The sequence below is a fragment of the Vicia villosa genome, linkage group LG6 (genome assembly GCF_029867415.1).
Source record: "Vicia villosa cultivar HV-30 ecotype Madison, WI linkage group LG6, Vvil1.0, whole genome shotgun sequence".
Classification (NCBI taxonomy): Eukaryota; Viridiplantae; Streptophyta; class Magnoliopsida; order Fabales; family Fabaceae; genus Vicia; species Vicia villosa.
In genome coordinates this window covers 7,352,599-7,424,687 of record NC_081185.1, presented here as the reverse complement: position 1 = coordinate 7,424,687, position 72,089 = coordinate 7,352,599, and the positions used below count along the sequence as shown (strand labels likewise).

Below are 72,089 nucleotides of genomic sequence, written 5' to 3'. Positions count from 1 at the left end.
AAAAAAAAAAAAACTCTGACTCCCCCCATTTTTACGTCATCTTCAATATTTTATTCATTAAAGGTGTAGTGACGTGGATACCACGTCGCAACCACCAATTTCTAGCCACGTTATTACCACATTACAAATTCACGTGGTTGGAGAACACATTTCTTGTAGTGATCATTTTGTCTTAATTTTATTTAGTGAATAAATTATAAACTTAATTTTATATAATTAAAAATTTACTTATGAAATATAATAAGAATAATTTTCATTTATATAAGTTAGTAAAAATAAATTTAACTTTAAAATTATTTTGGAAAATTGTCTTATAAAATAAATTGGTTAAACTATAAAATTGTTTTTGAAAATTAGTTTATAAAATGATTTTTTTATGAATCATAAAAAATAATAAATAAATAGTAAATAAATATCTTTATTATTAGGTTAAAATGAGGTTGATTTAAATGAGATTTATTAAAAATAAGGTTTATTAAAACTAAGGTGTTAGTTTTAATATTTAGTAGGTTAATATTATTATTATACCTTGATTTTAAAGATATATATTTAATAATATATTTTAATTAATACAATTAATTATACTATTAATTGTATTGATTCACCTTGATTTTAATTTTTTAATAAGTATTGAGTTCTTTTGGATATGCATATTCGAAAAATCTTAAGACCAAAAATTGGAATATTTTGGATATGCATCTCCGAAGAGACCCCTTTCCCAAAAAAAAAAGTGTCTTCGGGAGTTAATCTCCGAAGTCATCTTTTTTCTATAAAAAAAGGTGTCTCCGGATATGCACATCCGAAATAACCCTATTTTACAAAAAAAAAAAATTCTTCGGAGATACACTTTCGAAATATAGGGGTATTTTGGAGTTTTTACCACGGGTTACTAAGAAGGCAGGGATGTTTATAAAGAAATTATCATTCTTTAACATACTTGGTTTGGTGTATGTAAGTTCCTTATGAAGTTTGATTGATTTGAATTCCTAGAAAGAACTTGAGTTCGCCTATCATGCTCATCTCAAATTCTGCTTGCATATTTTTAACATATTCTTTGCCCATGGTGGCTTTAGTAGATCCTAAAATAATATCATCAACGTAAATCTGACAGATCAACATATCATTTTTAAATGACTTACAAAACAAGGTTGTGTCCACCTTCCCTCTGGTAAAAACTTTTTCTAAGAGAAAGCTACTTAGTCTTTCATAACAAGCTCTGGAAGCTTACTTTAGACCGTACAGTGATTTCTTAAGTTTGTAAACAAACTCTGGATTTTTGAATCTTCAAAACCAGGGGGTTGGTGCACATAGACTTCTTCATCAATATAGCCATTTAAAATGCACTATTGACATCCATCTGATATAGAATTATGTCATTATTTATAGCAAAAGAAATTAAGAGTCTGATAGATTCTAACCTGGAGACTAGAGCAAAGGTTTTTATATAGTCTATCCCTTCTTGTTGACTATAACCTTGTGCAACCAGTCGTGCTTTATTTATGAATAATTCTCCTTGTTCATTCAGGTTATTTCTGAAGACCCATTTTGTTCCAATAATTTTGAAACCTTTTGGTTTTGGAAGTAAATCCCATACACCATTTCAGGTGAATTGATTCAGATCGTCTTGCATAGAAAGTATCTAATCATTATCTAGTAGAGCTTCGTCTATGGAGGTTGGTTCAATCAGAGATACTAGTCCCATAAGAGACTCTTTAGTATTTCTGAATGAGGATCTTGTTCTGATAGGATCATATACCATTCTAAGAATCATTTCCTCATGATGCGCTGAAATGCTTCTGGAAGGTCTTTTCTGACTGGGTTCTTCAGAGGTTGTTGGAACAATAGTGCTGTCTTTTTCTATGTTTTGATGAGTTTCTGATTTGTTATCTTCAGAGGTTCTGACCTTAGTACCTACAATTTTAACTTCTATATCTACAAGAGATTCATTTTTCTTTGACTTTTGAGGGCCAAACTTATCATCAAACCTTATATTTATTGATTCTTCCACAATTCGTGTTCCAGTGTTATATACTCTATAGCCTTTTGAGCGTTTGGAGTATCCTAACATTAAACATTTTTGTGCCTTTTCTAGAATAGGTCTTACTGAGATTCTATTATGGATGTAGCATGTTGTGTTAATTTCTTCTGCCCAGAAGTGTTTAGCCATGTTAGTCTTATTGATCATGGGTCTGGCCATTTCTTATATAATTATGTTCTTGTGTTCTACAACTCTGTTTTATTGAGGAGTTCTAGGGCAAGAGAAATCATGAGAAATTCCATTTTCATTGAAGAGTTTTTCAAATCGATGGTTTTCAAACTCTCCACCATGTTCACTTCTGACTTTTACAAATCTAAACTCTTTTTCATTATAAACTTGGTTATAGAAGTTGGAAAACACAGTGTGTGACTCATCCTTGTGTCTAAGGAACTTCACCGATGTCCATCTGCTATAGTCATCTATGATCACTAATCCATACCACTTTCCACTGATTGAAGCAGTTTTCACTAGTCCAAACAGATCTATATGAAGAAGTTCTAATGGTCTAGAGGTAGAAACAACATTTATAGACGTAAAAGAGGATTTTGCAAACTTTCCTTTCTGACATGCTTCACACAGAGCATCTGAGCTGAACTTTAGGTTAGAAAGTCCTCTGACCAGATTGAGTTTGTTAATCTGAGATATTCTTCTCATACTAACATGCCCCAATCTATTGTGCCAGACCCATTGCTCATCGTTAACTGACATAAGGCATTTTAAATTCTGACTTTTCAGTTCAGAAAGTTTTATCTTATAAATGTTGTTTTTCCTTTTACCATTAAGCAGGATATTTCCATCTTTCTGACTAACTGCTTTACATGACTTTTGATTAAAGATGATGTCATAACCGTTATCACTTCATTGACTTATGGATAGCAAGTTATGCATTAGTCCGTCTACTAATAAAACATTAGATATATAGGGAAGTGAACCGTTACCAATGGTTCCGGAGCCAATGTTCTTCCCTTTCTGATTTCCTCTGAAACCTACGTAACATGTGTCGAGAGCATCCAGAGTCCAGGTACCATGATTGGTGTTTCAATTTTGCTGTTAAGGATATATGCAACATAAATTATTTTATCCTTAGGTACCCATATCTTTCTGGGTCCTTGTTTGTTAGACTTTGCTTAATTCTGATTGAGTTTTGATTTCTCACCAGAAATTGCAAGATAAGAGTCTCTAGTATATTTAATGTCATGTGTTTGACCATATGTGAAGTGAGATTTTATAGGTGTGAGTTTTATGACCATATCATCAACATGTTTAGGTTGATATGGTTTTTCACCTTTTGATTTCACATACCCTATACCGTTTCTAGAATTTCTACTAACACCATATATCATTGAAGCCATCTTGCTTTGATCTATACTTTTAGCTAGAAATTTTTTTAAGCTGTGATCATATTGTTTTATGACACAATCAGAAATAGTTGAACCTTCTGAGTTAGAGTCTTTCTGAGTTTGCAGTAACTCGTTTTTGATAATCGAGTTCTCATTTTTAGTTTGAAAAGATTTTCTTTTAACTCAGAATTTTATGCTTTTAGTTCTCTAGATTCCTTAGAATCAGATTCCAGACCGTGTTTCAGATTCTTGTATTTGATTTGAAGTTTCTAATATTTTTCAAGAATTTCTAATAAGCTATCGTCTAATTGAGATCTAGAAAAGTTAGAGAATAATTCTTCAGAGTCTAATTCTGATTCTGATGAACTAACATCACTTGATATACTGGCCATCAGGGCAACGTTTACACGTTCATCTTTTGATTTAGATTATACTCCTGAAGATTCTGAGTCATCCCATGTAGCCATAAGACTTTTCATATTTTCTTTAAAAGTCCTTTTTGGTTTCTCTTTCTGAAGTTTGGGACAGTCGCTTTTTAGTGACCATGTTCCTTGCATTCGTAACACACGATATAGTTGCTTCTAATCTTTCTGTGTCCAGAAGGTGATTCATAGTAATCGACAGATCTTCTATGATTTTTGGGCTTCCTTTGTCTGTGCTTCCAGAGTTATTGGACTCTTCTGGATATGAGAGATTATAACGCCCCGAATTTAATTAATTATTTAATTAAATTGATCAAGGATTTATTCATTGGAATTAGTTGAAGTTGGGATTTATCGGTATTATTCTAAAGGCGTAATTTGGATCAATGTGTTGATTTGAGCAGTTAAGTTTATGGTCGGATTTATTAGTAGGATTAGTCGGAGGATTACAAATTCACGAGTCGGTATATTTTAGTTATGGATCGATGGTAGATGCGGAATATTATTGGAAATAATATTCGGTTATGTTATAAGATTGTTTATTTATGTGTTTTATTTGGATTAATTAAGTAATTAAAGAGATATTATGAATTGGGCCTAAGTTGAAGGAAAATAACACAATGGATGGATTATGGGTTAAGCCCATAAGTGAGAATGAGTAGTAAGAGTTAGGGTTTTAGAAGTTTAGTTTCATAACTTATTTTGTGGAAAAAGAAGAGAAAGAAGAGAAAGAAGGGAAGAAAGAAGAAAGCTATGACATGAAGGGTGGAGAAGAAATCCATTGGTAAAGATGAAGCTTTTGCTAAGGTAAGGGTGAGGTTCTTACTCTCTAAGCGTTGACATGATGATGGGTATGGTAGAGATTAGGTTTCATAATTGAACTCCATGATTGTATTGCAATGTTGATGAATGTGAAATTGATAAATGGTTGCTGCAAATTTGATGTATTATTAGAGGTTTAGATGAGTGGATGATGTTGTGATTTGTGTTCAACCTTTAACCTTTCAATTTCATAGTTTTGTATTGATAGGGTTTATGCTAGATTACATGAATTTATGGTTGAAAACATATTTTGAATGATCTTTGATGACATGTGATGATGGATTTCGTGTTTATACATGTTTAATTGATGTTTAGAATGGGTTTAGGGTGGGGGAAGGGTGATTATGCAAGTCTGTTACCGTTTCTGAATTTCTGCAAAATCGCGCCTCCGCTAAGCGGACCTTACTAGCATTTCGCTTCTGGACCCCTCCGCTGGGCAGACCATGTTTTACAAAAAAATTGTTCAAACTTTGAAATGTCATAACTTTTGATTCGTAACTTCGTTTTACAAAAAAAATTTGTGAATAACATTGTGATGTCATGTTATGTGGTGTAAGATTCATGATGTATGTGAATGAATATGTGTTATTTGAATGTTCTTGTGGAGAATTATTACTTGATGTCTTAATTATGATGTGGTTGTTTTAATAACATGTATGTATGTGAATGTGTGTTATAGCTTGATGAAATGTGAATAACATGTGTTGATATGATACGTTGTAAGTTATTAATATTGTATATCGTAATGAATTGATGAGGATATGCACAAATGTATTGGCAATCCTTTACTACATGTATGTTGAATTGGTGAATACAATGAGTATGATTTGTATGTGAGTGATAACACGTTACGTGAATCGTATTTATGTAGTATGTGAATTGGTGTTGATTGATAATAATATTGTTGGCATGATATGTGATATGATAATCATGATGAGTGTAAATGAATATATGCTAATTGATGTAATATGTTGAATTGTTGTTGTTGCCGTAACATGACGAATTTGTTGTTGTAGACCCTATGGTCATTATTGATAGGTTGTATTGTGTTGATAAGTATGAGTCGAATATTTGTTGTATGATGATATGACTTAGAGACGTGAATGAGACGTGATGGATTTATATGATAGCGATGATAAGATTATTTCCATAGAACCTTGGAATAGAATTGGTTTGTTTCAGACGATGCATGACGTGTTGCCTAAGTTGTTTGTGTTGCTTATGTTGTTTAAGTTAATTACGTCGTTTAAGTTGATTAAGTGGTTTAAGTTGTGTTTGTGGATGTGCATCATTGTGTCGCATCCATTGCATTGTTTGAGACGGCCCTTGTGGCAAATGTTTGAGACGGCCCTTGTGGGAAATGTTTGAGACGGCCCTTATGGAAATTGTTTGAGATGGCCCAATGGCAATCTGTTTGAGACGGGAGTTTATTCCAATGGTACCACATACATGTGCATAAGTTTGAGTCACATTCGAGTCGCATTAGAATTGCATTTGAATTGTGTTTGAATTGTTGAGATGATGAGATGTTTGTTGTGACGTGATCATATTATAATTGTGAATTTGAATACGTTGTCTTAATTGGTTAATGACATTGTTACCATTTTGAAAGTTGTATTATATTGATAAGTTGTTTTGTGATGAAAGTTTGTTATAAGATGTTGTGTGATGCGAAGTGGTGAAATTATGTATGATCTATATCTCCTATATTATTTATCATGCATTCCTTTATATTGTAAGATATCTCACCCCTTTGCTGATATTTCCCCTACCATGGGAAATGGGCAGGTACTCAAGATTAGTCGTGGATGTTCGAGGTTATTGATTGAAGTCTTTATGTTGCTTTATGGCTAGTCGAGTTGGTGTCCATTGCACCGATACGTAGCACTCGGGGGGATTAGTCGTTATTGTTTATTTGTTGTATTCTATGTTGACAATTATTTTAAGTTGAATTGAAATATGTTTATAAGTTAAGTTGGAGTTGTGAATGAAGTTACGTTTCCGAATGCTATGTATCATTATTAAATGCAATATAAGTATGTTTGTTTTGGGTTAAGTCAAATTGTGACATCCCATTGTTTGATGAAGAATTTTAAATGCACTCTAATTTTCGCTTATAATTGCGAGGTAGAATTGGGGTGTTACAATAGTGGTATCAGAGCAGGTCAGTCTTTCCGGCCAATGTTGTCTAATGTTGTTCATTCCCGTGTACGAGACGAGTGTGTGAAACACAGTTGGTACTTATTGTTCTTCTGATCGTTTGTTTGTAGGAGTTGGGTTGAAGCTAAGTGGGGGAGAAGCTATACTTCTCGTTTATGTTCCAGTTGTAGGATGTAGTATGCTGCTGAGGGCGATAGTGGAAGTGTTGTTGGAGTTTGTTGTCTTCCGAGTCGAAGGTGACTCCAGTTTAAGATTTTGGTTGCTAATTTAGTTGGAGCATCTTGAGGAAGAGAGTGGACATGAATTATTGATGTTTACTTCTTGAAGGATGAGGAGCTATGTAGCGATTGATGATATGCAGTTGTGGTTCAAGTTACGGATGTTTCTGAAGGTAACTGTTAAGTAACAAGAATAAATTCTAGAAGATGGAATTTAGAAAGTTGCGATGTTCAGCGCTGTCGATGGAATGTGAAGTTGTTGTTTGAGAAGCCTTGCGTAAGATGTTTATGTTGGATCATTGATTAAGTATTGCGGTAGACCTTGTTGTACGATTATTGGTAAGTGATTGAGACAGTAGTAGGAGCTGTTGAAGTTGTTGAAGCATTCGTAGGCACGAGTAAGAGTTGAGGATGCGGAGAGATGAGCATGATTTCAATAATAAGAAGAGTGGATAATGGTATACAGAAATTTTGTTTTGATGTATCGTCAAAGGTGTTTTAGTAGGTAGCTGTAAGACGTCGGTGTTAGCTTTTTTGGATGATTTTGAAAGATTAATGAATTATGGAATTATGGTGCTTCTGGTGATATGAGTACAAGTTGGAAAAGAACATTATTAATGTTGGTAATGATGGTTTATACTCCATTATGGTTGTGGGCTATCTATTGAAAAATTGAGGACTTGATCTCCCTTAATCTCTTGTTGATAGTAGACAAAATCGTGATTGGATGGCATAGAGGTATCTTGCTAGCTTGATAGTGAGTAAAAGGATGAATGTTATGTCGTGAAGATAGCTGCTCTCTGGTTGGTGTGAATTAACGGAAAAGTATCCATGAATAGTTGCGAAGTAATGAACAAGTCGAAGGAGCTGGTTTATAGGGGAGATAACATCGCAAAGTGAAGGATTGAGAATGTCGAGTGAACAACGATTTTGTGATGGATATTTAAGGAAGTCCGAACTAGATTAAGACTTGTGAACCATATAGTTGACGGAAATATTTAATAGGGACGGTGACTTGAGATGGATTATCAGAGTTGCGCAGCGGATGTGTAAGGTGGCACAGTTGCTATGTGTGTGTGTTTGTTAAAGGTGAAGAACTAGGTATCGGAAGCCTAGGAGAATGGTATGTCTCAATCTGCATGTTTGATTTGGTAAGTGTTGAGATAAGGACGACGTGCTAGAATGTGGTATCTTCTGTGAATACTTGCTGAGTATATAAGGAATGTATCAGAGTTGTTAGTTGATGGTGGAATTGGGTATATTCGTCGAGTAATCTTGTTAAGTTGACGTTAAAGTAATTTGGTGTCTGTTGTCATGATATTGTTGTTGGCTACTGTAAGTAAGAGTGATATGACGAGGCGGAGATATAGTTGTTGGTATTTGTTAAAGATTGCTATGCATAATTAAGGGAATGAAAGTACGTACGTGTTCTGATGTTGAGAATGTGTTAATACGGTAATGGCGTGGCTTTGAACACCTAAGTGTATGAGGGTTATGATTGTTACTACCTTACGGATCGTTAGGTCAAGGTATTGTGGAGCAGTGATGATTCTGTTGCTAAGTTGATGAGGTGAGATTGTATCTCCATGTTTACAGCATGTTATAGTTGTTTCTACCATAAGTATTGATAAGTCGGGAGATTACTGAGGTGGTTAATAAGTTGTTATCAAGTATGTCGTATAGACGTCGAAAGATTGACACTGGATTTAAGTCATGTCGAGTTGTTGTTGTAGTCGGAGTATTGTCAAAACGCGATTGAGGATAGGCGAGTTGGAAGCGAAGTTGAGGATGATTATGTCGGATAGATTTTCGAGGACGAAAATATTCTAAGTGGGGGAGAGTTGTAACGCCCCGAATTTAATTAATTATTTAATTAAAGTGATCAAGGATTTATTCATTGGAATTAGTTGAAGTCGGGATTTATCGGTATTATTCTAAAGGCGTAATTTGGATAAATGTGTTGATTTGAGCAGTTAAGTTTATACGAATTCACGAGTCGATATATTTAAGTTATGGATCGATGGTAGATGCGGAATATTATTGGAAATAATATTCGGTTATGTTATGTGATTATTTATTTATGTGTGTTATTTGGATTAATTGAGTTATTAAAGAGATTCTATGAATTGGGCCTAAGTGGAAGGAAAATAACAAAAGGGATGAATTATGGGTTAAGCCCATTAGTGAGAATGAGTGGTAAGAGTTAGGGTTCTAGGAGTTTATTTTCATAACTTATTTTGTGGAAAAAGAAGAGAAAGAAGGGAAGAAAGAAGAAATCTATGGCATGAAGGGAGGAGAAGAACTCCATTGGTAAAGATGAAGTTTTTGCTAAGGTAAGGGTGGGGTTCTTACTCTCTAAGGGTTGACATGATGTGTGTTGCAATGTTGATGAATGTGAAATTGATAAATGGTTGCTGCAAATTTGATGTATTATTAGTGGTTTAGATGAGTGGATGATGTTGTGATTGGTGTTCAACCTTTAACCTTTCAATTTCATAGTTTTGTATTGTTAGGATTTATGCTAGATTACATGAATTTATGGTTGAAAACATGTTTTGAATGATGTTTGATGACATGTGATGATGGATTTCGTGTTTATACATGTTTAATTGATGTTTAAATGGGTTTAGGGTGGGGGAGGGTGATTACGCAGGTCTGTTACCATTTCTAAGTTTCTTCAAATCGCACCTCCGCTAAGCGGACCTTACTTGCATTTCGCTTCTGGACCCCTCCGCTGGTGCTCCGCTGAGCGGACCCTGTTTTACAAAAAAATTGTTCAAACTTTGAAATGTCATAACTTTTGATTCGTAACTCCGTTTTATGCGTCGTTCAAAGCGTTGGGAAGCTAATGAAATTATCTTTATGGTAGAAACATAATGGTTAGCATATGATGAATAAATTATGATGTTGTTATCATTTAATTATGTATATGTGCGTTATAACTGGATAATTTGTGAATAACATTGTGATGTCATGTTATGTGGTGTAAGATTCATGATGTATGTGAATGAATATGTGTTATTTGAATTTTCTTGTGGAGAATTATCACTTGATGTCTTAATTATGATGTGGTTGTTTTAATAACATGTATGTATGTGAATGTGTGTTATAGCTTGATGAAATGTGAATAACATGTGTTGATATGATACGTTATAAGTTATTAATATTGTATACCGTAATGAATTGATGAGGATATGCACAAATGTATTGGCAATCCTTTACTACATGTATGTTGAATTGATGAATACAATGAGTATGATTTGTATGTGAGTGATAACACGTTACTTGAATCGTATTTATGTAGTATGTGAATTGGTGTTGATTGATAATAATATTGTTGGTATGATATGTGATATGATAATCATGATGAGTGTGAATGAATATATGCTAATTGATGTAATATGTTGAATTGTTGTTGTTTCCGTAACATGACGAATTTGTTGTTGTAGACCCTTTGGTCATTATTGATAAGTTGTATTGTGTTGATAAGTATGAGTAGAATATTTGTTGTATGATGATATGACTTAGAGACGTGAATGAGACATGATGAATTTATATAATAGCAATGATAAGATTATTGCCATAGAACCTTGGAATTGAATTGGTTTGTTTGAGACGATGCATGACGTGTTGCCTAAGTTGTTTGTGTTGCTTATGTTGTTTAAGTTGATTACGTCGTTTAAGTTGATTAAGTGGTTTAAGTTGTGTTTATGGATGTGCATCATTGAGTCGCATCCATTGCATTGTTTGAGACGGCCCTTGTGGCAAATGTTTGAGATGGCCCTTGTGGCAATTGTTTGAGATGGCCCAATGGCAAACTGTTTGATACGTGAGTTTACTCCAATGGTACCGCATGCATTTGCATAAGTTTGAGTCACATTCGAGTCGCATTAGAATTGCATTTGAATTGTGTTTGAATTGTTGAGATGATGAGATGTTTGTTGTGACGTGATCATATTATAATTTTGAATTTTAATATGTTGTCTTAATTGGTTAATGACATTGTTACCGTTTTGAAAGTTGTATTATATTGATAAGTTATTTTGTGATGAAATTTTGTTATAAGATGTTGTGTGATGCGAAGTGGTGATATTATGTATGATCTATATCTCCTATACTATTAATCATGCATTCCTTTATATTGTAAGATATCTCACCCCTTTGCTGATATTTCTCCTACCATGGGAAATGGGCAGGTACTCAAGATTAGTCATGGATGTTCGAGGTTATTAATGTGAAGTCTTTATGTTTCTTTATGGCTAGTCGAGTTGGTGTCCATTGCTCTGATACGTAGCACTCGGGAGGATTAGTCGTTATTGTTTATTTGTTGTATTCTATGTTGACAATTATTTTAAGTTGAATTGAAAGATGTTTATAAGTTAAGTTGGAGTTGTGAATGAAGTTACGTTTCCGAATGCTATGTATCATTATTAAATGCAATATAAGTATGTTTGTTTTGGGTTAAGCCAAATTGTGACATCTCATTGTTTGATGAAGATTTTTAAATGCACTCTGATTTTCGCTTATAATTGCGGGGTAGAATTAGGGTGTTATAGAGATAGTCCGTCTTCTTCTGATGAGGAACCTCCATAGCTTTTTTCTTCTGCCTGAAAAGCGTTAGTTTTAAATTTACTTTTAGATTTAGGGCAAGAGACTTACCTTTCTTCTGGGGTTCATCTTCTTCGAGTTCTATCTCATGACTTCTTAGAGAACTGATAAGTTCTTCAAGTGATATAGCATTCAGATTCTTTGCAAGCTTCAAAGATGTGACCATGGGTCTCCATTTCTTTAGCAAGCTTCTGATGATTTTCTTTACATGATCAGCTGTTGAGTATCCTTTATCCATAACTTTCAATCCAACAACAAGAATTTGAAACATTGAGAGCATAGTCTATATTGTTTCATCTTCTTCCATTTTGAAAGCTTCATACTTTTGAATGAGTGCAATGGCTTTGGTTTGTTTGACTTGAGTGTTGCTTTTATGCGTCATTCTCAGAGAATCAAATATGTTTTTGGATGAGTCTCTGTTTGTGATCTTCTCATACTCTGTGTATGAAATAACACTTAGAAGGATAGTTCTGGCCTTGTGATGAATTTTGAATTCTTTCTTCTGTTGATCAGTCATGCTTTTTCTTCTGATCTTTTGACCGCTTTCATTACACAGATGTTTGTAACCACCCGTTATCATATCCCAGAGATCAGCGTCGTGAGCTAGAAAGAAACTTTTGATTCTGTCTTTCCAGTAATCGAAGCTTTCTCCATCAAACATTGGAGGTCTTCCACTGATTTTGTCTCTATCATCATAGTTATCATTGTTGTTGTTTTTAACTATTTTCGTCATAGTGTTTTTCTTTAAGGATCTTTTTCTGACACCGTTAAGTGTATGCACCCAGAACCAGGCGTTCTGATGCCAATTGAAGGATCTCGAAAAACACAATAAGGGGGGTTGGATTGGGTTTTTAATAAAATAAAAACTTAATGACACGTTTGGTTATCCTGGTTCGTGTGAACTCAAACTACTTCAGTCTACCCTGTTAAGGTGATTTTGCCTCTCTCTTACGAGGTCTTAATCCACTAATCAAACTTGATTATAAACTTTCACGATGACAACCGTCAACGTATTCTCGAGATTCAAACCACAATCCGGTTTGCTCAAGGAACAACAATAACAACAAAACTTAATCTTATGTGTTTACAAAAGTGCTTTTAATAAGCAATATCACAGCCGTTATATATACACTAGGATTCAAATTACAAAATCAATAGATACAAGAAAGATGAATATCGTTTAGAGCCTTTTGCTTTTTGTGTGCGTGAGAGTTGTTCCAATTCTTCAACAAACACTTCTTTATATAGGAGAGCATTTTTGATCCGTTGGAAGACACGCTTTCTTGATTTAGAAATTTGATGAATTGCAGAATTAATTTTGTTTCCATAAGAGAAGATTTTGTCTCTTGAATATAATTTCTAGTCGTTTAAGAAAAGATCTTGCATTTAATTCTTGTAACGGAACAGTTCATCAGAATATTATTCAGCGTTGGTGCATGGAGCGCTTATGTATCAGAGTTGTTCAGAACTTCTTGTTCCTGTAGACTTCCTTCAAAGTCTTCGGAACTTGTTATTCTTATAAACTTCCTTCAAAGTTTAGATCTTCTTATTCTTATAAACTTCTCTCTATGTAGCCTTTTGCTTCTGAGAGATCAATGTTCAGAGCATCTTCTTTTTATAAGCTTCCCTCAATGCAGCCTTCTGCTTCTGAGAAATCACTATTATCTACTTCAGAACTTCTGTAAAGTGAAACAAGATTAGAATGCATATTTGTTCTTATATAAGTTTATGTGTTAGTTATCATCAAAACTCTTTCGAAGATGTAGAACCAAACTATGTTCTAACATCACGAGGACGATTGTCCACTAAAAAACACACAACACATAAAAAACAAAAGTAAATAGCAGAACTACGACGCTCTGACTTCTCCATTGAACCATGGAGGTACGTAGGCATAGAGTTCAGGATACTCTAGTAAGAACAATAATTATTAAAACACTTTAGTTTATTCATGAATTTCATTCCCCTTTAGCAGATAAGTAGTTAAGTAGACACACCCATTGATGAGGGGTGCTTATCCCTTCCCCTCGCGTAACCGACTTCCTTACCCATTTCTCTGGTCGTGAGACTTGTGTTTTTTGTATTTGAGGTTTGTTGATATTCCTTTCTCTTTGTGAGATAAATATATTAGTGGCAACTCTGTTATTTTTCGCGGTAGCGACATATATGATTCTTTTGGACAACCTAGATTGAGATCGGTTTAATTCATGTACTTCCTTCATTTGCTTATCAATTTCTCGACTAAGTTGGCATTAGAAAACTATTTAGTGTACTTTTCTCTAAAATATAACGGCGTAGCGAAAAGGATCTAATGAGTTCAGTGTGAAAATTCGTGAGAACATAAGAAGATTTCCACAAACAACATCATTAATTCGGTGCTAAATAAAATATTGATGAAATGTAGAATTTAATCTCTTTTGGTATGATAATGTAGGTCTCTGATGCGATTAAGAGGGGTTTTATTTACTAAGTTAGCAATCAAACGTCCAAGTCACCAAGGTCATAAAGATATAACTTTGTAAGGGCTAATAAATCATACATGTTATGGCGTGTGGATGAGTTTATATATGACAAATGGTTAAAACCAATAAAGTTTTCTCTAAAGAGAAATACAAAAATCCATCTTATTAAATCAAATGGGTGGCTCATGATGAGCGAATAGACTGGCTCATGTTGTTTACTTATAGATATCATCCTAATTTGTGCATATATGTACTTCTAAAATCAATCTTTGTTATTCTCATAAGATAATAAATCTACAATATAAAATATAAGTTTTCCTTCGACAAGCAAAGTAGGCCAAAATAAAATTTATATAAAATACATCGCTTCATAAATCTTCTATTTGTTAGAAGACTTTTGTATTAGTTCAACAACTGAAGTGTATGTCCCGGATATTCCCATAACTATAGCTACAAATATTATTACTACTATCATCATTGTCTCAAACTCACATTTCCTATAACTGCCTGAAATCTTCAAGTAACACAAGCAAGGAAGCAGAAAAGAAGCTGTGACAGTAAGAAATGCTCCAACCAATGCCATGAGAGTTCCAAAAAATGGAAGAGTCAATGTAACAATTACAATACTACTTAGAAGAACAATACTCAAAGAGATGTTGGTCATTCTATTATACTTGTATTTCCTTGGAAGTAAATCTTTTAAAGCATTTGTAATTGGCATTGCAACCAAAGCAAACTTAGATATTGGACTTAACAAGGTTGTGTATATTGCGATTCTTGAACTTAATTTATCTAGTGGTAAGTTTAATGTTACTTGTGATTCAACTTTTGAACCAAACATTAAATAACCAACTATAGCGATCGATGCAAAAACAGATGTTGCTAACATGAAGCATACAATTAGGACCTGCAATTTAATGGAAACATATATATACATAAGAATGGAGATTTATACCAAAAAATATTTTATCGTATGAGAAAAATTTTAGAAAAAATGCGAAAGAACTTACATACGAAAATTGACGTTTGTTCTTCATGGAAGTGTAGAGAATTGGAAAAACGGGGTGTGCACTATAGCAAAAAGAATACAAGCTAACAGCTGTAGGGATGCCATTCCAATTTACTAAATCACCCTTTTGATGAACAACATCTCCATCAAAAACTGCAATCCATGATATTGACAAAATAATAATTGCAGAAGCAAAGACACCACTTGCAGATACGTACGAAATCAAACTCAGATTATCCAAACAAATCGTTGGCAAAATAATTAGTGCAACCAATATCACAAAGAGTTGCTTTGCACCAATTGATATACCACCCACTTGAAACTCTTCAATAGGAAATAATTTACTCAAATTGTCCCCTTCTAAAATTAAGAAACCTATTGCAAGCAAGTATAGCTCAGTATACATTGATGCTGATGCTATTATTTTTCCAGTTTTTCCAAATGCAAGTTCACCCATATCAGGAAATGTTCTTATGTTGGAATGTTTTTCCATACATCTTTTCATTAACACACCAGTATAAAATGCGACTGCAGCAATAGAAAATAAAAGTGCTAAACTTAGCCACCCTCCTGAGGCTAAAGCATATGGAACTGATAGAATTCCAACACCTAAAAAATCAAAATCATATAAACAATCAATGGCATATTTTTCTTAATGTTAGAAACGTCAAAATTATAATTAAATTCACTATCTTTGACAATTCAAGAGCACTTGGATGAAATTGTAAGAAATCTCTTTTTTCTTTTTCTTTTTTAGTAAACAAGATAATATATAAAAAGGAGAACTAAGGGTTCTTCAACCTCTTTACGCTGAGATAAAAGGTGATAGCCCGACAAAAAAAATTACAAACCAATTACAATTACGACAAATAAAGCAAAGGTTTTTTGCTTAATTCGTAAAATGAATAATGGAATATCTGAATAAATCAATAATTATAAGAAATCTCTTTTTTCTTAATCGAAAGTTTTGTAGTTGCGCGGGTAAAAGATATCTGATTTTTATCCAAGAAATTAAAATTCCGCATTGTGAAAAAAATGAAAACATTTATATATTATAGAAATATAATTTTAAATTTTAATAAATGTCAAAGTTTACATATTCAAAAGTCTATTCAACCAGGACTATAAACATTATAAATTTTTTATATAAAATAAAACTTTATTGGTTACTTTTCAAGAAAAATAAATAAATAATATACATTATTGTTCTTACCTTAAAATCAGTAAAAAAAAACTAATGTGTTACTGATTGTGCACTGGCAATATTTAAAATATAATCATATAAAATATACAAGTTTATGTTAAGGAGTATAGAGTAAAATTAAACCTGCAATTGCATTGAGTCCATTGAGACATGTTCGAATAAAAGATACTTCATTTTTATTTGGAGCATAAGAGGATATGAATTTCTCCTCATCCACTAGACTCCCCTCAGATAGTAAAGGAAAATTTAAGTTGGTTTGGACAGAAGTTACAGCCATCTTTGAGATCTATCAAAAGAGGTTGAAAACAATATGAAAGCACATTATGAGATATTTATAGCTGGACAAGTGCAGTAGCAGTTGACCAAATTTTTTGGATCATTTAAGAACATTAAATGTGAGATAGAAAAATATGGTCCAGTTTCAGCCACCTGCATCAATTTTCTAGATGCTTAAATTTGATAATTTTATGAATAATGCTATATACAGATAGAAACTTCAAGTACATAATTAATTACAATTGTTCTATTTGTCATACTATTTAGCTTTTTATTATTTTTTCTTTTTTTTCATTTTTGCACTTTAAATATGTCACTTTCTATATAAATAATAAAATTATTATTCAACTAACTCATCTCATTATTTTGCATTCCTATACAGATGATTAAGAAATGTGATTTGTGAAAGAAGAAAATGAAAAAGAAGGATTAGACTTTAGATAGAGTTAGGTACATGATGGATCTAACAAAATCTAAACTTTTGCAGAAAAAAATAAATTACATTGTAGAAAAGACACCAGCTGAAGAGATAAGTTGAGAGAGTGAGAGAAAGAACAAACCAGTGGATTTTCTTTCAGTGACATGCACCAAAATTAAAACTAGAGAGATGGGTGTTGAAATGAAGTGAAATTGATTGTTGAAAATTGATTTATTTAAGCATTGTTATATATGGAAACAATGATTGAAGAATCAAACGGTTGTTGTGGATTTTAATGCTAGGGTGTAGAGAGGATGGTGACTGTTGAATGACTCAACATGCATGTGTCTTGTTACTGGTGTGAATGTGAGCCACCACTATGCAAAAACAGTGCATTTTGTCACCAAAAGAGAGTTTTTTAAGTGAAAGATGGATTAAAATAAAAAGTTTAAAGAGCAAATTATTAGAGATGGAAAGGGCAATTATTACCTTTTAAATTTAGTTGTAATCTCATGGGATAATAGATTAATTGTGTAATTTATTTTTGGGTTTTTTAAAAATTTATTTAACTATCTCATCTTCGTCTTAAAGTAATTCATTTAATTTTAACTCCTACGATCCAATTTTAAAGATCACATATTAGATCCTGCAACTTTACGTTATCGATAAATATTTTTTTTATATTACATTTTAATTTTAATTTAAATAGAATTTAAATTATTTTAATTAATATTAGTACAAATAAAATTAATAAATAAATAAATCAAATAAATAAATTTATTTAACAATAATTAAAATTAACTTTAAATATATGACAAATTTAAATTTTGTCATCCTCATGTCCAAAACATTCACAAATATACTTCACTAGATATGTTTGAAGTAGTCGATGAACTTGTTTTTCACAAAGATTTGTTATTCTTTATAGTATTGTTGCAAGATTTGGATGAGAACCTTTAAATGTTACAATTATTGAGATGTTGTTATCCACGTTATCATAAGATTAATCAAAATCACGTCCATATGTGTGTCGTTCTTCTTCAACAATCATGTTGTGTAGTACGATGCAAACATCACTACTACAAATAGTATATTATCTGACAAATCTTTTACCTCAGCCAACGAAACGACAAAGGAATAAATCATAGGCGCTCCACTTTTTATTATATTTTTTTAATATTACTTATTCTCCGAGCTGAGTTGGAAACCAAGGGGAAAAGTATTCATAGGAGACACGCCTTCAAATTTCAACAACTACATTTTATAAATTTTTAATTTTCTTATATATTTCGTTTATGACCTCACTACAACAGCCAAGGGCTACTACAACGCTTTTTTTGGGCTACTAAAGCGCTTAAAAGCGCTGCCAAAGCCAGCGCTGCCGTAGGTAACGACAGCGCTTTTGAAAGCGCTCTCGTAGCCCCTCCTATAGCAGCGCTTTTATTCAGAAAAGCGCTCTCGTATCCCCCCCTATAGCAGCGCTTTTTTCAGAAAGCGCTCTTGTACCCCCCCCCCTATAGCAGCGCTTTTTCAAGAAGCGCTTTCGTAGGTTGCGCATTTTTTTTTATGTTTTTTTTTTTATCTTAGGCAGCGCATTTTTTTTTTATTTTTTATGCATTTTTTTTATTTTTTATGCATTTTTTTATTTTTTATGCATTTTTTTATTTTTTATGCATTTTTTTATTTTTTATGCTTTTTTTTTATTTTTTATGTTTTTTTTTATTTTTTATGCTTTTTTTTATTTTTTATGCTTTTTTTTTATCTTAGGCATTTTTTTTTATTTTTTATGCTTTTTTTTTACCATTATATACCAAAATAAAATATATATATATATATATATATATATACCATGGATAAAATACCATTATATACCAAAATAAAAGATATACACCATTAATATAAGCCCGAAATTCGTGTCCTCTGCATAATCACATGTTTACCAACAGATACATATATAATTAAATCATCAACAAAATATAAGCCCGAAATTCTCAAAATCCACCGAGCGCACGGTCCTGGACCTGCAAAGTATGAACAGAACAATACGGTCAATTAAAACAATCCCCACAAAGTTTCAAAACAGTCTTAAAATATATACCCCTAATAATGCACCAAACATAAACTATGTAATCACGACCATGCTCAGCAAAAACAATCTAAACTTGAGTACATGGTTGAAGACCATTTAGAATGAAATTATAAAACAAACAATTTTGACTAGTGAAGTTTAGTACTCAAGAAGCTGAACACCATTCATACCACATAAAAAACTTTTAGTCTCTTTGTCCACTTTAAGTACTAACATGCAGTGAATAGAATTTAACTCCCTTATCCAAGTAAAAAGTATCCCACACCATCGTTATATCAAATCAAATCAAATATTAGAAACACATATATGTCTTCACTCTTCATCATCTAAAGAAAAGACTATTGAACTGTGTAGAACATGTCTTCACTTTTCATCATCTAAAAAAAAGACTATTTCAGTTTAATATATTAGATTAGACTCTCCGTTTCTTATTTAATAGAAACACAAAAGTCAAATTTTAATTCTTAGTCTTCATAGAAAACAATACACCACTAAAATTAAATGAATTATCCACAAAATACTAGAACTATGAAAATATAATTTAACATTTTATAATTCCTTTAAAATATACAAAAACTAACAGGATCATTTGAACATCACTTTATAAAATTGAAGGATTGAACATGTCGCAACTTTTCGAAGCCATAGTAACAAGACTTTTTCTATAAGCACTTAAGGTAAAAATAAAAGTCTAGAAACATAAACTATCGTTTTGATTGAATGAGTCAATTGAGAGAGTGATTGTTACCTACAGGAAGTTAACTCGGAATTTTGTGATTCTCCCTTAAGGCTTCCATACTACATAGCCATCACAGGTGCAACATATCTCATATTTTCATTCTCCCAACATTATCTTCAATGAGAAATTGATTTGGAGCTTCTGCAGTTGTAAAAACAAAATAGATGAAGTATCATCCATGCATAAAAACAGGGTGTTCTGATACACTTAATAAACATAAGCATAATCTTTTTCACTAAATGTGTATAATTTTTCAAATAGGAAAATAATAGATGAAGAACTTACATATTTATAACTATGTAGAGAGTGATAAAACAATTGAGAAATTGCTAATCAACTTAACACATTAAATTAAAAAAGAAATAGATTTAATTTGCTTCCAATCTAAATGAATGCTAAGAATAGGTATGTTTGGGAGGAAAATTGTACAGGAATTTCTATGATTTATACAGCAAAAACATGACTTATGCTCAACGGTTCTCCTACTTCAGCTTAACTGAGCTTCTAGAAATCAATCTATTAGACAACTCCAAAGCAATATATGCAGACCTACCTACCACCGACCAGCAAGAACAAAGAAAACTCAGCAAATCCTTGATCTGTTCAATCATCATCTGAATCTGCAAAACAAAAAAAGAAAAATACTCCCTTAATTAGACAAAGTTTTGATTGCAATAATTAAAACAAATTAGGTATACAGGACTAAGAACCAAGATTTAACTAATACAAAATGATTGAGAGTAGAATAACCGTAAGCATATCACAAACATGGGGTAATAGAAGGCTCAAAGTAAGCATCTTTAACAAAGTCCAATGAAATCAACAAAAACAAATAGACAAACCTTGTTGTTCTAATAATCCAAAGAGGAAAGAAAATTAGCCCCAATTCTATCAGGTTCACTCAGATCTCTTTCAATGACATGCACTCTTCGTCCATCCTATATGGCACAGTAATTTACACAGTAACAAAAACAATATCAACAATTAAAATCACAATACCTTCCCGAGAGTATGAGCCAAAGCCGCGCCGGTGATACCGGCTCCAACAATAATAACATTGGCGCCACGGTTAAGCTTCTCCGATTTAATTTCTCTGGCATCAGTCGTCACGCTTTCCCCAGTCGGCTTCACCGGCTTAGCGAAATTTCTCTCCCCGGAGAAAACCAAACTGTACAACGCAAATAAACTCAAAACGGAACTTAAAATCCAATCGAGCAAATACAAATTCATTATAGAAGATGAAGAAAAACAAGTTACGACGGTAACGACGGCGGAGATGAAAACATGTTTCTTCGTCGGTGAGAGTGTGATGGGGTTTCAGCGGCGGAGAAGAAGAAGAACTGAGGAAATATAGAAGATGAAGAACAGTGACTTTTAGGGTTTCAGCGGCGGAGAAGAAGAAGAACTGAGGAAATATGGAAGATGAAGAACATTGACTTTTAGGGTTTCAGCGTCGGAGAAGAAGAGGAACTAAGGAAATATGGGAGAAGAAGAGGAACTGAGGAAATATTGAGGAAATATGGCAAAATGCGTGTTTGTTTTAATTTGTTTTAAAAATTTTAATTTTAAATGAGCTACGAGAGCGCTTTTCAAAAGCGCCTTTGTAACTAGACCTATACCAGCGCTTTTTAGAATAAAATCGCCTTCGTATCCTACCCCTATACCAGCGCTTTTAAAAGAGCTTTCATAACCCCACCTATAAGAGCGCTTTATAAAAGCGCTTTCATAACACCCCCTATAAGAGCGCTTTTAAAAAGCGCTTTCATAACCCCCCTATAAGAGCGTTTTTTTTCCGTTTTTTTTAATTTTGTTTTTAGCGAAACCTACGAAAGCGCTTTTGCCTAAAAACGCTTTCGTATATGTGCTGCTAAAAAACTAATTTGGCGTAGTGCCTATTACCTCGATTGAGATGGCAACCTAAAGAAAATGTATTCAGAGGGGATACACTTTCGTGAATTCCAACAACTAAATTTTAGAAAATTTTATTTTATTTTTTTATTATTTTTATAACCATGATTGAGCTCACAACCGAGGGGAAAAGTATTGATCAACCCTCTTATAAATTTCAACGAGAATACTTTAGCAAATTTTATTTTATTTTTATTTTTTCTTTATGACATAACCTTAGTTGAGCTAGCAACCAAGGGGAAATATTTAGTCGAATTTGTCAAAATATATTAAGTAAAGAATATTCGTCGTCCATTTATAAATTAACAATGGTTAAGACATGGACAACTCGTCAATCCACATAAACATCAGTATTCTGCGTGAAACCTTCACCAATCTTTCTGAATGTGAATGCAACAAAGATCCATCTTGGAGCAAAGTATTGATATGAAAACTTAACGTAATAAAAATAGTGATAATGATAGTAGTTGCATGAAGTACAACAACATTCTTTAGGATGAATTGCAAGAGTAAGAAAATGCTTTAAGGTAGGTTTCATAAAGTAATCGCTTCTCTTATAATTTCTTGTTAAAAATTTTTATTTTTATTTATAAAATCATGTATGTAACAATTAGCAAAGTCGATGTTGTTGAGTTGAGTAAAAAGTTTAACGTTGTAGTTGTTCTTGTGATTTAATGCTTAACGATTTTATCGATTTTTTTTATTTTTTGTTGTTTTTAAAATTTAATAGTTAAATATTCTATTGATTTTATTGTTGTTATTGTCGTTGATTAGATTTAATGTTTAACAATTTTCTTTAGTTTTGTCGTTATTATTGTTGTTGATGATGACGATGATGATGATGATGAGGAGGAGGAGGAGGAATATTCAGAATTTGTCAAGAAATATGATGCTTTGCATATTAAAATGAAAAATAAGATTACAACAAAAATTATGTAAGTAAAGTATATCACCTTCGGTAATTTTTTTATTTAGAGGTAAAAAGTAGTGCAACTTTAAAAATTTTAAAAATATTATTGCCAGGAATTGAATTCATGACCAGCTCCACTTTTGCCTTCGGTTCACAATTCAACCGAGAGGAAAAGTGATATAGTTTTCATAACACCCTTCTTTACTCCGCTAATCAAAATGAGGTAAAATCCATTTTCCGATCAAGGTAAAATCACCTATTCATAGTAGTGTATATATAATAATCTAGAGATTTTCGATGAGCCTAACATGCGATGAGCAACATATTATTACATATCGAGACCGAGGCACTCCAATTGCCTGCTGCTCCACGTCCATTCTAGTTGATTCTTGATGTTGTGTCATTAATTTTAACTTTTATCTTTGTAGGATTGAAATGGTCTTAAAAATGTAGCTCAATTGGGATATATGACAACTACTGGATAATATCATATATTATATGGAATCGTATTCATTCTATAAAGCACAATGGGAGAATGTCTTTCTAAAATATCATTAAACACATTGGATTTATTTAGTAAGTTAATGTCATATTTGAATATGTAATACTAAAAATGCATGTCAAATCCACAAGTCTTGTGATTTCATTGCTACAAGACTGATTGTGGGCTTACCGTGATTACCTAGACAAAATTGTCCTTTTCATGCAACTGTATAATTTTTCATTCCCAATGCATATAATCAACGGAAGCAAACATAACTAGAAATATGTGAGACTCTTTTTTTTTTAACAGATGTTCAACATCATTGTTGTTTGGCTTTCTCAGATAATAACGTCCAAATACCTAATTTACGCCCGTTATGAATCTCTCAAAACACTCAACTAGAGTGCTTTCACCAATTTGAATATATTCATATACAATGTAGACGGGAAATCCATACGCCAACATGCAAATAACAAAGGCTCATTTCTGTAACGGTGAAAGACCCATTTTTCCTGTTGTATCTGACCTCATTTGGAAATATTCATGATGATTTTCAAGGATAGTTTCAATTTAAATAAACATATGCCTATGCATTCCAAGCATTCTTCAGAATAGAACATCTTTGTATATTGGAATTTCTAATAAGTAGTCATTGACTAATATTTCCTTCTTCACGATTTTGATCTATCATTGTTCTTCTCTTTGGTCTAGAGGATTTATATTTGTAGTTATGCATTTATGTTTTCCATAAATCATCTTTAATCAAGTCCCAATAAAAAATTTTAGATTATTTAATTTGTCTGAATCCATTAAAGTGAGAGAAGAGTGACAAAAATGAGATATGAGTGAGAGAAGAATGAGAGATGAATGATAGTATATTTTATATAGTTTGAAAATTTGAGTTAAAAATTATAATGTTTCAATACCAACTTGAGTTGAAAACTTGGACATCACTTTCTAACATAAACCCACTAAGTTTTCTAGGTTCACTACGAGAAAACTCCACCCATCAATATTTATTTGAGTTCTATAATAAATATTGGCACTATTTGGTGACAGAAAAAAGAGAGGTTTGCTGACAGTGATATCCATTATGAATTTTGAGGATTAGAATATACTAACAATAATTTAAAATACTAACAACAATTATTGTTGAGAGAGTTCTATACTAACTCTCTCAACAATAATTTTTCCACGGGAAAATTCCAAATATTTAAAATAAAAATTTTTGCCCGAAAAAATTATAGACCCTATGAACTATAATTTTTTAACACAAAAAATGCAAATCTTTCAACTACAATTTTTGTACGAAAAAATAGCAATTTTAACTTTAACTTTTTACAGGATAATTGCAAACTTTCTTAACCAAAATTTTATCACGAAAAATTAGAAACCCTCTCAACAATAATTTTTACATAGAAAAATTGAAAACCCTCACAACTAATATTTTTGAACTGAAAAACAATTTTTGAATAGAAATATTTAAACCCTTTCAACTACAATTTCTTAACACAAAAATTTAAACCTTCTTGCAATAAACAATTTCTCAACCCCACAACACTCATAAGGTTGAAGCAGTGGCGACCTCGTGCTTGTCCAAAGAGTGTTGTTGCTTGTGCAAAGAGTGCTATAGCACTGGGTCCTCTAAATTTAAAGGCCTCAAAAACCAATATACTCTATTAGTAAATTAAATACTGGTTATGAGTATTAAATTATTTAAATAAGTATGAAGCTAGGTACTTTAGTCTAAGGCAATAAGAAAAATTAGTATAGGATTTATCGGATGTAGTTTGATGTTTTATTTATAGCTTATATTTTCTCTTATTAATTAGTAAATATTTTGATGTGGAGTTAGTTCTGCATACCATCTTTGACAACCACACTATCTCTCTATTTTATTCATGTTATAAGTATTTTATTTTAAATAATATAATTTACATTTGTAAACATATTGCAAATATTTTAAAATCTCAATAGGTAATCTTAATTTTTCTTATTAATTTCTTGCTTATCGCTAATTCTTAATTAAAGCACCACAAAATAGATACCTAGTGAAAAATTGGACTAGTTTTTTATTACTATATAATTGTAGTTTTTTACGCATTGATTTTAATTATTAAAAGTTTTTTTAATTTAGACTAAAATTTTAAAATTTGAACAAAACCTTCAAATTGACCGGACCGATCTTGGGTTGAAGTTGTTGTGATTAAGAAAACTCAAATTACATTTTTTTTCTATTTTTATTTATATTTCAATTCTTTTTTTTTTCAACTGTCCGGATGTAAGAAATTGGGATGAATGCATTCTTTGACTATACAATATGAAATTAATTTTTTTATTCATCAGATCATAAATTGCTATGAATAAAAAAAGTTTTCTCAATAGAACTAAATTCATTTTGGATTTTATGAACTAAATTCATTTTGGATTTTATCAAACTTTTTTCTTAATTGTACTTGACGATTAATATTTTTGCATCACCTCCAAATTTAATTTCTTCTAATTTTCATTTTTGATAAAATTAGAAACACAAATATAAAATAGTAATACTAAAGTATAATTGCTATTTTTTAAAATACATTAATATTATGCATAAAATTTTCAACTAATATAAGATAATTCAAATATCTTTTTTTCCAATAAAATTAATCAAAACTTAATATTTTTATGTTTGTTAATTTTTTTATTTATTATTAAAAATAAATACACAAATATATATAAAGGGATGATAGACAAATTAATAATAAATAACTAATTGAATTTTTAAAATTATACATGAAAAAATAAAAATAAATTATAAATCCAACAAGTATAAATATCAAAGCTAGTAATATTTTATATAAATAACATAATATATTTAATTAAAAGAGAAGTAAATTAATTGCGCTTGGATTTTAGTGATGGGATATAGAGAGAATCCTTACTGTCGAATGAGTTAACATGCATGTTTCATTGTCAGTGCTTTGAAAATGAGCCACCTCTCTGCCAAAAACAGTACACATTTGGTTACCAAAAGGGAGATTTCAGGTGACAGATGAGGAAAACTACAAAAGTTTAAAGCAAAAATTATTAAATATGGAGAGAGCCGTTATTACCAATATTAATAACTAAAAATAACATTAATGAGTGTAAAATAATAATAATAATAATAATAATAATAATAATAATAATAATAATAATAATAATAATAACAACAATAATGAGTCTGTCATAATTTGATTTAGTGGTGCAACTATTCACGTTTGTGAGCTTCTACCAAGATTTCCAATAATCTTTACTATTCATTTTTGTGCAATAATCTTCGCATTTCATTTTTATAATGTGATGCAAGAAGCAATTTGAAGCAATTTCTTTAAATCAGCGCAATGGATTCAATTGTAAGCCAGATGAAAATATGTATCATTTTGTTGATCAGGAGTGTTTAACTCCAAACAATTCTATTCCAATTTGAGGAGTTTATAATGCATTATTGAATAGTTTATCAAAGGACCATGCTTCAAAGTAAAAGTTGAGGTGGTGGAACCAAAAATTAAGATACAATCATGAATTCATGTCGGAAGCTGAAATATCTAGCTATGATGTCGGCTAAGTATAGAGGAGTATCCTTTAAGCTATGAAAAAGGAATAAAATTAGAAGATTAAAATGTTCAAGGTTCCATCTAGTATTCATATTGTCAACCACGTTCTTCATGTAATGACTTTATTGGTAATTATAAAGGGGAGGGTAGGCGGCACTAGGTACACTTGTACAAACTTAATGAAGTTGGTCACCATGTAGTTAATATTAAAAATAAAATTAATTTGAATGGTAAGGGTGACAAAGAAAAACTAGATCACAAGAAACAAATTATAGGGAATAAAGAGAAGAAGATTAGGGTGAATGCCTTACCTTATAGATTTCAGTGTCTCACTAAAGTGTTTCGCTCTCATTAATTATATGTTTAAGAGATTGTATACACTCTATTATTATAAAAAAGGGATTTGATTTCAAATACAAAAGGACTTTTACATCAGTTAGTTACAGAGACGAGATAATGAAGGATGTTATAAAAACTTGTCATTTTATACGGAAAGGTAAAGTATTCTTCACATAGATTCGATCCCCAAATTTTACATTTTCATTATTTTCAAAATTGGATAGCGCTCCAGCATTACCTTTCTATTATTTGAGAAACTAATGCAATAGATTAGCATTTTACCTCGGTTTAAAGTAATAACCGAGGGGAAAATTTTTTTATTTAATTTTTTTTATTTTTCTATATTTTGCTTTTAACTCGTAATAACATAATTATTTTTTGGTCACTTTTAAAACAGAAATATCATTACAGAATCATATTTTTGACTATTTTTAAAACGGATACTTTGTATGGTTTGTCCATTGCTTAAACAAAATTATTGTACCATAAATATTCATTATTTACAGCATTTACAAAGCCAAAATAGCAAATGTACAACTTATAATTTTACAACAAATTTAAACAAAAATGCAATAACCGTTTGCAAATGATAACCCAACAAAAGCAATCACCAAAATCCAAAGTCTTATAGGCCGTCCAAAAGTTCACTTAAGTGATTTTTCACCGGTTTTTAAGCACCTATAATATGAAACCAATTGAGATCATCAATAACAACATTAAATCTTTAATAAAAAGAATATAAAAAGATAAATGAGAAAATATATATTACTAAGTGATATAAAATATTTACTTACTAGTTTTCCCATATCCCATCTTTATTATCATGACGATCATGCACATCAATGTTCGAAGCATTTTCTTCTGATGAGAGACGTATAGGTATTGCGAAATAGGGGGTATCAAAATTGAAATTTTGATTTTCATCACTATGAGGAACATATCTTTCTTGAAGAACAATCGACCATCTTGTTTAGAAGGATAAGTGACATAAAAAATTTGTTTTGCTTGTGATGCCATGTTTCATAGTTAGTACTCAAATTATCAAACGGGTTCATTCCGTCGGTGGTAAGTCCAAGCCTATGGTTCCTTGGCTCAAGAGCAAATTTTGGAAATAACATCTCAATTTTCTTCCATTGAAATGAATCAGCTCTATATGGCGGATTTTTCCATCACATAATCTTTCATCTGCATGTCATCTAGTATTCTTTACGTCATTAACATCAAAAAACAATCTCTTGAACCTTGAATTATCGGTAGGTACCACATCACCTTGAATGAACACCCTTTCTAGTTACTCCATTATCATCTTCAACACCATTTTCCTTTTTCTTGTAGCGTGACTCCCCACACCTCAGGCACTCCCTGAAGTTTTCACAACCTTTCCTATATAATATGAAATATTTACGACAAGCATGTATTTTGACATATTTCAAACCCATTGAACACAATATCTTCTTGGCCTCAAAACTATGGTTCGGCAACGTGTTATCTTCTGGAAGCATTACTTGCAACAATTAAAGTTAATTAATAAAGCTTTTATTCGTCCTCTCACCTCTTACCATTAGATTTAACAGTGTTAAAACAACAGATAGTATTGTAAAATTTTTGCATCCCAGATATAAGGCTCTTCCATGTCACTTTTAAAAATATCTTCCACGTGGGCTTTCTTAAAAGAATCTACTCCAAAATCACAAATCATATCTTCAAGAGTATCATTCATAACTTCATCATCTTCAACTCTATGTGACACATGTCTTTTTTTTTGTCACTTCACCATGCATACTCATTCCATGTAATTTTAAATAATTCCATCACAACCACAATAATTGAATATAACAATCCTTGGATTTTTTGCATATTTCGAAAAATTTTACAAGGACACCAAAAAATCTCATTATTGTTAGGTAGGTTTATTTTCTACGAATTCAAGAAATTGAATCAATCCATTCTCACACTCTTAACTTGATATATTGGCTCTCATCCAACTACAATCCATAATAACATACAACTTTTGAAAGTAAAACAATAAACTACAATAACATTAAATACCTATAAAATGGAGGTAGAGAAAAACACAAGAAAGGGGGGGGTGAATTGAGTTTTTAATGATTTTTATTTTCTTAAAAACTCTCACGCAAAAGCAAGAGAAGCTTATGATTATCAAAACTTTTTCTTATCAGAAGCTTAAAGTTTCTCAGAGGCATTCAACTTTCTTCGAGGCTTGAGTCTTCTTAGTGCTTTTCCCGAATGATACTAAAAAAATAAAAAATAGAAGTAAATAACACAGGATATATCCTTGCTCACTTGAGAAACTCTCAAGCTAGTCCAGTCCACTTGTCAAGGTGATTTTTCCTTATTCAAGATCTTAATCCACTATAACCAAACTGATTACAATTGCATGGGCTAACTTCCGGTTCCTAGCTCTGCACAAGCTACCCGCGAGTGACTAACAATTCAATGCACAAGCTACCCGCAAGTGACTTACACTAAAAAAGTGATATGTTTAGTGATCTCAAAGGATGTAACGTTCATTTACCCCTTTAGAGTTCTTACCTTCACTCGGTCTTCTAAGAGGATTTCCAAACTGACCCACGACCATTGTCTTCTTGAACTTCTGAACTTCATTCGGTCTCTCAAGAAACTCTCAACATACAGTTGATAAGATTTGTGTTTACATGATTTCTTCTTTTAAGCAAATTACACAATTAATTAAACACATATTGTTTAACATGATTCTGAGCAGCAACTCTTATGTTAAAACAATTTATACAAAGAATCCTATGACCTATAACAGAATACAAACAATAGCTCTTGTGTTTTTTACATTTTTCTACAAGGATGTATACGATTGTATGTTGGGTAGCATCTTGTAGTGTTCTTCTTCTTCATCTTCATTGTTGAGCAAGTCACGAGCAACAACTCCTTGCTTCTTCTAATCTCTACCAAGATGTATATGATTGTAGTTGAGTAGCATCTTATAGACTTATTTCTTCTCTTCTTTGATCTAATCAGCTTCTGCATATCAACTTAGGCATTAGCTTCAACTAATTTGCCTAATAGCATTTTTAATTGGCATGAGCTTCGGCTTCTCTTTCTGACGGATACTTTTCAATCATCAACTTCTGAGTATTTGTTCTCTTTTTGTATAGGTTGATTCTTGTCCATCTGTGTTGGTTGAATCAAATTCAAACCAAACGATAATGAACAACTGCACCGATAATAGCCGTTATGGCAATATGAATATTAGCATCGTGGTAATTGCAACAACAACATTACTAGATGTCGTCAACATTATTGGATGATTTGATCTTCTTTTTTATAGCTTCTCGAAAGAGATGTTGGAGGGCAAGAATGTCCTTTTGATTTCCAACGACTAGTTTCCAACGGATAGATTCAAGCACGGATGTGAATGGTGCAGTACGTCTTTATCTTGTAGCTTGATACGTTGTTATAAGTTAGTGGGAGATAGCTTCTGTAAAATAGTACGCCCATTTGATTATTGTGGAATTTGTAATGTTTCGTTGTGCTACTTCCTTCTGGACTAAGTTTATTGATCTTTTCTTCAATTACTGTACTTCTGATTCTGAAGTAGTAAGCTTGGAAGAGATCAACTTGTCTTCATCTTTTTTATTATGATTCTGATGTGTAGTTTAGAAACTAATTTATTGTGAAGTATAGAATCATTAACTTGTAAAAGTCAGAATCTCGTCTTTCAAAATTGGCAGCAACAACTCTTCTGAAATGCGATACTCAGCTTCTGATCTGGAGAAATCTTGTGGTGTTATGGCTTGTTCAGACTTTGTTTCAGAATCCTTTAAGAGTTATAACATAATTATCAGATATATGAGCATCTGAGAAACACGTCCTTTCATTGTTTGAAGATACTTCTGATTCTTGGATTTTGAAATCTGATATTTTTCTTTATTAGCTCAATTTTGATTTTCAGTAAATCCTTGAGTCTAATCTTTTAAGGCTTGACCTTTGATGTATTCAAAATCTTGACTTTGTCTTCAGAATTAGAAGCAACAGGTTTTCTGATTAACAAATCTTGACTTGAAAGCTCACTCTTGTGCGCTGATTTCTGATCTTGGAGCAGAAGCTCACACAAAGTTCTTTCTAAAGAAAAATTATTTATGATGAACATCATAACTCCACTTTATGATGAACATTTAGTATTCTTCAGAACTACTGATGTTTCTTTAGAATCAGATGCAAATAGTATTTTTGAAGCGCCTTGCTTGTTTCTGATGATTCTTCACGGACAACAATCCAGAATCTCTTAGAACACAAAATCTGCACACTCAAGAAACTATTAGAAACTAAATTGTTACATACAAAATATATGTATTGTTATCGTCAAAACATAGAGACTTATTGTAGCCACAAATCATGTTCTAACAAAAACAACATTGTATAGTATACCCTGAATCTCAAAAACCATGACAATAACAACAATTACAATAATAACAACAACGACAACAACAACAACAACAAAAACATTCACAAGAGAGAGTTCTACATCCTGTACACATGAAGAAAAGTGTTTATTTGAAATTCTAGCTTCCATCCTACTGAGAGAATATGGTGTTTCAGTTCGTTAGGTGAAGAGAATGGTGTTTCAGTCGAAGAAAAGTTCTAGGGCATAAAAAGTATATAAATGAAACTTTACATTTTGATGAGTGAGATAAAATATTAATTAGAGCTAACATCCCGGTTTCTTTAAAAACTAAGGTAACTAACCGAGGTAAAAATCGCGTTCAATTTAATTAAATATAATTTTAATAAACATGTAATGTTAGTTTTATAAAAAATCGAGGTATAAAATTATTTACAAAATAAAGAAGAAATTTTGGTTCTAAATTATTCATAAATTATCAAGAGCTGAGAATCGAAGCTCAAACCCTAAGCTACCTAACATGTCGGTTTTTTAAAAAACGAGGGATAAGAGGAAACTTTTTAAAAGTATAAATAAAATGAGGCATTTCAGATCATTTGACCTCGGATATTTCTTTGGATGAGCTAAAATCTTAATCATGAAATATATTATTTGCATTAGTGATTTCGTCTCTCATCTTAAGCATTTCACTCTAAAAGATCTCATTTTTGGTGCAGTGTATACAATATGGTCTATCAACTAAATCATTTCACTCTTATAGTCCTTATGCTTAAGGGACTATATACATTCAGTCTCTCACTTAAAGCTTTTTTCTCTTACAGACCTCGTGTTTGACGGATTGTGTATTATTCGGTCTCTACCCTAAAGCATGTTGCTGATACGGACAACATGCTTGAAGAATTATGTACAATATGTTAAAGTTGGACTCCATATGAATCTAGACTTAACTAAGCCTACTTTGATTTTAAGCTATATAAGGGGAAGATTAAATTAGTTCAATTTAATGTTTCATGCCGAGTATATCATCTCACAACTAACAAATTAAGTATTTAAGGCATATTAATAATCATTAGTGGCCAACCTCCACCAAAGGAGAATGGTACTTTATTTCCCATTAATTGGTCTCATGGAGACAAAAAGACATGGCTCTGATGAGTGAATCAATTGGTTTCATTGAGACAAATAATGTGAGATCATGTATATCAACAACCCTCAAAGGAAAAACACAAACACTTTTTATACAACTCATACTTGCGACTCTAACTAGATCAACATTGGTAGGGTTATCAATTAGTGTACTTTACATGTACACACTCGCTCTTAGTTAGTCAATGGTTGTGGGGTATGTTTTACATTTTCTTTGATGTTAAACATTATTTGCTTTAACATAAGGGGTTTGGAAGGACCTTTTGAACGAACATAGGTAAGTGTCTTAGTTGTTGTAATTCTCTCTCTCTCTCTCTCTCTCTATATATATATATATATATATATATATATACATATATATATATATATATATATGTATATTTGGAATAAAAGCATGACCTTATTGATTTCGAAAAAAAATGATTACAAATCTACCCCAAGGGATCCAGGTATCTTATGAACCTTACATCATACTAATCTATTATCGGTCGCATTTATGTGCACACCTAGTTTCATATGCATACTACATCTAGTGCTAACAACATCAATTATTCTCTATATATTATTTATACTAAGGAGATTATAATGGAAGTTGTGGATCAATTTATTTCACTACAACGAATAATACATATCAGGAAAAGCTTTCACTTTGACCCACCAATAATTAAGGTATATATCCTAGATGCGCTATCATTAATATTTTTCTAAATATTTATATAACCTATACCCTCGTTTATTTCAAAAATCGAGGTAATATAGCTACCAAGGAGCTCACTTCGAATCCTAGTTAATATATTTTATATTTTATTTTTATTTTTAATTGGTTTTGGGTCACATTACGCCTTCCACTTTTCCCTTTTTTATTTATTTTTAATTTGTATTACCCTTGATTATATTAGCCAACTGAGAGGTAACATCTTTTGCATCTCCATTTTCAAATGATTTTTCATTTTTTATATTATTTTTAATTAATCAATTACCTCTAAAAACCAACGTGATATTTATTTTAAATGAAATCCCAGAATATAATGTTATGGGGATTTTCTATTTTTTTTTATTTTTAATTAATATATTCCCACGTTTTTTCCAAAAAACCGACGTATTTGTTCTAACTTTCATTTACCTATCAACAAACAATCTAACTTCATCGTAATTCTCTTTATAAAAACCCTAGGCGATTTACATCAAACCTGTAAGTTCTAAATGCACCTAAAAGGGGGTGAAATAGGTGCTATGGTCAATTTTTCAGTTTAAGTGGTATGTTACTTTATTTTTCTGGTTAGACAGTGTTTATGAAAATGATAAAGTACGGGAAAAAAATAAAGAACACATAAAGGTATTCTGGTTCCCCTCATAATCCGAGAGTACTCCAGTCGCCTTGCGTATAAGAGATTTCACTATCTGTTTTGAAATTTGTACAAGCAAATCCTAGCCACTATACATAAGTTCCTAAGTTGATCAATAAGGAAATAAATACATTATGATACACTAAGTTGAATTGAGAACTATCCTCTTTAAATCAATTGTCTTGCTTCCAACAATCCTTGATAGCAAGGTAATACAGAGTAAATCTATAAATGTTTGAGAAATAAAGTTTGATGAACAAATATCAATCACTAAGATTGATCTTCCCTTTTTTTGTAGAGAACTCACAATGGTATATAATGAAGGATAGAAAAATACTTAGAAAGGGGGAGGGGGGGGGGTTGAATAAGTGTGACTTTAAAAACTTATAAGATAAAAACAATGAACACAATTATTTTTATCCTGGTTCGTTGTTAACGAAACTACTCCAGTCCACCCCATTAGAGTGATTTACCTCAACTGAGGATTTAATCCACTAATCAATCAGATTACAATGGCTTTCCACTCATATAACCTCTAAGTCTTCTAGAGTATACAGATCACAACTGGATCACTCTAGGAATTCACCACTTAGATAACCTCTAAGTCTTCTAGAGTCTACTGATCACACTGATCACTCTAGGAACCTTTTACAATCAATGTAAAAATATGTTTACTAGAGTATGAATTGCTTCTTAGAAAGCTATAATCACAACTGTGATATTTCTCTTAAGTTCTAAGCTTAACACTCACTAAATATTACAAGAGTTTGCGAGGTTGAAGATGAAGTTCGTAAGCTTTGAATTTGACAGCGTTTCAGTATTTTTCACAATAGTTGGTTTTTTGCTTCTGATCAGAACTTCCATATTTATAGACGTTTGAGAATATGACCATTGGGTTGCATTTAATGCATTGCATGAATAGTACAGCTTTGCATTTAATGTTTCACACTTTTGTCAACTACCTTGAGCCATGCTTTTGCTGCTTTTGCTGACTTTGCCTTTTGTAACTTCTAACGTTCCCTTTGTCAGTCAGAGATTAGACTTAATAGCCTGTCATCTTGTACTTGCTTCTGAACTCAGATTTATAGATACAACGTTTGAATATTTGAGTCAATCATCTTGGTACAGAGCATCTTCTTGTCTTCTGACTTTGAAGAGCTGGAGCGTGATACCGTTCAGAACATCAGTGCTTCTGCTTCTGACATCATGTTCTTCTGATGCTTCATAGTCCATGTTCTGATTCTGCTTGACCATCTTCTGATGTCTTGCCCGAGCATGTTCTGTTGCAGCCATTCAGAACCTTCCGAGACAGTGTTTCTGAGCACTGAATTGTGCATACTCCTTATGTATTTCCTGAAATGGAAAATGTAAAGGATTAGAGCACCACATTATCTTATACAAAATTCATATATATTGTTATCATTAAAATAATAATATTGATCAGAACAAATCTTGTTCTAACATATAAATGCTCAATTGTTTATGATAATAATAAAACTTTTCTGGACTGATATGAAAATGAATGCATAATGTTTCAATGAAGGTTTTGAATGCTAGAACACTTATTTGAAAGTGGGACAGTATTTGATTTGAATTGCAATGAAAGAGGCGAGTTTTTGAAATCTGAACCATATGGTATTTATATGAGTATCATACCATTTTGAAAGAGTGTATAGTGATCAATCAATGCAGTGTTTTGTGTTATGGAACTCAAATACGTTTGGATCAGATTTAAAGTGAAATGAGCAACTAGTTCAGTGGTAATCGATTACGGTATTCGGCATAACCTGTTACAAAGTAACATTAAGGGCAAAAAAATAAAAAATAAGGTTCTTTAACTGATTACGAGGAATACTGTAACTGGTTACACCTCTCCAAAAATGCCATATTCATGAAAGTAGTGGTTCTTCCAAAGACTTGCAATCGGTTACCATATATTGCGTAACCACTTTCCACTATATAATATATAAAAAGGCCAAAAACCAAAAGAAAAATGACGGAAACAAAAGGCAAGGGCTTTTCAAAGAGAGTGATGCATGGCATGAATGTGTGACTTAATTTTTTAGCATACTATATATATATATATATATATATATATATATATATATATATATATATATATATATATATATATATATATATATATATATATATATATATATATATATATATATATATATATATATATATATATATATATATATCAATGCTTAAAATTTTTACTTGTGCAAATGGTTTTGAAGATCAATAATCAAGGCCAATCTTCATGAAATTGCAAGGCTTGATCCATAACTTCATCCATTGAACTTTTGCTCATCCTCTTTTGACACAATCTTATGATAGTTGACTTCATCAAAGCATAGAATTTAAGTGACTTGACTTCACATTCTCCCCCTATTAGATGATGGCAACTATTGAAGATTTGAAACGTTTGAGATTCTTGAAATGCCGAACATGCAATTGCTCCCCCTAAGTTTGATACTCCTCCTTGATCAATGCTATCTCTTGATGCATAAAATTTGGACATGTTTGACATATATTTGATATATTTGTTTCTGCATAAGTTAGAAAAAACATTCACGGGACATGTGCATATTCTCCCTCTTTGGCATTATCAAAAAGGATGGGGAAAAGATAAAAGTATAACATAAAGGTACGCACAAAAATAGTAGCACAATGAAAAAAAAAGACAAATATAAAACCAATAACAGTCTCTTAACATGCATACCAATGAAAATTAAACCAAAACAATACTAGTACAACAAAATGAAAATAGCTTAGCCTAAAACAAAAAAAAACATAGATACGAAAGGAAATAGGATACCACATAGAAAAAACAAAGAAAACAACAACACATGAAATAAGAAACACATAAAGGATTTGATCTTCTTCTTATTCCATCTCTTCTTATTTTACACTTTCCACTTCTTCACTTTCTTCTTGGTTTTATTTTTGGTTTTTGAGGGAGGCCCCTTCTAGATTGAGGTCATAGAGTTCGGACGAGGTACGAGTTTCCATGGCACACAGCTTGTTATAGATAACTTCATTTGAGTATCCTCTTTGTAGCAACCTGCCCTAAAATTTTTAGCTTTTAGAGTCGCCACCTATTCTGAAGGGCGAATAGGAAACCCTACGCAGATATGAGATTCGGGGTAAGTTATTATATTCAGGTCGAGGGAAGGTGTTAGGCACCCTCAACCCTTTCCTATGGCTTTGAATCTAAGGTAACAGTTTTATTAAGGTTTAATAGCTAAAGAAGTGAATAGGGGAAAAATTGAGATTTTAGGGAGGGGGACTCGCCTTGGTTATCCAAGTGCCTACGTATCTCCTTAGGGAGAATCAGAGTCAACGTAGTTCGGGCACAGGGTTGTACGCCTTAGAATTTGATATGAATGTGTTGACGGTATTTTGAATTACCGTTTCGCAGTTTTGAAAAGGTATTTTGAATTACCCTCGAAGTTTCGCAGTATCGAAGAGATGAAAATCTCTGGTTTGTGGTTGGATGTGTTTTAAGTGTTTGGGCGTACAACCCTGATTTGATATGGCACCGTTTGATGCGATGACCAATAGATTTGGTCAGTATAGCTAACGGATTAAGGGGCATTGCTGGTTACTCAGATCGATAGATTGATCGTCGCGGGCAGCAAATTAAATGTATTTTAATTTGTATTTTTATCTCTTGCCTAGTGCGACTAATAGATTTAGTCGGGTCAAGAAGAGAATTAATGTTAATGTTTTGTTATTTTTATCTCTCGTCTAATGCGACTAATAGCTTTAGTCGGGTCGAGGAGAGAATGATTCGAGGATTATTGCTTTGCCAAATGGCAATGGGATTGGGCATATCCTAATATGTTAATGACCTTGATAAGGTTTTTGTGACTTTTATAGTTAAAAATTAATTAAATTAATTAACTCGAATAATCGAGTAATCAAAATAATCGGGAAAATATAATTCTAAACCTAAGTCCTAATCTATTAGCCTAACCCTAATTATATTATTAACTTAATTCTAATAAACCAATTTACATAGCAAATATATTAAATTTAACATAATATACATAAAAACAATAAAGGAACCTGGTCCGGATCCTGTGTGATGCGTTGAGAGTGTCCACCGTGTGCTTGCGTTCTTGAGCGTTGGATCTGGGAAGCTGACAATCTAGTGGTTGATGGTTGAGAATCCATGGTGTTCCTTCTTGGACGCGTCACATGGAATCTATGAGAAAGAACTCTGTAAAAATTAAATGTCATGGTGGGGTTTCGAACCCACGCATTGAAACACACCTGCTCTGCTTCTTTACCATTTGATCTGAACATTTAATTTGTTTATTAAACAAATATGGTTAAATAAATATTAAAACATGAAAAGTTGTGGATAGTCAAAGAATCCATCAGCCTGGGTCCCACGCGTTTTGAACCGTCCAATCACATTGGAGAGAGAGAAGTGTGCTTGTTGACTGACCAATCGGTCTATGCCACGCACAGAGAGAAGACAAGGGAATTCTGCCCAGCGAATCCCAGTGCGCCACGCAAGCCCCCATGCACGCCGGAATTCCCTTCTTCTCCGACGACTCATTGTCTTCTCTGGTGAGCCTCCTTCTTCAAGAAAACCTGCAAAAACGAAAAGCCACGATAACAAAAAGGACCTAGATCCCATAATTTGACCCCTGCGAGTTCATTGGTGGTGGTTTCAACACCTGAAACAGCCTGTAATGTAAAAACCGAATCGTTTTTATTCCTAGCCCTAACAATGGTGCCACGCGATTTGGTCGCGATCAATGCCAAACGATGATCCTATCCTGTTCCAATCAAGCTTATGAACACGTTAGCACAGTTATATTCATTCAAAACATCATAATGGGAGCAAAACGATAATTGATAGAAACATGGAGTCAGCGCTTATGCATGGGGTGATTCACCATGTATTCTCCATGGAACCTGGCCTCTCTCACCTCTATTACACCTCAGGAACACGTTTATACACTTAGAATGAATTGAAAACGGCTGGGAGTCTGACCACGAATTGCCCTAGTTCCTTTGTCTTTTTTAGCAACGTGAACTCTAATTTCCTCCGTCCAAAAAAACCCCCCTTTGATGGCTGCACATACTTGTTATATATATAGGAGAGAATTAGGGTTTCAAGTTTTGAAGAGAAATAGTTTGATTAGTGTGAAAGATTTGATTTGCAAATTTTCATTTAAACTTTCTATTTTTGTACTCCATCTATTTTCTTTCTCTCCCCACGAGATTTGCACCATTTATTGGATATTTGGATGATTGAAATTTGATTGAAAAATCATTCCTTGATTTAAAACCATTTATTTCATATTTATATAATTTATAAATGTTAAAATGAATAAAAATTCAATTAAACAAAAATAAATGTAATAAACATAAAAATAAAATGTTCAAGAGTCCTTTTATGGGCCATGGTCATATTTGAAATCAGAATTCTAAGCCCATTAGTCCAAAAACCATGTTTTGGTCAATTAGGGTTTTATGCTTCTCTTGAAAATTGCTCAACTTCCATCATGCATATCTCTCTCAATTCTAACCCTATGGAGGCATTCTTGATCATTTTAGAAATCTTAGAGAGTCCTCTAAATGATGTCTTTGGTTTCATCTCAATTGAAGTTTCCATGCTCAAGTCACGAGCTTTTACCCAAAAGGTATACTTCATTGACTTTTAGGAGGACCTATAATATATTGCGCCATATCTCTTGAATGAAGCATTTCTAACCTTGGCTTGTGAGAGACAAAGTCGTAGAGAATCAAATTTCCTTCAAGATAGGTTTTGGTTGGGAAATTTTTGATACTCCATGTGAAAGTTATGGTCAGTCAAAGTTGCGTTGACTTTCTCCTAAAGAAACCCTAATTTGAACCTTTTGCATTCGTTCATTTCTGAGTTTCTATTGATGGATCATGATCAACCTTTGATCAAATGATGGATATAACCTCACATACTTGATGTTGACCAAAAATCTTGAAGTTTGACTGTACTTCGACTATAGTTGACTTTTAGGTCAACATAGTCGATTATTGATCATCTGAGCCGTTTAGTGAGCAATCCTTGGAATAGAAGCTTGACTTTTGACATGGAGGTGCCTTGAGACATATGAGGGACCTTGAGATCTATTCGAGGCCTTGAATATTCACAATCCGTTGATAAAATGAAAACCCTAGTTTTGGAGATCTTTGATTAGGAGAGAGTGACTTGAATAAGCCTTTGAACCTTGAGCCATTGAAGATGCATAGAGGAGGGCAAATTTTGGGGTATGACACTCTTTCGGTTGCAGGAGGACGTACATACACAAAAAGATCATCGGTGTATTTGTAGATACCATCTTTATATTTGAAAATTCCCATATTCTTTCTTGCTGCCCCAACATGAATTTAGCAATCCTTAGCACTCATCTTCTTCATTGGTTCTTTTTTCAAGTCACCTCCACAAAATTCCATAATCCTTGTGAACAATCTTGCATAAGTTAGACCATCACTCAAACCTCTTAGTTGTTGCATATGAAACATAATGACAAATGCCCAATTAACCTACAAACGATTCTTAATTACATAGATAAGTTGCATATTAACATCACCAATTTGAGAGTGGTTTAATTTTTTTTGTAAGATAAAATGTGTTATAAAGTAGTGAAGCATCCTATCACTAACTAATAGGTTCTTACCGGACAAGATTAACTGGTTCGAGGAAGAGTTACGAACTCTCTTGTCCAAAATGTTCTTCTTAGACAAAAGACTTAAGCTAAAATAATAACCAAGTTTTCTATAACCTTCCAACTGAGGAGTATAGTTATGAAAAATCTTCTAAACTTCAAATGGAACTTCTAAACATTTTCCAAAATCTTCCAAAGACAAAACAATATCTTTTCCCTTAACATTTGAGCTAAAGAAACAATTAGTACTAATATTCATGATTTCATACAAATCTCTAACTATATCAGGATAAAAGGGTCATGTGTTAGCAATCAAATTATCTATCTTTTGATGATGGAGTAAGGTTGGAAAATAAAAACTAAAAGTGGGAAAATAGAAAATATTACCATACTTCTGAGGTGTCAAAGAACGGTTTCTAAAATTGAAGAATAGTCTCCTCTGCTTGAGAGTTGGTTCCACTGTGAAAAACTCTTGAGACTTTGAATCTTGAGTAGGGGTGTTCAAAACCAAACCAACCCAATAGAAAACCGCAAACCAAACCAAACCAAACTGAAACCGCAAAAAATCGCATTTGGTCCGGATTAGTTTGGGTCATCTTTTAACAAAACCGCACGGTTTGGTTTGGGGTGCAGTTTGTATTTTGTAAATCGAATCAAACCGAATCAAACCGCATTATGTTACAACCTAACATTTACTTAACTCACATCCAACCCAAAGTTAAATCTATTATACCTTAGTCTTATGATTAGGAATAATTTTCTCATCCTTACACATATGATTTTAGTCCCAATCTTCTCAAATCTCTAATAGCATTATCGCCCCTTCTTTACCACATACATCTTCCCTCTTTTTCTATAATCTCTACTCTCTTATATTCTTTCTTTTTCACCTTCTCATTTTTATGCAAATGTTCCCTTTCGTTTTTATCGCACATCTTCTTCTCTAAACTCTTTCGTTTTTTCTTTTTCACCTCCACTAATCTCTCTTCTCTTCTGTTATTTTGTTTCATTCTAATAACTAGTGTCTTACCCGTGCGTTCGCACGGGTACCCGTCGTTTTCGCGCATTGTGATTGAGGAAAATAAAAGATGATAGGGAAAATGTTATTTTGTTCCATATATATTATTGTAGAAGTAAATGTCCTAAAAACAAATGTGTAAAATATAAAAATTTCTTTTCAATATGTTGGGCCAAAGTTTGGGATATATTGATTAATAAACATTATTTTCCCCTTAATATTAAATATTTCGATCAGTAATTTCATGTTCCCGTTAATATTCAATATTTCGATCAGTAACTCATGTTCTCGTTAATATTGAATATTTTATTCAGTAACTTCATGTTCCCGTTAATAGTTAATATTTTGATCAGTAACTTCATGTTCCCGATAATATTCATTATTTTGATCAGTAACTCTGTATTCCCGTTAATATTCCGCATTTGTTCCCGTTAATATTTAATATTTTGATTAGTAACTTCATGTTCCCGTTAATATTCATTATTTTCATCAGTAACTCCTTGTTTCCGTTAATATTCATTATTTTGATCAATAACTTCGTGTTGTCGTTAATATTCCAAATTTGTTCTCGTTAATGTTCAAAAAATTTATCAGTAACATAATGTTTCTGCTAATATTTAAAAAAATTATCAGTAACTTCGTATTCTTTTTAATATTCAATATTTTATCAATAACTCCGTGTTCTCGTTAATATTTATCATCTTGATCAGTAACTTCGTGTTTCCGTTAATATTCAAAATTTGTTTTCGTTAATATTCAATATTTTGATCAATAACTTCATGTTCCCGTTAATATTCAATATTTTGATCAGTAATTCATGTTCTCATTAATATTCAATATTTTATTCGGTAACTTCATGTTCCCGTTAATATTCAATGTTTTGATCAGTAACTTCATGTTCTTGCTAATATTAATTATTTTGATCAGTAATTGCGTATTCCTGTTAATATTCCAAATTTAACTTCATGTTCCTGTTAATATTATTATTTTGATCAGTAACTTTGTGTTCCGGTTACTATTCATTATTTTGATCAATAACTTGGTATTCTCGTTAATATTTCAAAGTTGTTCTTGTTAATGTTCAAAAAAATTATCACTAACTTAATGTTTCTGTTAATATTTAACGAAATTATCAGTAATTTCGCGTTCTCTTTAATATTCAATATTTTGTCAATAACTCTGTGGTCCCGCTAATAATTATTATCTAATAAAATGTAGACAATAAGAGTTATGTAATGCATGTTAAAAATAAAAAGTTATTCACGTTATTAAATAAATTATTACTTTTAATATTTTTTATTAATAAAACTATTATTTTAAAATAAAGATTACCTTAAACACATCAATTAATTTATTTTACATAATTTAAGAAAGTATGTATCAATAAATAAATTTATTATATTTATATTATTTATTGATATTTTAAAATATAAATAGTTTATTAAAATGTATATATTAAGTTTTTTATATTTTAATAATAAATTAATAGTATTAAAAATGTAAAATTGATAATTTGTTTCTGTCATAAAATAACATAAATTATATTTTAATTAATGTTCTAAATTATATTGTTGTAACGTTATTTCATGGTTCAACCATTCCATCGCAGAAAATATAAGACCCCTATGCGATCAAAACCACAAATGTAATTAATGTAATCAACGGTCAATTTAGTTATTTTTAATCAATTTCAATATAATATTATTTGTTTTTTATTTTATAAATATACTATAAATTATTCTCTTACAAAAATTATAAAGTTTCATACTCAATATTTGTTATTATTTGTTTTTTATTTTATAAAATATGAAATAAATACTACAATAAAATTATATAATTGAAAGTTCATGCAAGGCATCAACACCCTTAAGAGAAAGGTAAATATGCTAAACCAAAAACCTCTCACACAGCACATCCAGTATTTATACTTGATGTACTTATAGCTCTCACTTTCTGCTACAACTTTTTTTATTATATTCTATCCATGCAGGAAGTGGAATTGATCCAAGAAAATCAAAGATTGGAGCATGTGGTAAGCTTTTTCAAAATCTTGTATAAATTTAATGGATAACTCGCAGCAGCATAGCAATATAACGTGGATTTTAGGTACCAGACCTGATAATTGGACAAAGACAAATATCAATGGATTCAGTTATTAGCGGTTCATCTTATTTACATGGTCTGCATTCACCAGACTGATAACAAAAATCAGAAGCATTCCTATCCTTAGACATTAGAAGATTAAATTTCCTTAACACCATTCATAACAATTGTACCCAAAGAAAAACAAAAAAGAGGCTGAACCCTTACTAAGAAGATATACACATGATCCTAACAGCATAACTATAAGGTAAATGGCAGAAACTGCAGTATTGTTTGCCCTGGGGGAAGTCTTCCAATTTCTTAAAGAAGAAACAAATCTTTTAAGAGGAGTACATACAGATTTTTCAAATATCAAAGATGAGCTCAAATTCATTCAATCCTTCCTTAAAGATGCAGACATAAGGGCCACGGATGAAGCAGAAACCAATGATGGACTAAGAACTTGGGTGAAGAATCTAAGAGAAACATCTTTTCGTATTGAAGATGTTATTGAAGAATACCTTCGGCTCAAGTATAGAGCCAACCCTAAAAAAATGCATTCGCCCAGTTTATCGGATCACTTTGCATTATCCAATCGTAACTTCGTAAGCTTCAATAGGATGCTCTCCATGCAGTTCTGAAAGCCTTCTGGTTTGGTTGCATAAGCAGTTGCCTATACATCCAGTCATAATCTGTATCACCTTGCAACACCCCTATACTTTGCTGCCCCTCTTGAAAAGCCGCTGCTCTTTCTGTAAGATTTTTTTAACTGAACACCGTTTTTCAACTTACAGAGTTCACTTTTCCAACTATTCTCTCAAAATCCAACTCAAGTATAAAAATATCTTATTCTTAAGAATACACCATCGTTATTAATTTCAGTGTACAAATGCCACATGTAATTGCTATGATATCTATTCTAAAAAATTTGCACCATTTAGCAATACAACTACACACTCATTGATTTCAATGATACAATGCCACATGTAATTTCTAGAAATCCATGCTCAATTTTGTACCATTAAGCATTTCTCTTGCAAGAATGGCTTAATGATCGTCAATGTAACACAAGCTGAGCTTCTTGACCGTAACCTTCATCTGGAGTTAAAATAATTTTAAAAAAAAACCCTTCATTACTGAGAATGTTCACTTTTCCATCAGCTCATAATAAAAGAGAACTATGGTATAAACATGACACTTAACACATCTTGTTCGAAACTGTCAAACGGTGATCAACAAAAATATAGAGACGGGTCATATATGCCATGGCGTAGGGCAAAGTTGAATTTCAGCAAGAGCAATCAACAGTCTTTTCGTGTTGACTGAAGCAGCACTGATTAAACATACACAAATAGAGAGAGGGAAAGAGCAATACCTCTCCACTGAACTCAATTTGAGGTTCCTCTTTAAGAATAGCTTCAGAATCGTCATTAGCATCAACAACACGTGCAACCAGATGCTTCCTATTATACTCTTGTATCTACACATACCACAAAACAACCAATCTGTTACACACCCAACAAATTTACAAATAAATGAGAGAACTCATCTTCACCACATCTAATTATTTAACCTAAAATCTAATACTACAATTGTCTTCCACTCCCAAACAGAAAAACATGTAAAGCCTTAAAAATCACAACAATTGGAATGGTCCAAAGTCCCAATTGATGCTTCATCTCTTGAAACTAAAATATTATAAGAATAATATAAATTGAAAAATAAAAGGACTAAAACTAAAACCTCTTTGAGTCTATCGTCGAAGGCGCTGAAAACATTAATTCCAGTAGCAGTTTTCCCTCCCAGTGCAGCAATCTCATCCTCCCTTGCACTAACATGATCATCAAATTTCACGATTGCGCTAAAAACAAATTGCATGTCATTACCTCAAATTCCATACCGTTAACAACCTTGCAAGTTATGTCAAATTCGTCCATGATTGCCCTTTGTACACTCATAGGCAAGACGCATGATAAATTAGTACCTTACTTGAAGTGCAAAATACATGTAATAAAGTCAGATCTACCTGAGCTTCAGTAGTTAGAAAACGAAAACGATAGCGAAAAAGTGCACATTCCATAGAAAGAAACCATTTCATCAAGTCCTCCCTGGTCATACAGGTAGAAATTCAAGTTATTTAGTATATATTGAATAACTCAGATGTTGTTTGGATTTCTTTATGAATATACTATGCTTTCGCAATCTGCTTGAGATTGATCCTTGCATTGGTCTGGAAAATTGTCATTTAGGCTCATAATGCAAGTTTGAAATATGAGGATGAGGAATGAACCACTTCCTCTATAAAGTCATTTTTTAAACATAATTATATAGAACAGTCGGGTTTATTATGTTCAAATCCATAACAGAACATGTTGCTTCATGTAATATATAAAAATGTCAAAATATATAGATATTACATCAGACTTACCAAAACTCGATTTCCAATTAGGATTTACCAGCACTCTACAAAATCGAAATCAAAATTATAACCGCCAATATAATAAATTAGAAACTATAATGATCAAGAAATGAAATGGGTAAGACTTACGATGTTGCCGAGAGCAAAACATTGACGAAAGTTGAAGGTCTTCGGGAACTGTTGATTTACCAGCACAGCCGATGACTCTAAGAAAGAAGAGAGCTAGTTCTCAAATAGAATTAGAAAATCGTAAAAATATAATAACAATAAAAAGGTACAAAAGTAATGCAAAAATGCTACAGAGTAATGGACTTGGAAGTGTCTAGGTCAATAAACCTACAAAAGAGTTTGTATTCTTGAAATGATTTAGTAAAATAGTAAATGAACACTACATAAGAAAAACACTATAAATCAGCAAGAACTGAAAAGAAGAAAAGCTCAGACTTTCCAAATGCAATAACAATAGTACTTACTTAAAGCATCCAAGGCCAGCAGCAAGATGACCAGCAAATCCCATAGCAAGTCTTGTCTCAACCATACCACCAATCATCAAATGCAATCCTGCTGAACTTGCTTTTTTAATCATATCCATTGCACCTATAACTCCAACTTTAGCAAGCTTAATGTTAATCACATCTACAATATTCCCTTCAACTATTCTGTAAACATCAACTAAACTTCTGCAACTCTCATCAGCTAAAACAGATACTCCATATTTTTCTCTTGCTATGTTACACTCACATATCCAAGACCATCCCAATCATCTCTGTGAACTGGTTGCTCAAATAAAATAGGTGTTAACCCCATTTCTGTAATGAAACAAAACAAACAAAGTTTCTATAAGCAAAGATAATTCAATAAAGGTGCATATGTGCATTTTCTAGTTCGACAGCGACAATCATTGGGTCTTAACTGTGTAATTTCTCGAGAACTTCCACTGCTTCGTCGGAGTTATACACTTCGTTAGCATCAAGAATAAGCTGACAGTCAGGGTGAGCAACACGTATGGCTGGAAGCACTTCTATATCTGCATTCAGATTCTTTCCTACTTTCAACTTTAAGGTCTTGAATCCTTTTTTATAGTACTTAGAAGCCAATTCAGCTGAAGAAACAATCGGGATATGCATATATAATAACCTGACTTATTGTAAAAATATTATATTCTTCATAATCATTTGTCAAAAATTATATAAGATCTTAACTGTTATATCAGTGGTAATGGTATTTGAAGCACCACCAAAAAGCCTCCTCAATGGCACCCGAAAGTATAACAGCATCGATTACTGCCACCTCTACTCCAGCCCTAACCTTCAATATTCAAACATGTAAATTGAAATGGAAATTTCCATAAAAACCAACATTGTATTCACAAACAGTAGAACTAACAGCACTGGTTGGAGAAATACAAGTGAGTCTTCTAACCACCAATAGAAGTTTTTTCTTCAGCACTCCGTCTTCCCTTTTTCTAATTGATTTACCACTCTGCAAATAGAAATGAACATTAGATTGATGTTCCAGATTATCGTTGACAGATCAATATAGGACCGAACAATAGATGAGCCAACATAGATGTCACCATATCGAAGAGCCAAATAGATGTCACCGAAAGGCATTGAATAACCAAATATGCTACTTCCATCAACTGTTCTGTAGTCATATACCTTGAATAACCAAATATGCCGCTTCCATTTTCTTGATTACTTTATTACCCTGTATGAGATGTATGCATTATTATAGATACCTGTTAATGCCTTTGTATCAGCAACAGTGCCTGCTCCACAACAACTTGTCTTATACCGGATTGATGTAAGTGTACGTAAACCTAATACATTCAATATGCCACTTTCATTTGATAGGGTATAACATTTGAAACCATATATGTCAGTAGTAACAACAGAATAGAAAAGGGATGCAAAGGCACCAACGGGAATTTCATCCCTAAATCAAACTATTTCCCATTGAGAAAGCATAAACTATAAACAAATATTTCTTACCTCCAGGTCATCATAGTTCTTACAATGAGATGGAACATTAAAATATGAAAGAAACAAATATTTTCTATGAAAATAGACAACATTATCACTGTAAGTTTCAACCAATAGATAGACCAATCAAAACTCCATAAAATGCTCCTACCAAACCTTCGGTTGATACGCGCACCCATTCCTATGGAAAGTTAACACCTTCAGCCATTCTTCATCCAAACCTATAGAATTAAAAAGATTAAACCGAACCCTATACATCAAAAGGCATAAAGTAAACCATAAAATCAAAAAGCAAGATTCAGATAACACAATTTTTCATCCGACTCCTTGTTCTTCATTGTCAACTGTATATACCCCAATGCACTGACAAAAAATAAACAAATTTATTCAGCATCAATGTTAAATTTTTATGGATTGAAGGTGACGTAAGAATCTCGGTGCCATCAGTGCCAAACATCATTAGAGGCTTTGAAGAATTGCCATTACGAATAAGAATGCCAGAACCCTGCACCTGATAAGAACTCTGTAAATATTTTGGCTTTTCAATATGAAAGGATGAAACGTCCACCGCAAAAACAATTTAATTAACAAAAGAATACAGTCATACATGATTATGGATAATATATGAACATTGAGACGCCCAATCCTCACCCTGGCTTGCAATCTTGTCACAAAATGCAACCACTGCTGGATCCATTTGAGAGACCATCCCATGCTCCTGAAAAGTAATGAAAGAAAAGAGCAAGATAAAATACATTTTACCGACAATAATTGACATTTAAACCACTAAACCAAACAGAAATGTAAAACTTCGAGAAAGTTTTCAATCAAATCCGACAGAGATTGCTATTCTGATATCACGAAGTCAAAGCATATATCATATGATAATGGTTGTAAACACATCATTATAGACACCGTACCTTTTCCCTTCAATCTTGTTCGCAGACGCGCTAAACTCCATTCACCGGAAAATGCAGCCGGATTTCTCCATCGTCAGGAGGAAGGCCACCACAAACCGTGATTACATAGCATTAGATAGTTTAACGAATCCATGTTACAGAGAAATTAGAAACTATTTGGAAGAGAAAGGGTTTTGTGAAACCGCTGTAGAAGAAGATTGGAAGGGGAAGATGGAAAGTTTCGTAACCGTGAAAGAGGATGGGGTTTAAGGGTAGTTATGAGGATAGTGGAAATTGAAAAACAGGAGGATGTAACTGCCGAATCATAGTGGAAGAAGAAGTTAATTTTGAGGATGCTGATGTGGAATTATCAGAGAACAGATGCTGATGTGGATGGCCTAAGAATTGCTCAAATGGTAGACTTTTCTTATATGATAGATTTTTATATTGTTTTATAATATTGTTTTATTTTATGTTTATTATTCCACTTTTGTCTAATTTAATTTTTAAATATAAAATAGAAAGTTGTTGTCAAAATATGACGAGTTTTGTTGTTATCTGATTGTGTATGAATGTCTAAATACAAAGTTATGTTGTCATCTATATGTATATGTATGATTCAATAAAATATTTTTAAAAAACCGAACCAAACCGCATTAGTTTGGTTTGGTTTGGTTCGGATTTATTTTAAAAACCAACCGAACCAAACCAAACCGCACGATTTTTTCAATTGCGGTTCAGATGATTTTTTTCTTCAAAACCGCCCAAACTGCACCGCGAACACCCCTAATCTTGAGCACAACCACTTTCCTCAATCTTAGCTTTGCCTATATCTTTCTTTGTGGGTTCCATGGATGTATGGGGTTTGAAAGTTTGGAGAAGTTAGGGTTTTGAGAAGGAATTTCTGAATGCTCTTTGTTGGTGTGATACAATGCTTTTGAGATTGTGAAGAGAGAAAGCTATTTGTGGGGTTTTTTAAGTAGTGAGGATTTAATGAGATTGTTTTGGTATTTGGTGATATATGAGTGGGTAATAAAGGATAAGTTTTAATGAGATCTTATACCAATGGGGAGTAGATGAAATATTAGGTGTGAGAGGGAGATGAACATTGACCAAGAGTTATAGACAATAAAAGCATGAAATTTAAAACGAAAAGAACATGTACAGGGGTAACCGGTTATGGGACTGTGCGTAACTGGTTACGAACACACGAAAAACATAAACAAAAGCCCATAAATTGAGAATTTTGAACTGGTAACCAGTTACACTAATTATGGTAACCAGTTACAGCATTAAAATAATTCCAAATATAAGCCATCTTCGTATCTGTGTGATTCTTTATCTCAGACACACCATTTTTTTAAGGTGAATATGCGATTGTAAGTTGTCGCTCTAGGGCTTCATCCTCGCAAAATATGTCAAACTTGCAAGAGGTGTACTCTAAGTTGCAATTAATTCTTAATACTTTTATTTGTTCTCCACTTTGATTCTTCGCAAGGGCCTTGAATTTTTTGAATACTCCAAAGACTTATGATTTTTATTTTAGGAAATAGACACATGTCTTTCTAGAGAAGTCACCAATGAAGATTATAAAGTTCTTGTTGTTCTTGTGTGATGACGTCCTCATCGTTCCACAGACGTTAGTATGTATAAGCTCCAACAGGTATTTTTCTCTCTATGCTTTGTATTTTGATAACAGAACTCAATGTTACTTTCTAAGGATACACCCTTCACACACTTAATTTTCTCCTTTATGCTTGGACGATCTATCATCATGTTATTATAATGTAACAACTTCAACGCATGTGTGTTGAAGTGGCCAAATTTTCGATGCCAGAGCCGTGAATCATCAACTTGTACCTTCATAGAATTATTAGTTGCATATTTTAAATTTTGTGAGAAGCTCCTATTGCTCTTATTCATCTTCACTTGGGCTATCTCCATCATTTGAATAATGCTTAAAAGAATTTCTTTTAGGTTGGGAACTAGCAAGACATCATGGATGAGTCACGTACCTTTATATGTTTCCACCATGATAGTGCCTTTTCCTTTTGATTCAACCACACTGGAATTTCCCAGTCGAACTTTGACTTTGACAGACTTGTCAATTCTTTGCAAAATAATCTCATCCTTGGCCATGTGATTTATGTATCCACTATCCAAGTACCAACTTCCTCCTTTTTCTTTCATTGAGTCTTGAGTGGTATAGAATATGAATTGTTCTAGATCATGCTCCTATGCAATATTAGCTTGATGCCTATTTTTGTTGCGAAATTTTTTCTCTATGTTCCAGAACTTCTTGCAATGGTTGCATGATGGCATATTACGGTACCGACAATTTTCTCTGTGTGGCCTAATCTTTTTCATATATTGCATGGAGGATTTTTATCTGGCCTATTTTTAAATAAATTTCTAGAAACTTCTCTTCTTATAGAAGTTTCTCCAATTTGAGATTTGATTGGAAGGCATTTTCAAGTGTATCTTCTTTATGCCTATATAGTCTTTGGTCATATGCTTCAAGAGAGCCCACTAGTTCTGTCACACATAAAGTGGATAAATCGTTGGTTTCCTCAATCGTTGTCACGATTAGGTCAAACTTTGGGGGCATAGTAATTAGAATTTTCTCAACAATTTTATTGTCAACAATATCCTCCCCAAAAACTCTTACTTGATTAACTATTTCTTTAACTTTAGAAAACGAATCTTTAACTAGGAGTGTTCAAAAATATGGTTAATTGAATTGTATACTTGAACTGAACTGAATTGAACCATAAAAAACTTGAACCACTTAAATGGTTAGTGAACTGAACCATTTAATTTAAACAATTCAAATTCAGTTCAAAATTGGTTCAAAACCAGTTTTTTTTATAAACCGGTGTAATTGTATAAATTATTTTTTTTAAAAACCCAATTTATCTTTTTTCCAAAAAAATTTAAAAATAAAATCTGAAAGTAAATTTTTTTTTCTTTATCATCTGACCTATCCCTCTGTTTTCAAAAAATGTGTTGCTTTTCCAGACTGAATCAAACATAATAAATAGGTAACTTGAAAACTAGAACATAAAACATTGTGCAAGAACCATAGCTCAATTTGATTTTAAGTTTTGACCCCTGATTTTGACGCGGTGATGAGTCCTTGACATGAATCCATTGTCGCATTTTATATGTTTAAGAAGAAAATATAATTTTGAAACATACAGCATGTCAAGGATTCACTTGTTGATCTCATATCCTACACGGATCAATTAATAGCAGAAAATAAAAGAATGTGCAAAGAACTTGATGCAGAAGAAAATAATCTTCAGATACATTAACTTGGGCAAGAAAAAATTACCAAGTTACTTGATGAAGGAAATTATTTTTCTCAATTAACATGATACCTAGATGCATATTCCAATATTTCCTTTAGATAATACAGAGACAGAGATTTGATTCTAAGCTCCTATTCCTGTAAAGGGGAAAAGAATTATCCTACAATGAATCCAATTCAATTTCTAAACCTTGCATTAAACCTTTAGATCAAAATACCGACTAAAACAAACATAATATATATATATATATATATATATATATATATATATATATATATATATATATATATAAGATTTTTTTCAAAGTAGATTAATTTTAAAACAACTTTTAATATAAAATTGGTTATATAACTATAAATTGATTTTAAACCGGTTTATATATACAAATTGGTTTTAAATCAGTTTAAATATACAAACCGGTTTAAAGTAATTTATAACTGAATTAAAACTGTTTTAACAATTAACTGAATTGTTATTAATGTGGTTATTAAAAACTGAACTGAACCATTTATGTGGTTCAGTTCAGTGCAGTTCATGAACCATGAACACCCCTATCTTTAACTGCTTCAAAATCCTTCATCTTTAATACTTTAAAATCTCTTCTCAGAGATTGAAGTTTAACAGCATGTACCTTATAACTTACTTGAAACTCCTTCTGCAATATGTTCCAGGCATATTTGGTAGTCTTAGCTCCTATAATGCTATGAAAAATTGCATCAGTCACGCTTGTTACAAGGTGAACAACGCGTTTGAATTTTTTTGTTTATTTTTCTTCAACTCTTTTTCTTGAGTTGCATTAAGAGTCGAAGTATATATGTGAATGGCGAAGCCTTCTTCTACTATGTCCCATAAATCTTTTGATGAGAAAAATGTTTTCATTTTAACACACCAGAAATCATAATTTTTGCCATTGAAAATGGGGACAATAATATATGATGATTGAGTAGTGTTATTCATAGCTTAGAAATTGTTTTCTTTTTGGAGTGGGTTAATAATACAAAGGAATTTTTTGAAGTACTTGGAAGGTTTTTGAAATATTAGGTAAGTAATATAACTACGCCCAATGAATGACCGAACATAGCTCTGATGCCACTGTTGGTAGTTGATTGGTTGATTGTTGATGAAAGATAATTTTATAGAATAGTTTAGAAAGATGATATGTCATTGATTTCTTGGATGATGAATTACAAGCTACAAATTGCATATTTATAGGCTCAAATCACTAACCTCTCAGTGATGGTGAATATTTCTATATTACTTTAGTTCTTTCTAGAGTTCCCATGATAGACTAGTATCATGATAATTCTAGGTTATTCTATCTCTTCCATACACTTATAATTTTAGATTATTCTACTATATCCATACATATTATAGGTCTATGATATTCGTGAATGGGTGGTTAATCATGGTTATTATAAATTTGAAGTAATTTCAACATCTTGACTGAACAAACATCTAGAATCATCTTACCTCTTTAGATTCGTGAATGGGTGGTTAATCATGGTTATTATAAATTATTATGCTTATTAAAAATATATAATTTATCATGGATTTATAAATACTGTATGTAATTGTTTATTATAAGAAAAATAAACAAACTATTCATAAAAGATAAAATGTACTAAAAAAAATAAGAATATAAAAAATTGAAAAGTTTATTAGTTGATTTTAGTTTAAAAAAAAAAAAGAAAACTAAAACTACAACCATAAAAACCCTTTCTAAATACTAGCTAACACTCACTATCAAAACAGCAAACATTTATGCAGAAGCCAACTAAAAAGAGCAATAAAAAAGGAAACCATGTTACAACAAGACTTTCCTTTAATGTCAATAGCTCAACCAAAAATCCAGCGAAGCCATTATTTCTCAATCACTCAAACAAACCACCTGCTTACGAGCTGGACAACAGCGACAACGACATTATTATATTTTCCATTAAAACATGTATATCGTCTACCTTATTTTCAAAAATATGATAATATCTTATTTTCTAATTTTTCATAGTTATCAATTAGCAATAGCAAATAATAATCCGGTAAAATAATTACAGCCTGTCTAACATAAATGTAAGTGAAACAGCTGCTTTAATCCTCCAAAATTTGTACACCTCAATTTTTTATTCATAACTTTTCTATCAACCCAAATAGAACGTCAACTACGTACGATCTAGAAAATGTATATTGGTGTAGTTAAATATGAAAAAAATATGAATTATATTATATTATATTAAAACTTAAAAATAATATTATTTAATATAATACATTTATAATAACTATCGTTTATCATATATTTTTTAGAAATGAGCTAAAATAACATCATTGTAAATTGTTCCAACAACATCTCTTTCTATAAAAGTTACAAGACGGTCATTTAATCAATGATTACTTATTTTGTTACAAAGTTGGCCCTTCACAAACTTCCTAGGTAAAAAACCAAATTTCGCGGTTCCAGATGCTATCGTAACACTAAAGCCAACTTCAGAAGCTTATAAATCATATCAAATATGTTGCACTAATTTGTTTCCTCGTGTTTTGCACAAAAATTTGAAAGTCCTTTTAACTTCGCAAATTTTTGGTCACATCGAATATTTCTAAAATAATTTTGAAGTAGATGTCGCACTACCACTTTCGACATAACTATAAAGTTTAATCATCTCAATAATTTTTTCACATCAAAAACTGCAAATGACGAGAGAAAATTAGACATGAAGCACATTGAAAAGTTCATTATTCTCTTCATAAACCTAGCATTGAGTTTATGCAATTGAGAAACTAAAACAACAAACAAACAATCGTCCTTATAATGATGCAAATTAGAAACACTAGAAGTTGTACTGTGTCGCCTAAGTTTTATCCCTTGGACATACGGTGCATCCATATCTACAACATCAATATCATACTTATTGCAAATTTCAATAACCTTATAAATTCTTCCAATCCATCATTCTTCATTTCTTGTGATTCTTGTTTGGTATCAATGATAAGTGACAAAGCATTCAAAAGATCTTGATCACGATTTTGTTGTGCTACACTCAAATCATTTGTAAATTCTAAAATCTCAACCATCATGAAGATAAAATCAAAAGGATTGAAGAATATTTAGCAAAAGCATAGTTTCACCAAATTTTTCAAATGACGTGTCCTCTCTGACTTCTTCGAGTAACCCAATAATGACACCATTCAAAGTCATCAAACTAGTGAGATTCCAAAATTAGAAACTCCAGCGAGTATTTCCTTAAGTTACATAACTCTAGTTCTTTAACACTTACAATACCAAAATACATTACTTTTAACAAACCTTCGCTATTAACATAGCGAACAACAACAACCATTTGTTCTTTGTGAGCAACATCACCAAATTCATCAATCAAACACAAAACACATCATCCACAATATCACATATAATTTGTTGAGTTATTTCACATGCACAAACAACAACAATATTCTTTTGAATCTTAAGGACAGTCATAAAGTTATTTTCCAAAGCACAATCTACTACACTAGATATCTTTAGGTTAATTTCCTTTAAAATTTTCATTAACTCAAAAAATAACTCCTTAAATAAAGTGTCAAGGGACTCGTCACTCCCTCTAAATAGAATATCATACTTCAAAAGAAATTTAGAAACTATAAATGATGTGTTTACATAAACACAATATTTGACATTCATTTGGTTATTTTTATTAACAAACACAATATTTTGGTTATTTCTTACAAAAAATTTTGATTTTTTTTTTACTTAATTTTATACGGCTTTTAACAAAATCTTAATTTTAAAAATTATGAATTTTGTTAAAAATCACAGAAAATCCATAAAAAAATTGCCGGATAATTCAAAAAATTAAAATATAAATAAAAATACACAGTAATACCAATTAAATTGACTTCACCTATAAAATGATCCACAATAATGTCAATAGAATTGACGTGCCCTCAAAACATGGGCGGATGGACGTTGAGGCAGGGTGTGGCTATAGCCACACCAGTTATTTCATGTTTCTATACATTATATATATGCACAGTAGTCTAAGGGTAACATATTTCTTAGCTTATTGCAAGTGACAATTATTTAAATTGTTTTCCCTAAATAATATATCACATTTTCTATTCTGTATTAATAAACAATCACTTATTCCTTCATAATTTAGACTGATATTTCTAACTTAATGTTCGAAATAAATTCGCAACACTAAAGGTATGAGCATTCGAAATATATTGGTAACACTAAAGTAAAATATTGGTAATAAAACAACCAAAATCTTAGAAAAATATAATATTGCTAATATTTTTAACAATAATACCATGGCTTCCTAATTATTAATCATTTTGTAATTTTATATATATATATATATATATATATATATATATATATATATATATATATATATATATATATATATATATATATATATATATATATATATATATATATATATATATAAAAGATAGTGCAATGACAGTGTAAAATAGTTTTACACTGTCATCCAATAAAAAGTCATTAATCTACTAGCATGTTATTAAATTTTTTTTAAAATAAAATAATAATTTAATTGGATAAATGGTGGTGATTGGTTGATAGAGTCAAAATATTTTATCGGTGCCTTACCTATTTTCAAAATATATATGGATTAATTCAATACTTTAATTTGTTACAATATTAAATACTGCAATTTAAAATTGTCATCATAAAAGGGAGATTTGAACATTTTAAAAAATTTATTTTAAAATTAATTTACTTTGTTTAAATAAAATATTTCTTATTACACTTCAAATTTGATCTAATTACTGAGTAAGGGTTCTTTTCATTTGTCAAAAAAGATGAAGGTGTCAATTACTATAGTTCGAAGTGTCAATTATTATTTGGGGCGAATGTTCGATTTGACCTAAAATTTCCAAATTTAAAAAGACATTTAGATCTTTGTGGCTACAAATAAGTGTAACACATTTGACATGGTTTATAAGCTTTTGAAGTTGACTTTAGTCTTACCAGTAATAACTGCAAGCGTAGAACGCATTTTTTCAACAATGAAGTTTGTGAAGAGTAAGCTATGTGATAAAATGAGTGATCAATGGTTAAATGATCAATGTTTTTTCAACAGTGAAGTTTGTGAAGAGTAAATTATGTAATAAAATGAATGATCAATGGTTAGATGACCATCTTGTAATTTTTATAAAAAGAGTTCTTGAAACAATTAACAATAATGTTACTATAGTTCATTTTCAAAAAATAGATAATAGACGATTTTCAGTGTAAATATACTTCATTAAACAATTTTATTTTTTTTATTTTTGTATATAATTTAATTTATACTTTTCCATGTTTAGCCACACTACTATATAGTGTCTGGATCCGCCCCTGCCTCAAAAATATAATTTGTTTAAAACATGAGTACAATAGAATTTTGTATAGAATTTGATTATTTTGAAAAAATTGGATCGTTAATACAAAAATTCAATATATAAAACCTACTCTTTGACTTTGCCACACAATCTTTCAAACAAAAGCAAGAATCTTGGACGTATTTGAACTCTCTCATATTGCATAGGTGATATGTGAACCCATGCAAAACCTGCATGCAACTGATTAAACAGAAACTAAATTAATTAAAAATATCTCCAACCATCTTTTCCGTCTTCTGACACACATGTTCCATCTTCTACAAGATATTTAAAAATATAATATGTTTTTTGAAAGGCAGTTATACTATATTAAATAGATGAACAAAATTATTGGGAATGATCGATGAATAGAAAAAGATATCCCAGTCTTGGTATAAAAAATGACAAACTTACCCACCTAGATCTGACATTTTTGACTGGACTCAATATAGATGCTGCAAACTTAATTGCAATTGAATATTTTATTTTTTAAAAAACTAAATTTTTTGAGTGATTTTATAAAGAATTAATTTTCATTAAATTAATTTTACTCAAAGTAAATAGAATATAAATTAATTTATATTTTAATTATTTAAAAATATTCTTTTCAATTTAATTTTTTAATTCATTTAGATAATTTAATTCAAAACTATTTTGGATGTGTAACTAATTATATTATATGTTTTTAATGTATAAATATTGGTAAACTTAAATGTGAAAATTTGAATCCAAATTAATATAAAATTGGAATTTTTTTACCCTAGTATCCAACTTCTCCAACAAAAATCTCATTTTACCCCATTTTTTATTTTAAATTTTAAATTATCTAACTTTCAAACATAAAATAAAAAATAAACTTGTACAAAGGACTGCATTTTTATTGGCGCCTCTTTATTTTCATAGGTTGTGTTAATCCTACGGGCGAGTCAATATAATTTGTGATGGAAACTTAAAAATGACTTCAAATGTAGAGCTTTGTATTAGGTGAAGAAACTAGAAGTATCTATCCCTGTGACATTGGGTGGGTTTGGTTAGGAGGATGTGTTCAAATTAATTAATTTCTAGTGACTACTGCTTTGTGTTATGGATAGTTATGTTGGACCATATTGTATTAGTTTGTTTGTCTGCCTATATACAACTTGTGCTAAAGTAGTTATATTTTAATATCATTTTTGCTGTTTAAAAACTTAGACCATGTTACAACAAGACCATCCTTTATTGTGAAAAGCTCCATCAAATATCCAGCGAAGCAATTATTTCTCAATAAAAACAAAAAAAGCTGCTATAGATATCATTACTAGCTGGACAACAGAGAAGAGACAACGATGTCAATGCTACAAGTGGATCTAAATTTAAAATACGTTCCCCAATAGAGATACACCAACGACGCCAAATTTTTTAAACAACAACGTTCTCCGTTAAAAAACGTAAATATTCGACCTTAATTTAAAAGAAAAAATTACTATTTTTACACCAAAAGTATACACATTTTATTATTTACTAATAAGGTGAAAATGAAATATTATAATAATAAATTTTATTTTAAGAAATATAAAATTTATTTTTTATTCTATTTTTATATTTTTTTATTTAAATTAAAGATGTACCGATAAAGAAATACGTGATTAATCAATTTCATAATTTTAATAACCAACATTTTAAATATCATTAACAAATTTCATAACTACTAAAAAATATAGATGTTCATTAACCAACATTTTACTTTTAATTAATCAATTTTATTTTATTACTAAAAATCATTTTCAATATATGCACACCTATATTTTAGGTTAAATTGTAACTTTTGTCCCTCTATTTTGTCTTTTTCTTGATTTTGATCCCTCTATTTTGAAAACCACTACTTTAGTCATTTTAATAAGTTTTCTGTGCAATTTTTGTCCCCCTATTTTGTTTTTTTCTGCAAAAATATTCTCTATTTTTATTTTATTTTTCAACAGAAAATTCAAAAGGGAGACCAAAATCGTGGTTCTAAAAATGAGAGAACCAAAATTGAAAAGTAACAAAATAGGGGGACCAAAATTGTAATTAAGCATATTTTTTATTATTTACTAATAAGGTGAAATTATTTACTATATTATAAAAGCGCTATTAAAGCCTAGTCTTTACTAACATTTTATTAAAAAAAAAGCAATTGTAGATTTATTCTTTAGCAGTACTTTCTGATCGTACACCCGTTTTTTTTATAAAGATGATATGTATTAAAAAAATTGATACATAAAAATGTGGGGGACTAAAGCTAAAATACACACAAAAGTATTTAAATCTAAAGAGAGGCAATCCTAGTCTATTCTTTACATAATCATCTATAACATCAATCGGTAAAGAATTAAAAAGAGTGAAGTCAGTAGCTGTCTGGCCTAAATTAGCAAAAAATCCGCACAATTATTGTCTTCCCTGCAAATGTGTGATATAATAAAGTTCATGTCTAATAAAAGCTTAGTTCAAGCCTTGAAAAATTTCTAAGTGCTCAAAATTATCCTTTATCATACATATGCATACACAAGAACTAGTTATATTTCTTTTTGTCATTAAGAGTTTTTCAAAAGTTTTTTTCAAAACCTTCAGCAATGTAACCTGTTAAATGGTAAGGTAACCGGTTACATACACCTGGACAGAACCTTTTTGTTACGTATTTTTTCCTTAGATAAGCACCATAGCAATAAACTTGATAGATTGACGATTGGTCTCTGTGGTTTGATAATCTTTTATATTACTTCGATAGGTTGTGCACTTGCACTCATATTTTAGACTCTATATACAGACCCATCAGGGTTCTTGGAGTCATTCCCTCAGAGTTAGTGAGTGATGTGAGTGTCCTCCAAAATGAGGTTTTTTTTGGTACTCAAGTGCTTATGGTCAGCGGGAGCTTGTGTTATCCATGACAGTGGGAGTCAATAAATTATTAGTGTTATGATAAGTTTGTTTTGGAGATTGCTTTTTAATCAAGCCTATGAGGATGATGTTGAATAACATGCTGAGACATGTTGCTACAAGATGTAGATAGTTTTGCCCCTATCAGGGTATCCGAGGTTCTAGCCAAATGAAGTCAGATTATACCATCCTACTCCAAGAGGATGTGTTGGTTCTGCAAGAAGTTATTTTTCTATACTATAGCTAATGGGATAAGAAGATTATCATGCTGGTTGTGGGTAGTTGTCACACTTGGTTTGTCTAGAGGTGTGAAACACAAATTCCAAGTGAAAATAGTGTACTTAGAGAATTCATTTGAAGGCATTATGATCATGCCTCTAAGCATATAAAGTATTCTGGAAAACGTCCTTGACTAAAATGAGTGAATATGTGTTTGAAGTTGAAGGCAATGTTTGACGGGATGTCAGGACATGTTTCTCTTGAGACTAGCAAGGAAATGTTTTGGAAGATAAGATAGTGCACAGTCAGAAGGATATGCATGTGATTGTGCATGGGATATTATTGGAAATTGAATTCTTTCAGAAGAATTATCCCTCAGCCAGAAAAGGAAATCAATGGTAGTCTTGGAAATGAATGTTTGAATTCGGGTATTTTCCTAAAATTCCGATTTGTGTTGACTAAGACCAAGACCATCGTTAGTTCATATGCCTCCTGGTGGGTATATATAAAAGAGCAATAGCTTTTAGAATCAGAGTTATTAGAAATATTACACTCTTTGAAGGGAGGACTCCCTTGAATTTCATCCGAAGGAATAGGATCCTTGTGCTAACCGCTTGACTCTGGAATCTCTAGAACATTCTTTTCCTTTTCCAAGTTAACATGTTTCTTTTGTTTCTCAGGAACCACTTTCTCAATTACATCCTTCTTTTCTTGAGGGGGCTTTGGTATAAATTCTTTCCTGTTAGGAATATTAAAGGATTCATGAATATCAGAGGTTTTGCTCTTATCTGAGTGCCTGACTCTTTTGCAGACAAAACAACAATTCGGCAGATTCTCATATTCCAAATCAATGAAGAAGGAAACCCTTGTCTTCAAACAAGAACTTTTTATCTGATTTCACAAGATGCATCCATGTCCACTAACACCCTTACATAAAGTCCAAAAGTTCTGTCAATCAGAGGTTTTATAGAGGAAATGTCTGAGCATATTGGAGAACCAATACTACTCGCAATAGAAAAAATAATCTTTGGTTGCCAATATTCCTGTGCCAACCCATAGAAACGAACCTAGAATTTAGCTGTATTGGATTGTTGAATGTTAGGTATAAAATCCCTGGTCCATGGAAATAACTTTAGAAGTCCTAGGGAAATGTTCCATGATCCTGAAGCTCTAACCCTTTGAACATCTTTGATAGAGGAAAAAGAAAATGAAAAACCTTTACCTAAAGAAATGATTCCCCACTTTCCTAAATCTTTCCAAAGACTGTTGAGCTTCTTACGAATGTCAATGTTTAAAAGAGACTTTAAACCTTTAGGCCATAAAATCCTACCATGAAGATTGTGTTTACACTCTTCCAACCCTAAAATATACTTCCTCAGGGATAATAATTGATAATCTGTCACCCTTCAAAATAGGTTGAGGCACCTAGGAACAAGAGATGTCGCAAACTCCTTTTAGCGCTTGAGCAAGTTTATTTCAATTTTAATCAAATTTGGTTTAAATTTATAAAATTTTAACTTATAAATTTACTTATTATATTAATGCCCAATATATTTATAATAATATAATTATAATGTATTTTATATCATATATTATAAATATTTGTCAGTGGTGGCTTGCCAGGAAAAATAAATTCTTGCAATTTGTCAAGGGGTTAACCCCAAGCCATAGACACAATACTGCACTACACAACTGTGCCACGCTGCATCTACTATGGACCTATGCCTGCATGGCAGCATGGTGTCTGCATTTTGCGAGGGGGGGGAGCCCCCAAGCAAATGATTTCCAGACCTGTTTAGCTAGGGGTACTTTGCCCTCGCAAAATTCTGTTTAGTGAGGGGTTTTTTTGGCTTAGAGAGGGGTTGGGCCCTTGGCTAAAAGTAATGTTTCTTGTAGTGATGTGAATAGACTTTGAAGACATGCTAATTTCCTATCGAATTTTTGAACCAAGAAGCTACCCTTCGACCCTACTAGAGTTTGATACCTTGGAACAAACTCTATAACATCAGGTAACAAACTAGCTTTGTTCAAGATGCTTTATCAATTGCATAAAGTGGAAAAACTTGCAAGTTGATAATGTCTTAGTGATCATATCTACAGCATTGTGATATGTCGTAACCTTCAGCACTTGGACTTCTCCATGCTCAACGCACCAATTTGTTGTGAAATCGATGTCAAGAATAATTCATAATAGGTTTATTTTGTTGTAAAGAAACCCACAGGGGTAGAAAAGAGGGAAACAAGAAGAACACAACGAAAGTAGTTATAAACTGTTATTCTTTACTTTCTATTTGAAACAAGATTACAAGTGTTACAGAATAACAAATAACCTCTTTCACCCTAATAATGATTTGTAGTGTGCAATGGTAAGAGACTAGTATGCTATTTATAATAAAAACTAACACAGAAAACTAATGGGCTTTTACACACAGACCTATTACACAAGCTAACTTAGAGAACTAGGTAACTTAAACAATTAAGCATAACAAACACTACAACGCGCAAGGCTTTTAAAAGCGCTTTTTTTGGCCTTTAACAGCGCTTTAAAGCGCTGCCAAAGCCAGCGCTGGCATAGGCTACGAAAGCGCTTTTAAAAGCGCTCTTGTAGGCCCCCCTTTAAGAGCGCTTTTCAAGAAAAAGCGCTCTGGTAGGCACCCCTATAAGAGCGCTTTTTTCAAAAGCGCTTTCGTATGTTGCGTTTTTTTTTTTATGCTTTTTATTATTTCTAAACCTGCACTTTTGGCAGCAATATTTTAGAACCTGTAATTTACTATTTTTTGGCAGTATTTTTTCATGAACCTATAATTTATCATTTCAAATCGATAAATACCATTATAATCGATATCGATTATATACAAAAAAGTATTATATTATATACCATTAATGTAAATCAAAATACATATATACATATTTATAAACCAAAACAACTAAACCAATTCACATATTTCTAAACCAAAACAACTAAATGGGAAACAACTTCCGAGTTCTTATGCAACCAATGTACGCTTCCTGTATTATCTGGAGCTATGTTGTATTGATGCTTTAGTGGAGAACCAGTAGTCACCTGAGCTATGTTGTATTGTGTCACAGAATATGAATCAAATAACTGTACCCCGAACGATCCTGCCACAGAAGACTTAGCTTCGGGGTACATTACTTGATTCTTATTCTGTGGAACATAATCGGCAGGGGCACATTGTGTTCTATCCTTTACCAGTCCATCCACTGTTTGAAGCTCAACCTACAATAGAAAAACGTGATTATTTACACAACATTCACATTCTCAATATTTTCTCTATCAACCAAAAATTTCCTCATCTCCGAACAAAAGACAAAATAGTTAATAAAAATAGTGCTATACCAGAACAGAAACCAATTTATAAGAAATCAATTAACAACCACATGCACATAAAAATAGTTTTTGATAAAAGAACAAGTCAATTGAGCCAACAACCAAAAACCCTAAAAAAAATCAGCCGTAGAGCCGTAGAGCCAACAACCAAAAACCCTAAAAAAAATTCTGTTCATCATCTTCGAAAAACCTCTCCAGAAACTGTAAATACATTGTTCATATTCATCCAACAACAATCACAATACACAGCCGCAAACACTAACCAAAACCCTAATTGTTCATCTTTCTCATACACGCAAACCATTCATCAGAAACAAAACCATTCACAAATCATCATCAAACATAACCAGACAAACATTCATCAAACCCAAACATTTGTTCATCACTTTCCTAATCAAACAAACCCTTCAGAAATTTGAGAGAGGAAGAGAGAATAAGAAATAAACTCAGAAAGGTCTCACCCGGTTTTGGTTTGTAGATTCAGAATCGAAACCGAACTCAGCAACAACACGAACCTCAACTCACCATAAACTCGTGTGTTTTGGATCTGAAAGGAAGAAGAACGGCGGAGGTTGCTCGTGGTGGCTGGCGACGGAGGGACGAACGGTGGTGGCTGGCGACGGAGGGACGAACGGTGGTGGCTGTGGCTGGCGACGACGGAGGGTTTTTCGGTTGCAGAGAAAGTGAGAAACAGTAATAAAAAGAAAACGAAAGAGAGAAAGTGAGAAAGTGAAAGCGTGTTTTTGTTTTTAACTTTTACTAATAAAGGCTACTAAAGCGCTTCTGAAAAGCGCTCTCATAGCCTGGTCTATACCAGCGCTTTTTAGCAAAAAGCGCTCTCATTAAACCCCCTATAGCAGCACTTTGAAAAGCGCTCTCATACCCCCCCCCTTACCAAAGCGCTTTTCAAAAGCGCTCTCATACCCCCCCTTACCAAAGCGCTTTTCAAAAGCGCCTTCATACACCCCCCCTACCACAGCGCTTTTCAGAAGCGCTCTCATACCCCCCCTTTAAGAGCGCTTTTTTAGCGTGTTTTTTTATTTTGTTTTTAGTGCAACCTATAAGAGCGCTTTTTACTAGAAGCGCTTTAGTAGGGGTGCTGTTAAAGATTAAATTTGGCGTAGTGAAACAAGCCCAATTTTACATGTTAATAATACTAGCATACTTCGACTACATCATGTGAACAGACTTCGACGACATGGTAATTTCCTTTCGAATTATCGAACCAAGAAGCTACCCTTCGATCCAATATCTCACAATAAAGAGTTGCTTTGCACCAATTGATATACCAATCACTTGAAACTCTTCAATATAAAATAAGTTATGAATGATCATGATCACTCTTTTAAATAGTTATATCTTGTGGCAATTAACACCTTTGATGTAGAATCGGATAAACAATCACATGCGTTGAACAAAGAAAAAAGCCTATAATCAATCCCATACAAATAGAGTGTTTTCAATCTATGTTCTAGTTGATACAAATGAAGACCTTCAATAAAGTATTCCTCTTTATGTGCATTGTACCTTAGAATGTTCTACAATTCACTTAAGTGCACCGTACATCACTACTATAAAAACACATTTTACCTCGGATGTGAAATACATCTAACCTCGGCTACAGAAACGAGGTAACAAAGGGTGTCATGAAAAATTCCCACATTACCCCTCCATTTTTAAAACATCAAGGGGACAATGCATATGCACATGGATTTGAAATGCAACTTCTGTATTTTAAATATTTTCAAAAACTAGGGCATCATACCTCTTGGTTTATAAATAGAACCGAGAGGTAAGATAATTTTTTTTAAACTCATTACAAACTATAGAATATTAATAAATTAATCGTTTACCCAGAATATTACATTGTTTACACAAAATAATTCTATAAATATATATTAGAATTTTTGACTCTGATTCATCGTCATCACTATTAGTGAATATCAGATGTTGGATCCTCGTTTCATTGAAATGTCGGGGAAGATAAAATGTTTGGTGCAATATATTCTAGATATTATTTATATTTATTTGTTTGTGATGTAAAACAAGAAAGGTTTAGTTAAATAAAACAAATATATGATTATTGAAGAACACACTAAAAAATGATTATTGAAGAACACAAACCTTAAACTCAATTTATTTTCTGCTCTTACAATCCATCATAGAGAACTTTACCAAGTTTTTTGTATTTCAGAGTTTTCATATTATATGTTTCATTACCAGTTATTAATATTTCGAATGCTTTTATAATGGATGTCTGTTATGTTTCATGTGGATCACTAATGGAAGTGTCTTGAGCATAGATACTCATGAAATGGACAACAAAGATTTGTTTAAGGCTGATGATCAATATCCTCAATAATCACTCTGAAATTATACATTCGATTTTGATAAAAACCGAGGTAAAATATATTTACCATCGAATTCATTAGAAAATCGAGGTGGATAAGCTTTTATTTTTAACATTACATTATTTAGACAGAATATTAAATTACATTATTACAACAAATGCAATGTTATCATAGCAGATGTTATTCTTTGAGACCAACACACATTTGCTGTAATTCAGATTCTGTTGGATACATTTTGTGCTCATTCTTTTAAAATTCTATGGATTGCATGCATCTAATTTCTAAGGAGTTATTTGTTACAACTATGGATTAATTTTTCCAACTATTAGAAATATTTTTTCTGCACTTGCAATCCATCATAGAGAATTTTTTTAAGCTTCTTTAAGTTTCAAGATTTCATTATCTTGAACAAATGTTTTGATGGAAAATGCTTTCACCAGTAAGATATATAGTGGTCAATGTAGATAGTTTGTGTTGGATTTATGTCTTGACAATATATTGAGTGTTGTTACTTTATGAATGTAGGGTAGAGATTTGTTGTTGTAGTTGTGTGACACTTCTCCTCGGTTTTGTTAAAATAACCTAAGGGAAACATATTTTCTTTGTTAAATAGAAAAATAAACTAAAATAAGTAAATCCCTTGATTTAATAAAAAAACGAGGTAATATATTTGAAGAAAAATATGGTAAATGAAAAATAATTGAAAGTAACATGTCATGTTTCCATTTTAATTTTTTATCAGTTATCATTTTTTGTGTGCAATTTACACCATGTTTAGGAATAAATTTCTCAATATTGTCAGCCAAAGAAAGCAAAGTTGTTTTCTTTGATTGACAACAGAGGAAGGTTATTTCAAAAATACTACAATAACAATGTCAACACCATTATGTGAGATAAATTGCATGGGTATAAAAATTATTTTGTTCAAGATAGAAGAACATTGGAGTTTGTTCAGTCTTGCAATCCATTCCAAATAATGATGCATATTAGATCAGGGTGACTACATATAAGTTAGGTTTAGGGTAAAATATGTTTAACAAGTGGTTTTATAGTAAAATATAATTATTTAATCCTTCTATTATTAAGTAAACCGAATGGATAAATCATTTAGCTGGGATTTGAAGCGTGTTCTGAATTATTTTGTCCCTTAGTTATATTAAAAATCATGGGAATATGTTATCTTAATTTTTTTTTAAATATGACGCGCCTTGGCGTTATACCTCATTTTTTTGCTGAGTTGAAAGCTTTATCATGAAATGTATTTTTTTTGTAGTATTGCCTTATGATTTTCCACAATTTCCTTAAGTAAATTGTAACTTGTGGTGTTTCCTTATGTGACTTATTCATTATATTGCTCATCAATATCTTCTTATGCGCGTGACCCCGTAGGTTCTCGTTAAATTGACAATTGTACAAAATCACATATTTAATATAATAAACAGTGAGTGGTATCTAGCAAGACATCACTGCTACCGAAGTCAAGAAAATTTCATGTGATATGATAAAACCTTTCTATGATAATGTTTTTACATAAAATTACCCTTTTATCTTTATGTCTATATCAAACATAAGGTATAGACCATGTCACCCTTGTTTAGTTTAATATTGGACCCTTATACACATATCATGTTATGCAGGATGGGAAAATTCTATCTAGATAAATCATGTCCATCAGCATGGCAAGTGAAGTACGCATTAATCATATTGATGATTATTGTGTTACGGACAATGTCTGATTGACTATAAAGTACTCGAGTCCATATATAAGGTGGTATACACCATTATCACCTTGATAGTAACTTATAAAACTTACATAAAATTCTATGTAGTATTCTCATGGTAGCTCAATTCAGCATATATTTTATTTTCAACATTTATACCGATGTGAAGACTTGATAACTCTTTATCCATGATCCATGAGATATTAGCAATTTTCTATCAACATAAAAGTCTCAATGCTTTAATGATATCTCACTTCACAATATATCTTTTACTATGGATACTTTAAAAATAATGTCCTTAAATTTATTGGGATATCATGATTAAGTCACACTTCATATTTTAACTATTCTAGGGACTTTATTAATTTTAAAATACAAACATAACTAAAAAAATTACTTTTCTATTATCAATATATAATTCAATACAAGTACCAAAAATATTGGCTTCTAGTGCTCATGTCATTAATATGATAAAGACTTTCTGCATTCAAAAAAGGTTGCAGTCATTACACTTATCCAACCATCAATGGATAAATCAACTATTTGTTAGAAGCCTTTTGTACTAGTTCAACAACTGAAGTGTATGTCCCAGATATTGCCATTACAATAGAAACTAATATTATTACAACTATTGTCATTGTCTCAAACCCAAATTTCTTGTAAGTGCCTGAAATTTTTAAGTAACACAAACAAGGAAGCAGAATAGAAGCCGTGACAGTTAAAAATGCTCCAATCAATGACATGAGAGATCCAAAAAATGGGAGTGTCAATGTAACAATCACCATACTAATTAGAAGAACAGTGCTTAAAAGGATGTTGGCCATTTTATTATTCTTGTAAGTCTTTGGAAGAAAATATGCTAAAGCATTTGAAATTGGTAATATCATCAAAGTAAACTTTGAAATTGGAGTCACCAAGGTTGTGTATATTGCTATTCTCGAACTTATTTTTTCTAGTGGTAAGTTTAATGTTACTTGCGATTCAACTTTTGAACCAAACATTAAGTAACCAGTTATAGCCATTGATGCAAAAATAGTGGTTGCTATCATAAATGACACACATAGGACCTGCAATGAAATGGAAAAACTTAAATATTTGCTCTCATTCATTATTTTATATGAGTATGTGATAGTGTTCACAAATTATTATGAAAATTAAAAAAGAAGAAAGCAAAAGTGCTTACATGTGAGAATTGATGTTTCTTCTTCATGGAAGTATAGAGAACTGGAAACATGGGATGTGCACTATAGCAAAAGGTATACAAGCTAACAGCCGTAGGGATACCGTTCCAATTTATTAAATCACCCTTTTGATGAAAACCAACTCCATCAAAGGCTCCAGCCCATAATATTGATAAAATGACAGTTGCAGAAGCAAATACACCACTTGCAGATATATAAGAAATCACACTCAGATTATCCAAACAAATAGTTGGAAAAATAATTAGTGCAACCAATATGACAAAGAATTGCCTTGCATCAATTGATATACCAGCCACTTGAAACTCTTGAATGGAAAATAAGTTACTCAAATTATCTCCTTCTAGAATCAAGTAACCTATTAAACTCATGTAGAGTTCAAAATACATCGATATTGCTGCTATTAATTTTCCTGTTTTCCCAAATGCATATTCACCCATATCAGGAAATGTTTTAATGTTGGAATGTTTTTCCATACATCTTTTCATTAATATCGCAGTGTAAAATGCTATTGCAGCAATACAAAAAAAAAAGTGTTAAACTTGACCATCCTCCTGATGCTAATGCATATGCAACTGATTGTACTCCAACTCCTGTAATATCAAAGTCATATAAAGCGCCATAAGGGGACAATTTTTCTAATCAAAATAAAAAATAAATAAAAAATTTAGTAGTATACCTTTAACCAATCAAAAGACACTATTTAATTTTAATATATCAAAGGTCCAAAATGAAATTATATATATAATTATATGCATGTATTAAATTACGAAATGAAGGAGTATATGTTAAGGATTATAGAATGAGACCTGCAATGGAATTGATTCCATTAAGACATTGACGAAAAAAAGATACTTCATTTTTGTTTGGATGATCAGAGGCTACAAGTCTCTCCTGATCATCATCTATTACATCTCCTAGTAAAGGCACATTCAATTTGTATTGGACACCTCCAGCCAAAGTTGAAGACATCTTTTACTGAAATTTGATAGATATCTTTGAGATATACTAATAAAAGTGAAAAACAATATGTAAAAAAAACCACAAACATTCACTTTATATATAATTCTCCACCCAACCTTGGTTATAGATATTTTTCCCAACCGTGTTTCTAGATCCTTTTTATAATAACACTTCTAACGTTATTTTTATTTTATATATGGTGATTTATTTCCAATAAATATTATCCATTGTATAATTAACTATTCTTCAATATACTGTTTATTGTATTTAACATTATTCTAATTTTTTAAATATTTAAGAAAAGAAATAAATAAATTATAATAAATAAAATAATTTAATATTTTTGACCAAATTTTCTTTTAATATTTTATGATCAAGATATAAAATAAATTACTATATATAAAATAAAAATAATTTTAAATTCACTAAATAATATAGTGAACTAGAGAAAACGATTAAATAAATAATATTAGTTGAAATTAAATTTCAACATATAAAATAAGAGTAATATTACAGTATAGTGAAGAATATATGATACAAATAAATAAATATATAATAAGAATATTGTAACAGTACTGTAAAAAATATGGATAAATTATAATATAGACTTTATTATAAGTAAATTAAACTATTTTAATACATTTAAGAATTAATGTACCTTGTCTAGTATTTATTGAAAGTAAATTACAATATATGTAATAAGAGTGATGTTACAATACCGTGCAGAATTCAAGATAAAAATAATAAATTCAAGATAAAAATAATAGGTTCATTGAATGATGAATTGAATGATGAGTGTATTTAGTCTATATAAAAGACAAGATACATTCATTATTCAATTTAAGTTATAAAGAGAATCTTTGTTTATAAATCAGGTCGGAAGGAGTATAAAAAATCAAATATTAACTTTATATATGCTTCTCTCAGTGAGGGCATATCATATGAGAATGCCTTTTTTATATGAGAATGTGAGAATGAATCTGAACCATTGAATTTTAAAATAAATGGTCGAGATTATGAGTGAATCTTTTTTTTTCTCTCTCCTACATTTTAAATAAATGATGTAGGAGAGAGAAAAAAAAGATTCACTTATAATCTCGACCATTTATTTTAAAATCCAATGGTTCGGATTCATTCTCACATTCTCATATAAAAAAAGCATTCTCATATGATATGCCCTCTCTCTCAGTTATAGATATATTTTTCAAATGTGATTATAGATATTATTGTAATAGTATTTGTAAAGAAACTTTTATTTTATATATGGTAATTTATTTCCATAGAGTATTATTCGTTGCAGTGTTCACTGTATTGTTACATTACAATATATTTAACAATTACTCCTTTTGGTCCTATTTATAAGAAAGTATTCTTTTTTTAGATACATTAAATAAATAATGTATCTGGACAACATATTGTCAAGATACATTATTTATTCAATCTATCTAAAAAGGGAATATTTTTTTATAAATGAGACCGGAGGTAGTAATATATTGTTTACTTTTTTGGAATTATTCACTATATTATGCATTGTATTTTATATTAAATATATTTTTATGAAATATACGGCGAATAAATATAGACAAAATATTTATTTTGATCTCTTAATTATATTCTTGGGTTCAGATTGATCCTTTCATTTTTTTTTTTGTAATACTTGGTCTCTTAACTTTTAAAATGATTCATTTTCGTCTTTTTTGTCTAATTAGCGATGAA

At 31.6% G+C, this 72,089-nt stretch overlaps 1 protein-coding gene, 1 long non-coding RNA gene and 2 pseudogenes across 2 annotated transcripts; all 4 read right to left on the bottom strand.

Moving 5' to 3' along the window:
* Nucleotides 1-14,403: 14,403 nt before the first annotated feature.
* LOC131611189 (amino acid transporter AVT1I-like) lies at nucleotides 14,404-17,255 on the bottom strand. The gene is made up of 4 exons (XM_058883285.1): nucleotides 17,120-17,255; nucleotides 16,407-16,569; nucleotides 15,081-15,688; nucleotides 14,404-14,977 (listed from the first exon to the last, which is right to left on the bottom strand). Exons 1-4 carry the CDS (start codon nucleotides 17,141-17,143, stop codon nucleotides 14,450-14,452), a joined length of 1,323 nt encoding a protein of 440 aa, XP_058739268.1. The 5' UTR covers nucleotides 17,144-17,255; the 3' UTR covers nucleotides 14,404-14,449.
* Nucleotides 17,256-45,708: 28,453 nt separating this feature from the next.
* On the bottom strand, nucleotides 45,709-46,327 carry LOC131611188 (uncharacterized). The gene is made up of 3 exons (XR_009286788.1): nucleotides 46,232-46,327; nucleotides 46,112-46,146; nucleotides 45,709-45,791 (listed from the first exon to the last, which is right to left on the bottom strand). It is a non-coding gene; the product is annotated as an uncharacterized LOC131611188 (long non-coding RNA).
* Nucleotides 46,328-46,398: 71 nt separating this feature from the next.
* Nucleotides 46,399-48,266, bottom strand: LOC131613159 (L-Ala-D/L-amino acid epimerase-like; annotated as a pseudogene).
* Nucleotides 48,267-68,750: 20,484 nt separating this feature from the next.
* Nucleotides 68,751-70,382, bottom strand: LOC131613158 (amino acid transporter AVT1I-like; annotated as a pseudogene).
* Nucleotides 70,383-72,089: the final 1,707 nt, after the last annotated feature.

Coding starts and splice junctions, on each gene's coding strand:
- LOC131611189 (XM_058883285.1), bottom strand. CDS start 17,143: ATGTCACTGAAAGAAAATCCACTG. Junction 16,570..17,119: donor CACTGAAAGAAAATCCACTG/GTTTGTTCTTTC, acceptor CTCTTTTGATAG/ATCTCAAAGATGGCTGTAAC. Junction 15,689..16,406: donor TGGACTCAATGCAATTGCAG/GTTTAATTTTAC, acceptor TTGATTTTTTAG/GTGTTGGAATTCTATCAGTT.